Source organism: Bos javanicus, chromosome 16 (assembly GCF_032452875.1).
Source record: "Bos javanicus breed banteng chromosome 16, ARS-OSU_banteng_1.0, whole genome shotgun sequence".
Classification (NCBI taxonomy): domain Eukaryota; kingdom Metazoa; phylum Chordata; class Mammalia; order Artiodactyla; family Bovidae; genus Bos; species Bos javanicus.
Window position 1 is genome coordinate 29,999,048 of NC_083883.1, and position 60,948 is coordinate 30,059,995.

The 60,948-nt window shown below is 41.7% G+C and overlaps 2 protein-coding genes and 1 pseudogene across 2 annotated transcripts in view; 1 reads left to right on the forward strand and 2 right to left on the reverse strand.

Annotated features, from left to right (window-relative positions):
- The window catches only part of LIN9 (lin-9 DREAM MuvB core complex component), an 85,273-nt gene extending 60,984 nt beyond the window's left edge, over window positions 1-24,289 (reverse strand). The window contains exons 1-5 of the mRNA XM_061382401.1: window positions 24,105-24,289; window positions 13,857-13,889; window positions 12,202-12,296; window positions 10,636-10,740; window positions 363-496 (exon numbers count right to left, since the gene is read on the reverse strand). Coding sequence (XP_061238385.1) covers window positions 363-496; window positions 10,636-10,740; window positions 12,202-12,296; window positions 13,857-13,889; window positions 24,105-24,183 — 446 coding nt within the window. The 5' untranslated portion in view covers window positions 24,184-24,289. The remainder of the gene's footprint in view (window positions 1-362; window positions 497-10,635; window positions 10,741-12,201; window positions 12,297-13,856; window positions 13,890-24,104) is intronic.
- Window positions 24,220-25,214, forward strand: LOC133227346 (uncharacterized). Its single transcript, XM_061381792.1, has 3 exons — window positions 24,220-24,226; window positions 24,278-24,905; window positions 24,993-25,214. Exons 1-3 carry the CDS (start codon window positions 24,220-24,222, stop codon window positions 25,042-25,044), a joined length of 687 nt encoding a protein of 228 aa, XP_061237776.1. The 3' UTR covers window positions 25,045-25,214.
- A 12,212-nt stretch (window positions 25,215-37,426) lies between these two features.
- LOC133227347 (isopentenyl-diphosphate Delta-isomerase 1-like) lies at window positions 37,427-60,121 on the reverse strand (annotated as a pseudogene).
- Between the last annotated feature and the right edge of the window lie 827 nt (window positions 60,122-60,948).

The following is a 60,948-nucleotide window of genomic DNA, read 5'->3' on the forward strand; positions in this document are numbered from 1 at the left end:
TTCTCTACTACTATACTAGCATTTAAAATCTTAAAATTTATAAAACAAGTCCCATTCACTGCAAATAATGGTGCTTTGTTTTCAGGGTATCTCCACTGCATAGTCTTTGTAAATTATAATATAGAAATTATACTGTCATTTGATTTTTCACAAAAACTTATAACAACTTCTTCCCCAAAAGAGAGGAAGCAAGAAAAGCATGAAAAACAGAAACAGATCAAACTAGAATGAGGAATAGGAAAAGAAATTCAGGAAAAAAACAGAATCAAAATAGACCTCTAGAAAAAGTTGAGGCTTTTAACATGTGAAAACCTTAAACTTCTGATTCAAATGATATTCATGATATGAGCTGTGATACATACTTATCTATATTTGAGTAGAACCACTCATATATGCACCATTTATGTGCTTTGGGAAGCTTGAGTAAGTTACGTAATCGAAAACCAATCTTCTGTGAGGCCTTCTTATCTGGTGTTGACATTGTTGCTGTAAATTTCTATACAATAAAAAAGAGAGATTAATTACAGTCCCATTAAGTAAAAGTGAACATCCATAATACTGACTACATTTGTAAAAAGGTAAAGATTATGGTTAAGTACTCAAAAAGATTCAACAATATACAAAATAAATTTGTTATTATTTAACAAATACACATTCTAATTATTTCTTACAAAGTTAAAGCCTTCAGTTTCATAACAAATTTTGACAAGGAGGGTGAAAATATTTGCCGCCACCATGTTTGCTCTACAGTACAATTTCAATTTAGGTATGTAGGAAGAAGATATTTAGGACACTATTTCTGCAGTTCTTGGCCTAGAAAAGACCAGTAAGGACTCTGATACAATTGTGAGCGAGATCAAGAGAAAGAACATGTAGAAAATATCACTAATTTATATGAATTTTAAAAATGCTGGGAAAGATGTTTTATATTCATGGATTGGAAGAATATTGTTAAAATGTTTATAATACCCAAAGCAATCTACAGATTCAATGCAATCTTTATTAAAATTTCAACGGCATTTTTCACAGAAATAGAATAAGCAATCCAAAAACTGTTATGAAACCACAAAAAAACCCTGAATAGCCAAAGTAATCTTGAGAAAAAAGGACAAAGCCAGAGGCATCACACTCCCTAATCTAATAATATAGATTATAAACTATATTACAAAGCTATAGTAATCAAAATGTGATAGGACTAGCATAAAAACAGATAGGTTAGGCCAATGGAACAGAACTGAGCCCAGAAATAAATGCATGCAAATATGGTCAATTGATATTTCACAAGGTAACCAAGAATACTCAATTGGGGAAAAGATAGTCTCTTTGATAAATGGCGTTGGAAATGGTTTTCACAAGCAAAAGAATAAAACTGGCTACCTGTCTTACATCACAAAAATAAACAGATTAAAGCCTTATATGTAAATATAAGACCTGAAACTATAAAATTCCTAGAAGAAAATATAGGGGAAAATCTTGACATTGGTCTTGGTGATAATTTTTTTTGGAGATGACACCAAAAGCACAGACAACAGAAGCAACAGTCAATAAGTGGGACTATATCAAACTGAAAAGCTCCTGCACCTCAAAGAAACAATCAACAAAATGAAAAGGCAGGCTACAGAATGGGAGAAAATATTTCCAAATCATATATCTGACAAGAGGTTAATACCCAAAATATATAAGGAACTCATACAACGCCATGACAAAAAGACACTCTGATTTAAAAATGGGCAGAGGAGTTGAATGGACCTTTTTCCAAAGATGATACACAAATGGCAAAAAGGTACATGAAAAGGTGCTCAACATTACTATTAAGGGAATGCCACAGTAAGGTATTACCTCACATCTGTAAGAATGACTGTTATCAAAAACGCGAGAAATAACAATGTTGGAGAGTGTGTGAAAAAAGAGAACCCTTGTAAAATGCTGGTGGAAATGTAAATTGGTGTGGCCAGAAGGCAAAACAGTATGGAGGTTGCTCAGGAAACTAAAAATAGATGTACCACATAATCCAGCAATTCTAATTCTGGGTGTTTATCCAAAGGAAATGAACTCACTATCTCCAAAAGATACATGCACCCCCACGTTCACTGGAGAATTATTTACAATAGCCAAGACATGGAAACAACTGCTGCATACACTGATAAATGAACAAAGAAAATGTGGTATATATGCAGATGGAATATTATTCAGTCATTAAAAAGAAGGAAATTTTTCCATTTGTGACAATGTGGATAGGCCTTGAGGACATCATGCTAAGTGAAATAAGTCAGAGAAAGATAAACAGCATTTACTTTTACTTATATGTGTAACTTAAAAAAAACACTCCTCTCCCCTCAAAAAACCCAAACTCAACAGAGAACAGATACAAAGAACAGACTAGTGGTTGCCAGAGACAGGGTAGGGGGACAGATGAAATGGACAAAAAATGGTCAAAGGATACAAACTTCCAGTTATAAAATAAGTAAGTTATGGGTATGTAATGTACAGCATGGTGACTATATCATACTATTTATCTGAAAGTTGCTAAAAGAATAAATTTTTAAAGTTCTCATCACAAGAAAAAAAAATTGTAACTATGGGGATGGATGTTAACTAGACTAGACTTACTATGATGATCATTTCACAATATACACAAATAGTAAAATGATCATATTGTATACCTAAAGGTAATATATCAATTATATTTCATTTTTAAAAAAGCTTAAAAAACATCATCAGAACATCAAAAAAATACAACACAACCAAGTGAAATTCATGTCAAGAATACAAGAAAGGGCCAGTATTAGAAAACTATTACTGTAATGTGCCATTATTAATAAATGAAATAATGAAAATCATATGATCACTTCCACTGATGCGAAAACACTTGATAAAATCCAATATCTACTAAAAAAAACTCTTAATGGAATAAAAATAGACAAAATGACTAAAAAAACACAATATGCCAAGTGATACAGCTAAAGCAGTACCTGAAAGAAAAATTTAATTCATTGGATAAATGCTTGTACTAGAATAAAAGAAAAATTTCAAATATAACTTATCCTTCCACCATAAGAAATTAGAAAAAAAAAAGAAAAGAACAAAGAAAACTCAAAGCAAGTAGAGGAAGAAAATAATAAAAAATCACAGCAAAAATAATAGAAATAAAAAACAGAAAACCAAAAGAAGAAAAATCAATACAATCAAAAATTATTTGAAGAAAATAATCAACAAAATTAATAAGCCTTTAGTTATACTGACCAAGAAAATAAAAATAGATGAATACTTTCTTAACCTTCAAAACACATTTCTTGGGCTTCCCTGGTGGCTCAGTGGTAAAGAATCCACCTTCCAATTCAGGACATGTGAGTTCGATCCCTGATCTGGGAAGACCCCACGTGCCACAACTATTGAGCCTGTGCTCCAGAGCCCAGGAATCACAACTACTGAGCTCACGTGCCACAATTACCGATGCTCATGCGCACTCGAGACCGTGCTCCACAACAAAAGCGACCGCAAAGAGAAGCTTGTGCATGGCAACTAGAGAGTAGCCCCTGCTCTCCACAACTAAAGAAAAGCCCATGCATCAAGGAAGATCTAGCACAGCCAAAAATAAATAAATAACACATTTCTCCCCAATCCAATCCAAAAGTCAGGATCATATTCAACGTTAAAATTGTGAACATTTCTCATTAAAGTGAGGACTATGATAAAGATGTTGATTATACTATTTTTGACATTGGTTTGATGGTGGAATTAGCCAATTGAAGAAAAAGAATAAAACTGTAAATCTGCAGGTGACATGACTTCCCCAGAAAACTCAAAAAATCAACTATAAGAATTTAATAAAGCAGAAGAAAACAAGCTGTTATCCAAAATTCTCTATTTTTAAAAGATATTATCTTCTCTCTATATAAATGAAAACAGATTAGACAATAAAACAAGAAATACATTATTTATTACAGCAAAAATGGTGAGAACAAAGTATTAAACACCTAGGAATACACTTCAGAAATGTGCAAGATTGACATGCAAAAGAAATTTAAAGTCTGGAATCAAGATTGCCAGGAGAAATATCAACAACCTCATACTGGCAGACGACACCAACCTAATGGCAGAAGGCGAAGAGGAACTAAAGAGCCTCTTGATGAAGATGAAAGAGGAGAGTGGAAAAAGTTGGTTTAAAAACCAAATATTCAAAAAACCAAGATCATGGCATCCAGTTCCATTATTTCATGGCAAACAGATGGGGAAAAAATGGAAACAGTAGCAGATTTTATTTTCTAAAGCTCCAAAATCACTGTGGATGGTGACTGTAGCCATCAAGTTAAAAGACGCTTGCTCCTTGGAAGAAAAGCTATGACCAACCTAAACAGTGTATTAAAAAGCAGAGATGTTACTTTGCCAACAAAGGTCTGTCTAGTCAAAGCTATGGTTTTTCCAGTAGTCATGTATGGATGTAAGAGTTGGACTATAAAGAGCTGAGTGCTGAAGAACTGTTGTTTTTGAACTGTGATGTTGGAGAAGACTCTTGAGAATCCCTTGGACTGTAAGATCAAACCAGTCAATCTGAAAGGAAATCAGTACTGAATATTCATTGGAAGGACTGATGCTAAAGCTGAAACTCCAATACTTCGGCTGCCTGATGTGAAAAACTGACTCCTTGGAAAAGACCCTGATGCTGGGAAAGACTGAAGGCAGGAGAGGCGAAAGGGGCAACAGAGAATGAGATGGTTGGATGGCATCACTGACTCAATGGACATGAGTTTGAGCAGACTCTGGGAGACAGTGAAGGACACGAAGCCAGTATGCTGCAGTGCACGGAGTCGAACATGACCTAGCAACTAAACGACAACAAAAAAGGGGCAAAAAAGCTTGAATAAGTGGAACTACAACCAGTTCTTGGATGGGTAGTCCCAATGTTACATGTCATATTCCCCAAATAATTTATAATATTACTGCAGTATCAATGAAAATCCCAACAGACTCTTTTTCCTAGTCAAGTTGATTCTAAAGTTCATAAGGAAAAATAAATGTGAAAGAATATTCAGGAAAATCTTAATGCTATATCAGAGGCTAAAACACAATATAAAGTCACATTAAAATAATTTGATACTAGCACATAGAGAGATATACTAGATATAAAGAGATAGGAAGTCTAGAAATAAACCCAAATATATACTGAATTTAGCTTGTCATGCAGTAGCATTATAAACCAATGTAAAAAAGATGGATTATTCAGTAAATGTTACCAGGACAACTAAACAGTCCTCTGGAAAAAAAATCTGGTTGCAGTCTTACCTCATTCCTTACTCCAAAATAAATTTCAGACAGTTAAAGATTTAAACTTTTTTTTTTTTTAATGAAATAAGAAATGGAGAATTCTAAAGCTATAAATTTTAGACTAGGGAAGGTTTTTCTGATTATACAATCAAAAACTCATTAAAAGGAAACAGGTATATTTGACCTATAGAATCTTTTTCAGTCCTCTATGGTGAAAAATACAGAAACAAAGCAAAAGACAAACTATTATACAAACTCTGAAAAAAATTATAATATAAATAGCCAAAGGACTAATATTCTTAATATATACAAAGTTGTTTCAAATTAATCAGAAATGACCAATAATTCAATTTTTAAAAATGGGAGAAGGACTTCCCTGCTGTTACAGTGGATAAGAATCCACCTGCTAATGTAGGGGACACAGGTTTGATCCCTGGTCCAGGAAGATTCCAGATGTCGTGGAGCAACTAAGCCCATGAGCTACAGCTACTGAGTCCACACTCTAGAGCCTGTGTTCTGCAACAACAGAAGCCACTGCAATGAGAAGCCCACACACTACAACAAAGAGTAGGCCCTGCTTGCTGCAACTAGAGAAAGCCAATGTGCAGCAACAAAGACCTAACACAGACAAACATAAGTAAATATATAAATAAAACTTAAAAATTAAAAAAAAATAGGAGAAAGTTTAGAACATAGGAAAGAAAGTTTATAAATGTATATGAAAAATATCTCACCATCACTCATAGATGACATACCAACTAAAACAAATGAGATGCTGTTATGAGATTAGCAAAAATCTAGCTGTTTGGTTATACTGGGTTGACAAGCATTAGATAAAACAGGCACTGTGATATATTACTGGCTGAAAGTATAAGCCAGTATAATTTCTTTGGAGAATAATCTGGCACTACTTTAAAAACTTTAAATGTGCATATCCTGTGATCCAGCAATTCCACATTTTAGGCATCTGTCCTAGAAAACACTTGCAAATTTATAAAAACATGCTTGGGATGTTCACCACAGCATTGTGTGTAATAGTGAAAACTCAGAAACCACTTGAACGCCCATAAATAGAGAATTTATAAATAAATTATGGTATAAGGTTGAATACTACAAAACAGCAAAAAGAAATGAAACACCGAAGCCTGTCTAAATCAGTCAGCATAGCCAGATCTCAAAAACAAAAACAAATAATAATTTGGTTATTATTTATGCTAAATGACTCATGACATATAATTTTTTTTTACATTAACAAGTCAACTTTCTAAGTACCATGTGGTATCCTGAATTGGATTCTGGGCCAGAAAAAGGACATTAATGGAAAAACAGAAAAAATCCAAATAAAGTCTGTTGTTTAATAGTATTATACCAGTGTTAATTTCTTAGTTTTGACAAACCGTGGTTGTATAAGATGTTAACATTAGGGAAAGCTGGATGAAGGGCATATGGGATGCCTTTGATTCCACTGCAGGGGGCATAGTTCAATCCCTGGTCAGGGAACTAAGATCTCTACAAGCCACAAGACAAAATAAAAACAAAAAAACAGACTTTTGAGTGAAAAAATAAATTACAGAATGATGACTGATACAATATCATGAAAATACTACTATAAATGTAATTTTTAAACTACATACACAAAACAATACTATATATTTTCTGTGAAAACATATAGAAAGGTTTAGAAGTATTAAAGAGGTCTAAAATTGGTTGGTTATCAATGGAAGAGGGAAGCAGATCTGAAGGGTAGATGAAGGTTAAAATTAACTTATTTTTAAATATAAAACTTTATTTTGGAATGACTGTAGATTTATAGAAAAGTTGCAAAGACAGTACAGAGTTCCCATATGCCCTTCATCCAGCATTCCCTAATGTTAACATCTTATACAACCACGGTTTGTCAAAACTAAGAAATTAACACTGGTATAATACTATTAAACAACAGACTTTATTTGGATTTTTTCTGTTTTTCCATTAATGTCCTTTTTCTGGCCCAGAATCCAATTCAGGATACCACATGGTACTTAGAAAGTTGACTTGTTAATGTAAAAAAAAATTATATGTCATGAGTCATTTAGCATAAATAATAACCAAATTATTATAAAATATTACTATCAGGAAGAGTGCTATTCTTATTTCTATTGAGTTATTGATGCAGATTTTAAAATAGGGTATTGGTGGCTCATTGGACATAAAACTGTATTGAAGATCCCTCTGTTGAGTATGAAGAAATACAGTCAATTTGTTAGTGGAAATATGTTATTCCAACTTTTAAAAATAGATTATTAGGTAGTATCTTCCAAAGTTTAAGTGTAAATACCCTTGCAGCAATTATACTTCTAAGGGTTTATTCAATAAATGGAAAATGGAGAGTGACTACTACTGCTTTTTCTTTTTTTGAGATGATGAAAATGTCTTAAAATTGGCTGTGGTAACTGTTGCACACATCTATGCATATATTTAAAGCATACTGAATTGTCTGCTTTCTTAATTACATCTCAGTAAAGCTACAACAAAAAAAGAAAGGCTCTTAAGACAGGCTGTCTGCCATTCAGTATCAGCTTTCACTTCCCGGCTTTATGATCTTGAACAAGATAACTTCTCTGTGTCTGCTTTCTCATCTGAAAAATGTGAAATAAGTAACCTAACTCATGGGGAATTTGAAGATTAAATCAAAATATTACATACGAAGTGCTTAGAACAGGATCTGGAACATACTAAGGACTCAGTAAATTTGGATTTTTGTAATTTTTCAGCTCTGAGTGGTGCTCTTTAAACAAAAAGAATACAACAGATTAGAGGCTATGACTAGGAGGGTAAGAAAATAAGACATATCATATAAATGAAGACTGAATGAACTAGGCATGTAAGACTAGAAAAAAGAAAACTCAGAGGATATAACATTTTTTCACATATTTGAATAAGTCTCATATCATATCTGTCTTATGTTATATTTGAAAGGTCTTTGTAAAACAGTCCCAGAAGGAATGAAATGTGCCTGGGGAGGAGGGCTTTGGGCAGACTTGTGGGAGGCTGGTTTCACAGTCACAAAGACCAGAGTTCTCTGTATGTTTGAAAGTTTTCCTAATAAATAGCTGAAGAGACATTAAAAAAAATTTTTTTTAACTCCCTATGTTTGGAAATTTTTTAAAAATCTAAATAGAATTAAAGCATCCAAATTATCGTAATAATACAGCTCTTCCAAGGTCAACACAAGGGACTTCCCTGGCAGTCCAGTTGAGGCAGGAGGTAGATGGGGCTCCTGCCCAGGGTAAAGCAATAGGAGATTCATTCCCTGTGGACTGAAACTCCAAGACAAGAATAGCAGAACAATTAAGAGAGGACACTGGACCCTGCCCAGACCACATATTTCTCATTCTTGAAGTCAGGAGATCTCCCTGACCACATATGTGCAGAAAGGCTCCTTGGAGGTCAAAGCAGAGTGGTGCTAACTGATACTCGACCCATATGTCTCTTTGGTAGAATCCGTCTTGGCTAAGAGATATGTGCGCACACTCAGGAGAATCCTGAAATATACTAAATATGGACTCTGAACCAGGCAAATCAAAATGATTGGCCAAAGGAAGACAGGAAGAAAAGCCAATAAGTGATTCAAACTGCTGTGAGGGGATGACGCTCTCTCTCTGAGTCTGGCCATGTGTCTTCCACTGTACTTTTTTATCCTTCTATTTAACACTTGTTTCACTATTTTCCATCTTTGTTGGAATACTTTTTCTGCAAAGCTGAATGGCCAGGGCCCTTGTCACTGACCACTGGTCTAGTGCTCAGTATTCAGTGCTCTCACCAGTGCTACCCAGCCTCAATTTCTGGCTAAGAAACCAAAGCCTCACTTCAAGCTGCTGCAGGCTGAGGCCACCCAAGATCACAGTGGTTAAGACTCTGAGCTTCCAATGCAGGGGCGTGGATTTAATCCTGGTCAGAGAACTAAGATCCCACATGCCACACAGTGGCCAAAAAATTTTTTAAATGAATAAAAACCAAAGTCACTACAAAAATAGTTGTTGACTATTCTTTTTTGTTGTTGTTATAAGCCTTTTATTTCAAAACTATACATAGTGCATAGTTTTGATAAAAAATAAAAATAACTCTTAACAAGGTAAAAAGCAGGAAGAATTCTGATGTATTATAAAGGTTAAAAACCACAGCAATGTCCATAATAATACTAATAAGAACTAGATGGCAGGGTGGAAAAGAAGTTAAACTATATTATTTTATTCTCAAGGCCACTGATTATTGTCCCTGCTATTTATATGGAATTCTCTAGATGATAAAGAAACAGTATCTTTTCCCCCCAAAATAATAGTTCCTGAAAAGTTGTTGACTATTCTTACATTCATTCAACCTGTACCAACATCTACTGAGCCAAGCTATGCATGTTGTGTATTAGTTTCAACTGGTTCAAATTTTTAAGTTGAAATTTAGATGTTTATGCACACTTATCCTTGATGTTAAAAAAATTAATAATTTTTGTTCATTTTATAGATAACAATATATTTTACTATTTGAAATGACCATAAAGGTATGTAAAAGCTCTTTGGATTTTTTTTGGTAGGGCGTATTGCTGGTAATACTTCTAATTTATTTGATGCCAAATCTTTGGTTAAGAAAATTACCTCTACTATAATATATCCTACTAGAAAATTTTAAAACGCTTTTGAAAAAAAATGAAAGTAGGGAATAACTTTATCAAAAATTTTAAGTTTCATAGAAGAAAATTACTTTATTTTTAAAGTTAATACTTCCTTTTCTAATTTTCACTCATTCCTTTGATTCTTATATGTCTACTATCACTTCTAAAAAAAAAAAGACATCAAAACTGAAAAAGGAAATACGATTTTTCACTATACATTTTCCTCTTCTGGGTAAAGTAAGTCTTCAACATACTTCCCTTAGTGATAAACTAAAATGATTTTTCCCCTCTGAATTCCATGCAAATGCCAAGCTGATTCCAATTTGCCAAATTCATTTGTTTAATGTCCACTCTCTCCATGCTTAAAAAGAGTGTTACATGGTGGTCCAGTGGTTAGGATTCTGCACTTCCACTACAGGAGGCACAGGTTAGATCCTTGGCCAGGGAACTAAGATCCTGCATATTGTGGGGCAGTGCCCCCTGCCCCCCAAAACAGAAGAGTGTGCATTTGTAAGACTGAGGATTGGCTTTCTACTCTGGTTTAAAGTTCATGAATAAAATAATGCCCCTTTTCAGGTAACTAAAACAGAGCTGAGCCGAAGTAATGATTTAAAGAAAAGAACTTGTCACTCAAAATGTGGTAGAATGATAAATACAAATTTTATTATGCTCAATGATTGCTCATTTCCTTTCAATGAAACAAAATTTTAGCACACACATACCTGTGGAACCATTGCTACCCTCTGGTTTCTTTTAGGTGACCTTGTATTTATTTGTCTGTCATCTTCATCAGAAAAGAGCCGACTTCGTTTTGAGTTTCTGAAAGGCTATGATACAAATTTTTTATTTAAAGAAAAGGCCAAACATATCTCATTTTTGTTCCAAAGCACAATTCTACACTTAGAAAATACAGCTAACTGAATTATCATCAGTACTGAAGAAGAAAGAAAATACAAAGCATACAAATAATCTTAGATTTTATAAAGTAGAAATATACATATTTATGTAACTTGTTTAAAAATGAAACACCCAGCTGATAATTAAAACTAGAACCCAAGTCTTCATATAGTATGCTAGTAGTCTTGAAATTAAGTTCCGGAAATTCCAGTTCTCATTATGTTGGTGCTTGGATTAATACCAACCAATTGGGTGTTTCACATGATGTGTCTCCTGTGTAGGACTGGGTGGGGACAAATTTACTAGACTTTGAGAGTACATTTACTCACTTTAGAGAGTAAATCTAAAGGTATATAATATTATACTAGATCTGTTATGAAAAATTGTTGACAAATTTCCATTTAATAAAAAGACGAGATAATAACAGACGCTTGATAAGTGCATATGAACTAAAAACTTTTAAGTATCCAAAATATATTACAAACTTAAGGATCTGTAATATGAAAAAACTTACAGTCCATCCTAGGTTCAGAGCCTTTATTAATAGAAAAGAACACCAGAAATAATTTCCCAATAATACCCACACCCTTTTCAAATCCTTCTCTCATCATTCAAGACAGTTCCATGCCTACTTTGAACTGAAGCAGGGGCAGTGGAATAGCAACATATGGGAAGCATACAACTGAAATGACACCAGAGGTATGGACCCTTGAAATTAAACCCACGGAGAGCCTTAAGAACGCATAGGCCTAACAGGAAGTCCCCCCTACCCTGCTTCCCTCCCCTGACCATGGGCCGAGAGGAAGAAGAAAATGATGACAACAGGGTTGATAAGAGTACGGCCAACTGTCCAGGCTACTGAGACAGCTACTGTCTAACCCAGCTCTGTGTTTCATGATTGACCCCTAAAATTTCCTGGGGCTAGGGGAGGAAGAAAGGCCCCCAAAATTGTTAGTTATGCCAATTATGTGCTTATCTCTACTTCCTAACTTAAATGCATTTACCCTTGACCTCCACAAGATTTTAATATCTTACCACTTATCTAGAAATCTTTTTGTAGGGTCCGGAGTCACATACATTTCTTTTTTTTTTTTTTTAATCTACTAAATCATTAAAAATCTATTAAAAGTAAGATTTTGGGTTGTTGAGTTTTTTTGGTTTGCCTATTTAAAGCAAGAATTACTTACAAAAGCTTAATGATGAACAGATTATCACAGATTATTTATTTAGATATGACCAAATACTGTTCAATGACATTTAAAGAAACAAATGGTTGGAACTGGGGAAAAACCTTAGAAAAAGTTTTATAGTGCTATAAGAATGTGTACATGACAATAATACAGACAATTTAGCTATCATATTCTAAAGAGTAAGAAAAACTAATTCCTCACCATTTCCACAGCAGAGCCTGTATTCCTGCCTTTCCAAACAGGTGTTTTTTGTAAAGAACTGTACTTTTCATTCCATGTGTTAGATAAGCTTCCCTCTGTAATAAATAATTATTATTTATGATATTTAACTTTAGTTCAAAGGACTTTATACTATAAATATGGCCTTTTAATAACAGCAATATATCTGAAATATTTACCAATATGGAAAAAATATACTGCCCATAATAATTTTAGTTTATTACAAATGAAAAAAATCTCTTCTGTATTTTCTCATCAAACTTTGTAAATAATTTGACAAGCTGATTCTACTTGAAACTATTACATTTTCATATTAAAACATGTGTGGCTTATTTCATTTTGGTTTTCAATAATTCCTCTATTCTAATTTTCCAAAAACTGTCTCAGTACAGTCTGACTGAAAGCAGGCAAGGAAAAATGAGAAAAGTTTTAACTTTGAACTTAGAGCATATTTCTAAACGTTTTCTGCTTCAATGTGTAAAACCCTTGATATCCAAAAATGATATATGTGGTATTTTTTTCCCTTAATTCTGTGAAACATCTTCAGAGTTGAATTCAACCAGAAAAAAATCTGATCAACTGATTAAATACATTAAACATGAAAACTGTGAAATTAAAGAAGGTGAGTTTAATTTTTATAAAAATTTGTTTATTTACAGAGAGACAGAGAAAATTGAGATGAATATACATAGGATAGATGTTTCTATTTCCTTTTAATTACCTGATAGCATTTTCTAATTTTCCTATAAACATTTTATGCTCCTTGTATATATTTAAAAAGAGACACGGCTTTAATATTTGGAGAAAAAAATAGTGGAGTTGGTTTTCTTTCTTTTTTTTTTAAAATTTATTTATTTTAACTAGAGGCTAATTGCTTTACAATATTGTATTGGTTTTGCCATACATCAACGTGAATCCGCCACGGGTGTACCTGTGTTCTCGTTTTTCAGACATATATTTTAATAAGTACAAAAGAGATCAGATGGGGTTGATCCTTCTAGGCAAATAAATGAGGGTAATCCTGGAAGATACATGTTCTTAAGCCAGAAGGACTTGATCTGGTACATCACCCATCCAAGGTACAACATGGTAGCTTTAAAAACTAAAAGTACTAATGAGCCTATGAGAAGATTTAGATTGGTTCCAAATGTAGAATCTTTACTCAAGAGATAAAATTTCAAAATTATACTAAAAGGACTGGTCTAATCTACTCATACAAAGAAATAGCAAGACCAAGGAACAAGTCTAACTTTTTCTCAAAATAACACTATCACTGTTTTATTTCAAGAGACCTGCATTATTACTTAGCTCACAAAATTCTTTAAAAATAAACAACCACTGAGCCACCTGGGAAGCCCTCAAAATACAGCTTAGCCCAGTTGTTAATACATTATTTAAATCCAGTAAGAACTGTTCAGAATGTTTAGTTACAAAGTACTTTAATCAATAATTCTAGAAGGAGAAAACCAAGGGCCAAATTCCCATATGAATTTAAAGTTATCATCAGTGAAAACCAATATTTAAAAGCTATAATGAATCGTAACTTAGAAAGAAAAGATAATACTATAACCAAATTAACTTAATGAATTAAATTCCTAGTTTATGCCATATCTAAAGAATCAAGCTCTGATTCTTACCTTTTAAACTGACAAGTGCTTTTGCTGAAGAGCCTGCAATGAAAACAAATCAGTATTACTTCATAATCAGAGTAAGAGAAAAAACTTGGTGATCCACTTAGTTTTAGTCATAGTTGAACATGCAATTAAAAATAACTAATAGACAGTTCAAGCTATTGACCAGAACTCAGACAACATATGGAAGAACTGGAGACATCTGGGAGTTCTGTTTGAAACTATGAGAACTGGTGAACTTTGAAAGCCAGAAAAACAGAAAGAGAGGAAAGAGGAGGAGTAGGGACAGAAGCAATTTTGGATCCTCAACCAAAAGTGTGCTGGTTTTGGAGAAGGAAAAGAGAAAGGGAACTGACATTTATTGAGGCAAAGATCAAAAGTGGTAATAGAGTTTTAGAAAAGAGAAAATGGAAATGATCCAGGGACTGTCACAGCAGTCTAGAATGGAAGTCTAGACTGCAAGTATGTATACTTAAAAGATACAAGTCTGACTAGGGCATTCTGAGAAGCCAAGAAGGACTAGCGTAAAGCTGGAGGGATTCACTAACTAAAACAGTGTATAGCAGAACAACTCGGAAGCTCCTCCTCCATGTAGAAACTGAAGGATTAATAAAGGCCTTCAGGGGATTCTGTTGTAAGTACTCTCAAGCCCATATTGAGAAACACTGGACTAAAGGTTCTGGTGTAAATAAAGAATATAGGATATGTGGGTGAGGAACTGTAGGAGAACTGATAGGCAAAGAAGCTTTTATGAGAGAGCTAAGTCACTTCAGTCATGTCCAACTCTGTGTGATCCCATAGACGGCAGCCCACCAGGCTCCCCCATCCCTGGGATTCTCCAGGCAAGAACACTGGAGTGGGTTGCCATTTCCTTCTCCAATGCGTGAAAGTGAAAAGTCAAAGGGAAGTCGCTCAGTTGTATCCGACTCTTAGCAACCCCATGGACTGCAGCCCACCAGGCTCCTCCATCCATGGGATTTTCCAGGCAAGAGTACTGGAGTAGGGTGCTATTGCCTTCTCCTTTATGAGAGAGGGAGAGCACTAAATTGAAAATCTTGGAGTTGGATATGTATATTGCAAAGACCAAGTCATCTGCAAAATAATAAAGTATGACCTCTCTCACTTACATGGGACATCTAGAAAAAATAAAAAAGGGGCTTCTCTGGTGGTCCAATGGTTAGAACTCTGCACTTTGACTGCTTGAGGGCCAGGGTTCAATCCCTGGTCAGGGAACTAAGATCCCACAATCCACCCAGCATGGCCAAAAATAGTAATAAAATGTTTTTAATAAAAAATTTAAAAAAACCCTACCAAACTGACAGATACAGAGAACAAATTGGCGGTTGTCAGAGGCAGGGGTGGAGGATAGGCAAAAATAGGTGAAGGGGGTCAGAAGGTACAAACTTCCAGTTACAAGATAAATAAGTTCTGGGGATATAATATATAGTATGGTAACTAAAGTTAACAATACTGTATTATATTTCTGAAAATTGCTAAAAGAGTAGATCTTAAAAGTCTTTATTACAAGAAAAAAATTATATCTGTGTGGTGATGGGTGTTAACTAAACTTACTGTGGAAATTCTTTTGCAATATATACAAATATCAAATCATTATACTCATATCTAAAACTAATACAAGGTTATATGTTAATTATATCTCAATAAAAGAAAGTAACAGGGAGGAAAAACCCTTCCTGTGGTCCAAAATAGACATTATTCATAGAATTATTAGTGAGCAAAATCTCCCTTTTTAAATTTAAAAAACTGTTTAGAACACCTTTTCTTTTACTATAGTCAAATTATTATTTCTTATCATTCCTCATTTTAAAATTTATTTTATTTTAGAATCAGCTATTTTTCATCTCAGTTACTGTGACATCCATTTATGCTTAAAAATATATATAATGTAAGACCAGGCAGTAGTGATGTCATTTGAAAGGTTAGACATTTACTTATATTGAGAAAAGGCAGGTTTCTACGTGGTTTGTTATAAATGTCTGTTGGTGACTGCAGCCATGAAATTAAAAGACGCTTACTCCTTGGAAGAGGGTGTTTGTTGTGACCAGTGCATTTTCTTGGCAAAACTCTATTAGCCTTTGCCCGGCTTCATTCCGTATTCCAAGGCCAAATTTGCCTGTTACCCCAGGTGTTTCTTGACTTCCTACTTTTGCATTCCAGTCCCCCATAATGAAAAGGATATCTTTTTTTGGGTGTTAGTTCTAAAAGGTCTTGTAGGTCTTCATGGAACTGTTCAACTTCAGCTTCTTCAGCATTACTGGTTGGGGCACAGACTTGGATTACTGTGATATTGAATGGTTTCCCTTGGAAACGAACAGAGATCATTCTGTCGTTTTTGAGATTGCATCCAAGTACTCTTTTAGACTCTTTTGTTGACCATGATGGCTACTCCATTTCTTCTGAGGGATTCCTGCCCACAGTAGTAGATATAATGGTCATCTGAGTTAAATTCACCCATTCCAGTCCATTTTAGTTCACTGATTCCTAGAATGTCGACATTCACTCTTGCCATCTCCTATTTCACCACTTTCAATTTGCCTTGATTCATGGACCTGACATTCCAGGTTCCTATGCAATATTGCTCTTTGCAGCACCGGACCTTGCTTCTATCACCAGTCACATCCACAACTGGGTATTGTTTTTGCTTTGGCTCCATCCCTTCATTCTTTCTGGAGTTATTTCTCCACTGATCTCCAGTAGCATATTGGGCACCTACTGACCTGGGGAGTTCATCTTTCAGTATACTGTTCAGTTCAGTAACAAAAACCCTCTTCCAACAACACAAGAGAAGACTCTACACATGGACATCACCAGATGGTCAACACCGAAATCAGATTGATTATATTCTTTGCAGCCAAAGATGGAGAAGCTCTATACAGTCAGCAAAAACAAGACCAGGAGCTGACTGTGGCTCAGATCATGAACTCCTTATTGCCAAATTCAGACTTACATTGAAGAAAGTAGGGAAAACCACTAGACCATTCAGGTATGACCTAAATCAAATCCCCTATGATTATACAGTGGAAGTGAGAAATAGATTTAAGGGCCTAGATCTGATAGATAAGAGTGCCTGATGAACTATGGAATGAAGTCCGTGACATTGTACAGGAGACAGGGATCAAGACCATCCCCATGGAAAAGAAATGCAAAAAAGCAAAATGGCTGACTGGGGAGGCCTTACAAATAGCTGTGAAAAGAAGAGAAGCGAAAAGCAAAGGAGCAAAGGAAAGATATAAGCATCTGAATGCAGAGTTTCAAAGAATAGCAAGAAGAGATAAGAAAGCCTTCCTTAGCGATCAATGCAAAGAAATAGAGGAAAACAATAGAATGGGAAAGACTAGAGATCTCTTTAAAAAAAAAATGAGATACCAAGGGTACATTTCATGCAAAGATGGGCTCGATAAAGGACAGAAATGGTATGGACCTAACAGAAGCAGAAGATAATGAGAAGAGGTGGCAAGAATACACAGAAGAACTGTACAAAAAAGATCTTCACAACCCAGATAATCATGATGGTGTGATCACTGACCTAGAGCCAGACATCCTGGAATGTGAAGTCAAGTGGGCCTTAGAAAGCATCACTACAAACAAAGCTAGTGGAGGTGATAGAATTCCAGTTGAGCTATTTCAAATCCTGAAAGATGATGCTGTGAAAGTGTTGCACTCAGTATGCCAGCAAATTTGCAAAACTCAGCAGTGGCCACAGGACTGGAAAAGGTCAGTTTTCATTCCAATCCCAAAGAAAGGCAATGCCAAAGAGTGCTCAAACTACCACACAATTGCACTCATCTCCCACGCTAGTAAAGTAATGCTCAAAATTCTCCAAGCCAGGCTTCAGCAATACGTGAACCGTGAACTTCCAGATGTTCAAGCTGGTTTTAGAAAAGGCAGAGGAAACAGAGATTAAATTGCCAACATCCGCTGGATCATGGAAAAAGCAAGAGAGTTCCAGAAAAACATCTATTTCTGCTTTGTTGACCATGCCAAGGCCTTTGACTGTGTGGATCACAATAAACTGTGGAAAATTCTGAAAGAGATGGGAATACCAGACCACCTGACCTGCCTCTTGAGAAATCTGTATGCAGGTCAGGAAGCAACAGATAGAACTGGACATGGAACAACAGACTGGTTCCAAATAGGAAAAGGAGTACGTCAAGGTTGTATATTGTCATACTGCTTATTTAACTTCTATGCAGAGTACATCATGAGAAATGCTGAACTGGAAGAAACACAAGCTGGAATCAAGGTTGCTGGGAGAAATATCAATAACCTCAGATATGCAGATGACACCACCCTTATGGCAGAAAGTGAAGAGGAACTCAAAAGTCTCTTGATGGAAGTGAAAGTGGAGAGTGAAAAAGTTGGCTTAAAGCTCAACATTTAGAAAACTAAGATCATGGCATCCAGTCCCATCACTTCATGGGAAATAGATGGGAAAATAGTGGAAACAGAGGCAGACTTTATTTTTGGGGCTCCAAAATCACTGCAGATGGTGATTGCAGCCATGAAATTAAAAGACGCTTACTCAAAAAAATAAATAAATAAATAAAAATAAAAGACGCTTACTCCTTGGAAGGAAAGTTATGACCAACCTAGATAGCATATTCAAAAGCAGACATGTTATTTTGCCAACAAAGATTCGTCTAGTCAAGGCTATGGTTTTTCCTGTGGTCATGTATGGATGTGAGAGTTGGACTGTGAAGAAGGCTGAGTGCCGAAAAATTGATGCTTTTGAACTGTGGTGTTGGAGAAGACTCTTGAGAGACCCTTGGACTGCAAGGAGATCTAAACAGTCCATTCTGAAGGAGATCAGCCCTGGGATTTCTTTGGAAGGAATGATGCTAAAGCTGAAACTCCAGTACTTTGGCCACCTCATGCGAAGAGTTGACTCATTGGAAAAGACTCTGATGCTGGGAGGGATTGGGGGCAGGAGGAGAAGGGGACGACAGAGGATGAGATGGCTGGATGGCATCACTGACTCGATGGACGTGAGTCTGGGTGAACTCCAGGAGTTGGTGATGGACAGGGAGGCCTGGCGTGCTGTGATTCATGGGGTTGCAAAGAGTCAGACACGACTGAGCGACTGAACTGAACTGAACTCCTTGGAAGGAAAGTTATGACCAACCTAGATAGCATATTAAAGAGCAGAGACATTACTTTGCCAATAAAGGTCCGTCTAGTCAAGGCTATGGTTTTTCCAGTGGTCATGTATGGATGTGAGAGTTGGACTGTGAAGAAAGCTGAGGGCCGAAGAATTGATGCTTTTGAACTGAGGTGTTGGAGAAGACTTGAGAGTCCTTTGGACTGCAAGGAGATCCAACCAGTCCATTCTGAAGGAGATCAGTCCTGGGTGTTCATTGGAAGGACTGATGCTGAAGCTGAGACTCCAATACTTTGGCCACCTCATGAGAAGAGTTGACTCATTGGAAAAGTTCTTGATGCTGGGAGGGATTGGGGGCAGGAGGAGAAGGGGACGACAGAGGATGAGATGGCTGAATGGCATCACTGACTCGATGGACATGAGTTGGGGTGAACTCTGGGAGTTGGTGATGGACAGAGAGGCCTATGATTCATGGGATCGCAAACAGTTGGACACGACTGAGAGACTGAACTGAACTGAACATCTAAAAGAAGCCAGTCCATTATGACATTACACAAAACACAAAAATAAATAAATACATAATAATCTCAGGGGATAAAGTAGAAGATAGAAGAATATGAACTAAGTACAAAAATCAGACAAAAGCAGCAATGATTTATTTACAACTCATACAAATTGACAACAGACTTTAAATGCGAAGTAGCAGATGAAGTATCATGGTTCTGCCTATGAAACATTATTATGCATCTCAGGTCTCCAAACCTCAACTGACTTCTCTTCGAGGCAGTACTCGAGGGGCTTGTAGAACAGACAATCCACCAATATCAAAGCCACTCTTGCTTTCCCCCTATTCTCTTGCCTAGATGTGGAGAATGGCTAACAGGGCACCTTAACAGCTTCTGCATGGCAAACTGAAGTTTAATGACCAAAGGCAGTAAATCTGTAAGGGGAAAGGGGGTGGAGAGAGGCCATAAAGTCTTGCTAAGAAGGATCAAACAATACAACACAACTGGGACGCAACACATATCCACGTAGCTACCAAGAAAAACAGGGTTCATCTGAGAAAAAGCAGTAACCACTCATTCAGAGAGTATGACTGCATCCTGGCCCCTGCTGTAGGCATTGGGGACAAGGACAGCATGCAAAACAAAGTCCATGCTCCTGATGCTGCCCTGGGAATTTACATCCTACTGAGAGGAAATAAACGCATACACACATATCAAGGGAAGATAAGCACTACTGGAAAAAAAAAAAATAAAGCAAGATGGGTAGGAGCTGGTGGAGGGAAGACTGTTTCTATAAAAGGTGCTCATGAAAGGTAATATTTGAGCAGATCTAAAGGAAGAGATGTGAGCTGTAAGGATATCATTTCTGCTCCATGAAGGCAGGGACTGCACCTTGCAGATTCTGACCTACTACCTTTCACCTTCTTCCTTTCTTGAGAGATAGTACAGCACAGTGGTTAAGAACACAGATGAAGATTACCTGTGTTTGAATCTTGGCTCTGCCACTTTGTGTTATCTAAAGCAAGTTACTTAACGGCTCTGTGCTACTTACTCTTCTTTCATAAAACGGGAGATTAAATGAGTTGGTATATGTAAAACTGCTTAGAGAAAAACGTACATAGCACAAGACTAATTTGCAGACCATGTTTATTGATAGTATTATTTTGATCAATCAAAAAAAAAAAAAGAATTAGGTTAAGAATAATATTTTACAGGCAGGTGAATTCACTTAAGTTAGAATCCTGCTTTTCCTGGCTGTGTTCATTCATTCAACATATATTCACTACATACCTGCCCTAGGGACCAGGGTTAACTGAAGGAAAAGACAAAGCCTCTGTTCTCAGGGAAGCTTACAGTGTAGCAGAAGGAGGCATACCTTAAACAAGAACATAAAATGACAACGACAATGGTGGTAGCTGCTGTAAAGGAAATAAGGAGGGGATCGCAGTGTGGAAAGTAACTAATTTTACATATGGTAGTTACGGAAGGCTTCTCTGAGAAGGTAACTCATGAAAAAGACTAGTCATGAAAGAACAGGAGATCAAAGCAACAAGTCAGGGTTGTAGAAACAGCAAGTAAAAAAGCCCTGAGGTAGATCACTTAGAATACAAAGGAAGGGTAGGGGGCAATATTATGCTTGGGGACTCACTGACAGGAGAAGGGTGGTACGAAAAAAGAGCGGAGAAAGAAACCAGCTGTCAAGCATGAAACTGCAGGCATGAAGAAAAACAGAAAAGGCACCTTCTCTGGTAGGGCTTCTAACCAAAGGTAGCAAATGTAAAGCTGCAATTGTGACAGCTGCCACTAAGAAATTACACAGTGGCATGAAAATATTTAATAAGAAGATGTATTATTTGTCAGGGAGGACAGAAGCCTAAAATGGGATCTAAAGGATAAAGTAGAAGTTAACTGGAAGTGAGGGGAAGGAAGAGCTTTCCAGGTAGACAGAAGAGCACGTGCAAAGGCCCTACAAAAAAAGAAAGCTGAGTGATTATATGGATTGAAAAAGGTCCAGTTTAGCTCAAAGGGACAGAATGAGAGGGTGAGTGGTACAAAATAGTGCTGGAGAGATGGGGAATGGCCAGACCACAAAGGGTCTTGTAGTCAGTAGACTTTTCAGCAGTAGGATGACATACATATATTTTGAAAGGATCTCTCTGGCTGTGAGTAGGCTGAGGGGGAGGGTTACGGTGGTGGATTAATGGGAGGCTGAAGTGAATCATGCAGAAGAGATGGTGACAACTTGGATGAGGATGAAGGTTAAAAAGTAGGTAAAACTGAGAGATATTTAAAAGGTAACAGTTAAAAGATTTAGTAAAAGCTTAAATATTGGGAGTGAGCAAGGTAACTCAGTCTAGGTTTTAGCTGATTGCAGTGCAGCCATTAATTCAACCAGAAACTGAAAGTATCTCTGTACTGGGGTAGGATGATGAGGTAGATCTTGAACCTATAAAGCCTGAGGGGCCTCTAAGACGATGTGTGAAATGAGCAGGAGCTGTTAAGCACAGAGGTTCACTGTAAAGTTCTGGGCTGAAGACAGCCTCAACTACCTCATTAAGAGTACTTACCTGAACTGGAATGAGGATTAAATGAGCAAATGTATCCAATACGCTTTGCACAGCATCTGGTGCATAGTTAGGACTAAATAAAAGGTAGCTTTTTCATTGATAATGCTATACAGACTACTGGATAACTTGTAACTAGCCCCCTTGACCAAATCTGGCAAAGAAACATATTGCTACTTCTAGTATCAAACTGAAATCACTTCTGCTCCAGTCATTCACCATGCCTCTTACCCTACATTCAATTCCATTTAAATTAAGCATATAAAGATATATACCTGACTTGTGGCACTGTGTGACAAACCAGGTAAAGCAATCCCTGCTTTCAACAAGCTCTGGTCAAGCTAAACAAGACATATACCGGACAAGCTAAGGTGCACGCCACACACACCCTAGTGTACCAGAGATGTTACAAAGTAATATAAATGACTACATTATACAGTCTGAGAGTGTAGCTGGAATTTGAACCCTAGTGTGTCATTCTAAATGACAGTTATCAAGTGGCTGGGACTTCGAAGAGGTGATAAAAGATTATGAAAAAGACAGCAAAGATTTCCAGATGATGAGTGCATTGTGTAGGCCCACCTTTATTTAGGAGCATCCTAAATCACAAAGATATTCTCCAGACAAGAAATAATAATATTCATTGGTGGTCTATGGTTGTGCCTTGTCCAATACAGTGGTCAATAGCCATATGTAATTATTCAGACTTAAACTAACAAAAATCAAATGAAATTTAAAAGTCACTGTAGCCATTTCTGAAGAGTTCCAAGAGCCAATACGGCTAGTGGCTACCCTACTGGACGTTGCAAAACAGAACAATCTCCATCGCTGACAAAGTTCCATTGGAATTCAGCACTGGTCTAGAGCAAATATGAAACACAAACTCTCTTAATACAACTTTTTCCCAGTTTGGCAACTTGAACTTTCAACTTTATAACACGTTAAGATTATATGACCACACAAGGAAAACAGAATTGGCTGTTTTCAGCCCTCATTTTAAGGGTCTTGCACAGGCAGATTTAACAGTGATTGTTAAATCACTTTTGTTTTCTTTATACTAAAACTCTCATAAATAACAAGGATACATAAACTGAATAGGAGTGTGAATCAGGTCTCTTTTGTGATTAACTAAAATATCTGCCTTTATCCTGTATACTTTATACAATATTGTAAACTACAAAATTAAGTTCTATTGTGCTTAAACTACGAAATAATGCTTTTACTTACTGAACACAAGTGAATATCAGATGAGTAAACACGGTTAAGGGAGGCAATGCAGAGGGTGGGAGTCAGGGGAGAGTACTGTATGTGCCTGTTGTGATGGTCACATCCCTGCATAAAGGTACCCCCAGGATTCTTAAGACATAGAAGGATTCCTAAGACACAGAAGAAAGTCAGTCGGATGGGGGCTCCCTGAACACTTGTGGACCCTGTCTGTATTAACCTCTGGAAAGGTCCACAGCCACCTGTGGTCCCAGGGGAAGGGGCCAGCCCTTTGACACGGAAACGCTTCTAGGGGTGGACACACCGGAGGAGGATAGGAAGGGCAGTGATGATCACAAGTGCCCGCAGCGGCAAAAACTGTGACAGGACAGGATCAGAGACCCGGGCAAGAAGAAGGGCTGTGACCACCCCCTCCCCAGCCTGAGACCTTCTCAGCCCCCGGACAACGAATTACATAACCCCGTCAGGCGTCTCTCCGCGCCAGGCGAACGGTGCAGGCGGCGAGGACAGCCCCCGCGGCCGGGGGCCGCTCTTCCCCCACCGCGGCCCGGGGCCCAAGCAGGGCCAGGGGAGCTGCCACTGCCTCCGCCTCTCACGGGCTGGACCCCTGGGCTTTCGGTTTCCGGCCCTGGCGCTCACACACCCCAGAAACCAACACACAGACACCATAACAAAGGCGGCGACGCGGCGGCAACACCGAGGTGGAAGGACTAGGGGACCGCGGCAGGGCTGGCGGTCAGCCCACTTGCTCGGCAGAGGGCACGGCCGCCCGTCCCGGCCGATGCAACCCGGGGGCAAGCGGCAGGCGGGAAGAGTGGGGGTGCTTTGAGGTGCTACTCACTCTCATCAGGCAACTGGTCGAGCTCCGCCATCTTGAACGAGCCGCGCCGCTTTTTCAAAGGCTGCCCGCCGCGGTGCATTGTGGGGCGGAGACTGTCTTTGCGAGGGAGGTTCGAATGCGGAGCTCGCTGCCCGCGGCGCAGCGCGGCGTTGCTCCCGCCGCGGCCGGCTGAGGCGGGCCCGGCTCCGCCCGCTCCTGCCTGGGGAGGGTATACAGCCTAGTGGGGCCGCGTCTCGCCCCTCCACCCCCGCCCCCAGCCGGGCCGGAGGGAGGGGGAGGGAGGCCGCGCGGACAGGCCCGTCTCGCGCCGCCCCTGCCCGGGCCCGGCGCCGGAGCGCGGGGGGAGCGGCGCGAGCTGCTGTGTCCCGCCCGGGCCCGCTCCCGGCCCGCGCGGCCCTCCTCCTCCGGGGCTCGCTCCCGGCGCGCGTTTCGCGTCTCTCGCTGCAGCTGCGGGAACTGCAGGCTGTTTATTCCGAGTGGGGAAAAGGAGGGAAGGTGGGGAGGAGGCCCGGGCCGGTTGAGGAGCGGGGAAGGGAGGCATCACCTGTGGGCCTGGCGCGGGGAGAGGCCCCAGGTTCTTGGCCGTCTTCCCCTAGGGGGTTTTACTCGAAGTAAAATTTTCACGGCTCCCCATGCCCACGTTTCTCCCGCGTTTCCATCCCCTCCTCCGGAGAGCTGGAGGGAGGCCCGAGAAGGAGGGCTCGGACCGCCTCAGCCCCACAGCTTGTTTGCCCCGGACTCGCGGTGCCCGGAGCCCCTCGCTAGCTGGGGCCACTCCATCCAATTGCGTGGAGCTTGGAGGTGAGACCTTGGGAGGTCATGAAGTTAGTCACTTGGGTCGGCAGCCGAAGAACTGTTTTGCTCAGCTCTTTGATCCATTCACACTAGACCACGTAGTGAGCTGGAAGAGAATTCCAGAACCAGGAAGTGGAGGCTTTGAGAGGATACAGACAAAACCCGACAGTGACACTTCAAGATGAAGCATCCTGATCGAAATGTTATGAGAACACTGAATGAGAAGTCATCCAGTTTTGAAAGAAGCCCAGGGAAAGATTTCACAATTTCAGACTTTTAACTGTGCAATAATAAACCACTCTTGCTTTTCAACAATTCATCTAAGAATGTTATTGAGCGCCAGTCCTTTCTTTCCAGGGATATTATGGGGGAGGGGTTGGGGTGAGGGAGATAGTTAAGCAATGAGAATACAACATGGGTGAATTCCAGGAACTAAAAAGTTAAAAGGTAGTAGACGGAGGTGGAGAAGGCAATGGCAACCCACTCCAGTGTTCTTGCCTGGAGAATCCCATGGACGGTGAAGCCTGGTGGGCTGCCGTCCATGGGGTCGCACAGAGTCGGACACGACTGAAGCGACTTAGCAGCAGCAGCAGCAGCAGCAGACGGAGGTAGGTGGTAGAGATGAAGACAGCAGAACACAGGCCAGCCTGGGCTAAGGAGCTGAACTTGCTAAGAGCACTGGAGCAATGGATAGGTGGGGTTTTAAAGTGTAGGGCTGGCATGTTTCCATTTGTGTTGTAGAATAAAAATGTGGAAAACTGAGTGTGACAACTTGAGAGTTCTGGAAACCAGTCAGGAGGAAGCCTGCTAGGGCAGGCAGGCAAAGGAGAACAGATAATCAGTACCAACCACCCTAGAGCTTCAGAGGGTGGACTCAGGAGCCCCAGGGCCTGAGATTCTGGCTGCTAGTTGTATAATCTCAGGCAAGTTTGTTTCTTAATTCTCTGTGCCTCAGTTTCTCATAATAACAGGGTGGTTTTGACGATAAATGACTTGATGAACATAAAGACCTCATAATACTTCCTGGAACACGTTTTGGCTCAAACGTTAGCTATTGCCACCACCACTTTAGAGAGTATCACTGGATGCCAACTTTGTGCCTTGGGTAAATGGGTGCTGCCACTTGCTGAGGTAGGAGGAGGTGAAGCAGGGTGAAAAAGGAAAGGGGGTGACTAAATTTTACAAGTAATCCTTTCATCGGTAACTTAACCCCTTCTGCGCCTTTTAATCACATTCTGACCTACCTTCTACAAAGATGAAAAACAACTTATGGCAGGCAAACAAGGTTTTAAGGCAGTTTTCACACATACACATATACACAACAGTTCAGTTCAGTTCAGTCACTCAGTCGTGTCCAACTCTTTGCAACTCCGTGAACCGCAGCACACCAGGCCTCCCTGTCCATCACCAACTCCCAGAGTTTACCCAAACTCATGTCCATTAAGTCAGTGATGCCATGCAACCATCTCACCCTCTGCTGTCCCCTTTTCCTCCTGCCTTCACTCTTTCCCAGCATCAGGGTCTTTTCAAATGCTCTTTGCATCAGGTGGCCAAAGTACTGGAAGTTTCAGCTTCAACATCAGTCCTTCCAATGAACACCCAGGACTGATCTCCTTTAGGATGGACTGGTTGGATCTCCTTGCAGTCGAAGGGACTCTCAAGAGTCTTCTCCAATGCCACAGTTAAAAGCATCAATTCTTCGGTGCTCAGCTTTCTTTACAGTCCAACTCTCACATCCATACATGACCACTGGAAAAACCATAGCCTTGACTAGACGGACCTTTGCTGGCAAAGTAATGTCTCTGCTTTTTAATATGTTGTCTAGGTTGGTCTTCACTTTTCTTCCAAGAAGTATCTTTTAATTTCATGGCTGCAGTCACCATCTGCAGTGATTTTGGAGCCCAGAAAAATAAAGTCACTGTTTCCACTGTTTCCCCATCTATTTGCCATGAAATGATGGGACCGGACACCATGATCTTAGTTTTCTGAATGTTGAGCTTTAAGCCAACTTTTTCACTCTCCTCTTTCACTTTCATCAAGAGGCTATCTAGTTCCTCTTCACTTTCTGCCATAAGGGTGGTGTCATCTGCATAGCTGAGGTTATTGATATTTCTCCCAGCAATCTTGATTCCAGCTTGTGCTTCATCCAGCCCAGCGTTTCTCATGATGTACTCTGCATGTAAGTTAAATAAGCAGGGTGACAATATACAGCCTTGATGTACTCTTTTTCCACTGGTAATCTGCATTTTAAACAAGAACCCTAAATGAGTGTGAGTTTTCTCACACTCTGAAGTCTAAAGCTGTATCACAGCCTCAGATCTACCACTTACTAGCTTTGTGACTACAAACAAGAAACTGAACTATTTATTATTTTCATTGAGATTCTTTACTGGATATTTATATGAGGATGTTTATAATCATTGCTTACTTGATCCTTCCAACAATCTGGTGACTTGTTCAAGGACAGCATTGACTGGATGATAGAATTAGGAATCTAACCCACTCTCAGAGCCTCAGTTTCTCCCTCTATGATGTGAGGATAATACACACATCATGATGTTGTTAAATTTCCTCGAATTGTGTATTCCAATTTAAAATGACATGATTATATAAGTCATTGTTTGTTTCTTGTTTATTTACAACATTTAAAAATTTACTTTTAATTGGAGGATAATTGCTTTAAGATGTTATGTTGGTTTCTGCCATACAACAATATGAATCAGCCGTAGGTATACATATGTCCCCTCCCTCTTGGACCTCCCTTCCACCCCCTACTCCATCCCACCCCTCTAGGTTGTCACAGAATACTGGGTTGAGCTGCTTGTGTTACACAGCAACTTCCCACTAGCTATCTGTTTTACAATATGGTAATGTATATGTTTCAAAGCCAATCGCTGAATTCATCCCACACTTTCCTTCCCCCACTGTGGTAAAGAACCAATCTGCCAACACAGGAGATGTAAGAGATGTGAGTTTGATCCCTGGGTTGGGAAGATCCCCTGGAGGAGGACATAGCAACCCACTCCACTATTCTTACCTGGAGAATCCCATGGAAAGAGGAGCCTGGTGGGTTATAATCCATAGGGTCACAAAGAGTCGGATATGACTGAAGTGACTTAGCATAGCAAGTAATCTTCCCCTACTGTGTCCACAAGTCTGTTCTTTGTGTCTGCGTCTCTATTTCTGCCTTGCAAATAGGTTTATCAGTACCATTTTCTAGATTCCATATATATGTGTTAATATAATATTTGTTTTTCTCTTTCTGACTTACTTCACTCTGTCTCAAGATTCATCTATCACACTAGAACTGACTCAAATCCTTTTTTTTTTTTAATGGCTGAGCAATATTCCGCTGGGAGTCATTGTTTGCTTGAAGAAAAAAACCCTAAAATTTCACAAGGACAATAGTCATGAAAATAAGTCATAAGGAAAATAAATATAGCCACATTTTAGGGATATTGTTTGATCATTTCCAGTCCCATGGCTCATTTATCAAATATTGAGTTATTTTTTTATTAACTTGTGTACTTCAAGGGCTTCCCAGATGGAGCTAGTGGTAAAGAACCCACCTGCCAATTCAGGAGACATGGGTTTGATCCCTGGGTTGAGAAGATCCCCTGGAAGAGGGCATGGCAACCCACTTTAGTATTCTTGCCTGGAGAATCCCTGGACAGAGGAGCCTGGCGGGCAACAGTCCATAGAGTAGCAAAGAGTAAGACACGACTGAAGTGACTTAGCACTCATGCACAGGTACTTCAAAGGACACTATCAAGAAAGAAAAAAACAAAAAACAAAAAACCTCAGAATAGGAGAAATATTTGTAAATTACATGCCTAATAAGGAACTTGTGTTCAAAATATATAAAGAAATCTTACAACTTGATAATAGATAACCCAACTCAAAGATGGGCAAAGGATCCAAAGAAGATATAAGCCAATAAGCACATGAGAAGATGCTCAATATTATTAGTCAGGGAATTTTAAATCAAAACTACAATGAGGGACTTCCCTGTTGGTCCAGTGGCTAAGACTCTAGGTTCCCAATGCAGGGAGCCCAGGTTCAGTCCCTGGTCAGGGAACTCTATCCCACACGCCACAACTAAGACCCTGGTGCTGCCAAATAAATAAATAACAAATATTTTTAAAAAACCCACAATGAGATACCACTTCACACTCACTGGGGTGGCTATGCTCAACAAGACAGATAATAGCAAGTGTTGACAAAGTCATGGAAGAATTGAAATCTTTGTGTACAGATGCTGGGAATGTAAACTGGTATAGCCAGTATGGAAAATAGTATGGTGGTTCCTCAAAAAAAATTGAACAGCAAAATCATATGCTGTAGTAATTCTACTTCTGAGTGTTGAAAGCAAGGTCTTGATATACTTGTAGACCTATATTCATAGAAGCATTATTCACAATAGTAAAGAGGTGGAAGTAACCAAGGGGTCCATCAATATTGAATGGATAAACAAAATATGGTAAATACATACAATGGGCTATTACATTATTCCTCAGCCTCAAAAAGGAAGCAAATTCTAACATATGCACAGTATGTATGAACTTTGAAGACATCATGCTAAATAAAATAAGCCAGTCACACACACACACACAAACAAGTATTGTATGATTCCTTTTACATGAGCTAATCAGATTCATAAGGCTTCCCTGGTGGCTCAGACAGTAGAGCATCTGCCTGCAACGTGGGAGACATGGGTTCGATCCCTGGGTCAGGAAGATCCTCTGGAGAAGGAAATGGCAACCCACTCCAGTACCCTTGCCTGGAAAATCCCATGGACAGAGGAGCCTGGTAGGCTACAGTCCATGGGGTCGCAAAGAGTCGGACACGACTGAGCGACTTCACTCACTCACTCACTCACTCAGATTCATAGAAACAGAGAGCAGAATGGTGGTTGCCAGGGACTGGGAGAGGCGCAAATGGGGAGTTACTGTTTAATGGTTATGGAGCTTCAATTTGGAAAGATAAAGTTCTGAGATGGATGGTGGTAATGTTTGTGCAGTGTATGAATATACTTAATGCTACTGAACTGTACACTTAAAAATAGTTAATATGGTAAGTTTTATATTATGTATATTTTACCACTATTAAAAATACACATTGTACAAATAGTACACACAATGTGATCTCATTTATAAATACACATGCAGAGACTAAAATCTAAAACAAAAGATATACAATGGTAGCTGTCTCTCAGTGGTAGGATTATGGGTGATTTTTATTTTCTTTATATATGTATCATTTTTCTACAGTAAGATTTTGTTACTTTCATGATAAAAACAGTTGTTGAAAACAGTGGTATGTAATAGTAATAGTAATAATGGGATATTACCTAGCCATAAAAAGAAATGTACTAATGCATGCTACAACATAAGTGAACCATGAAAACATGCTAAGTGAAAAAAGCCAGTCACAAAAGACCACATATTGTATGATTCCATTCATATGAAATGTCCAGAATAGGCAAATCCATAGTGAGAGAAAGTAGATTAATGGTTACATAAGGCTGGAGTTGCCAAATGTGGGAGACCTGGGTTCAGTACCTGGGTTGGGAAGATCCCCGGAGGAGGGCATGGCAACCCACTCCAGTATTCTTGCCTGGAGAATCCCCATGAACAGCGGAGCCTGACGGGCTGCAGTCCATGGGGTCGAAGAGTCGGACACAACTGAGCGACTAATCACAGCACAGCACAAGGATGGAGTTGAGGAGACAGAGAAGGGATTGGAGGTATCGGAGAGTTGGGAATAACTACTCAAGGATGCAGCGCTTCCTTTTGGAGTGAAGTAAATGTTCTAAAATTGACTTATTGCAGTGATGGTTGCACACCTCTGTGCATGTACTACAACCCACTGAATTATAAGTTTTAAACAGATAAATTTCATGGTTGTGAATTATCTCTAAATAAAGTTGTTACATAAATCTTATTTTCAGACTCTTTGGATTTTACCTCAATCTAAAATCTTTGGTAGTCACTTAAAAAAAAAAAAAAAAGGTTTATTTATATTACTTTTTGGCTGTGCTGGGTCTTCGTTGCTGCACGCAGGCTTTCTCTAGTGGTGACAAGCCGGGGCTACTCTTCACTGTGGTGCCAGGCTTCTCGTTGTGGTGGCTCCTCTTGTTGCAGAGCACAGGCTTCAGTAGTTTCCGTTCACAAGAGCCCTGGCTCAGTAATTGTGATGTTTGGGCTTAGTTGCTCCGAGGTATGTGGGATCTTTCCCGTCCAGGGATCAAACCTGTATCCCCTGCATTGGCAGGCAGATTCTTTACCACTGAAAAGAAAGAAAGTGAAGTCCCTCAGTTGTGTCCGACTCTTTGTGACCCCATGGACTGTAGCCCACAAGGCTCCTCCATCCATGGACTTTTCTAGGCAAGAGTACTGGAGTGGGTTGCCATTTCCTTCTCTAGGTGATTTTCCCCCAGGGATTGAACCCGGGTCCCCCGCATTTCGGGCAGACGCTTTACCGTCTGAGACACCAGGCAAATCCCCCCGTGGGCACTTTTTGTAGAATCCTTTTCTAAGTCACTCAGTGAAGATGCAAAGTCAACTGCCCTCTGCTGAGCAATTTTAAATGATAGATGCAAACAAAAGACCAATATCAAACTGCTTTCCTGTCCACTCTGTCTTTTCTGCCAAACATTCTACTTCCTATTCTGCAAACTCTGCTGGAAAGAGAAGCTGCTTTTCCTGTTCAACCCAAGTGACTACAGGAAGATGCAAATTGAATTCTTGATAGATCCTATTTCTTTAGAATGACCCTTAGGAGGGTCATCCAATACCAATTTTTCCTGAGACCCAGGTAAAAGTATCATTTAGTTTAAAAACAACAACAGAGGAGGGGATCATTAAACCTATTTCCTAAGGCTGTACTATGAATTAAATGAGAGCACTTACATAAAACACCTGGCCCATATCCCAGCACAGAAACACCATCTCCTGCCTCGCTTTCCTATGTCCTGTTTCCCTAACTGTACCGAGAAGAAACTAAATGTTGTGAGTTGTATTTCTGAGAAACTACTTCTAAAGACATTATGCTCAGCAAACTTTAGTAGCATATCCCAGTTTTTTTGTTGTTGTTTTTTTTTTAGTGAAGATCTCTTTGTTTTTTATTCTACAAAATGGAGTCAAGCCTAAGGAAAAACATCACTTCCTTGAAGGAATAAGAGCAACCTCTTTCACCAAGTATCTTTCATAACAAACTACGGAAAAAGTTGTACTAGATTATCCCATGGGAGGTAAAGTAGAAAAACATACTCCCCACAGAAATGAACATACTCAATCATTGTCTAGAATTTTCTGAATGAATTGGGGAACGTCAACTAGGGGGCACAGGAGACTAGACCACCCAATAAGGAGTGCCACGTCATCAATGCTGCCCAAACCAGAAAGATGGCTTCATGAAGTGGATTTATGGATTCTAGCCCAAAAAGATTGTCCCTTCAGGACATGTATATGTCTGTGGGATGTAAGAAAACATTAAGAGTTGTATAATCATTGATTTTGCTTTCATTTCTAAACTCTCAGATTCTAAGCAATTCAAAAGGGTGAAATTATCCAGTAGTCAATCAGCAAATATTTATTAAGCACCTAGTGTGACATGCGTTAGGTAACATTCAATGTGACATAGTGCCCACCCTTACAGATTGTGTGGGCTAGTGGAAGACACAGATTCTTTCAGCTATTAACAGTCAGTGATGAGTGCTATGAGGTTGAGGACAGGATGCTATAGAAGCATACAGGGGCAGGGAGCAGGAACGTTTTCATAGGGAAATGGTGTCTGAACTGAGACCTGAAGAATGAGTAGAAGTTAGGGGAAGGAAGTGGAAGAAGAAAGTAACAGTATTAATGGCAGAGGGTCATGAGCAGAGGCCCAGAGGTGAGAAAGTAAATGACTTTTATTGCAGGGTATTTAAGTAGTTCAGGATGGCTGGAGAGTTTAAGATACGGCAAGAGAGCACTTCCCTGGTAGTCCAGTGGCTAAGACTCCACATTCCCAATGCAGAGGGCCTGGGTTTGACACTTGTTACTTAGGGGAACTAGATCCCACATGCCGCAACTAAGACCTGGCACAGTCAAATTCATTAATTAAATTTTTTTTTAAAGATATGTCAAGAGGAAAGACTAGAGTAATAAACATGGGTCACAAGAGTCAGAGGGAGCTTGAAAAACTTTTCCTGAGGTGAATTTTGCTAGCTATGGTGATAGATGCCTCGTAGAGCTCTAGCTGTGAGGAATGTAGTTGGTTGACGGGCCCCCCTGCTGCACCGTAAGGTCTGCTCAGCATTTCTGCTGATGCCAGGCTCTCCTCGGGCGGCTGCTCCTAGCCAGTAACTGAGCATGGCAGAGCTGCCAGAGCCAAACCATTTGTACTCAACCTGGGCCTCCTGTATTGGGCAGTCTTGGCTCTGCGGCTCCTGCATGGCATGGTCTGGATTGGCTGCATACTCATCTAGCTGCCTGCAACATGGGTGACCCTTGGCAACACTGTGGAACATAATAAATGATGTTCTGTGACTGCTGGTCTGTATTTGGGGTGCAAGATATACCAGCTTGTCAGCATTGATTAGTAGTTGTTTCTTTGGTGGAGTCTTGGGGATTTCAATGATTAGAACTGGTCGTGGAGCTAGAATATGCCTACACTATCAGCTCCCTCTAAGTAATCTCCACCATGAGTCAATTTTGGATTCCTTGGTACACAAGCTAATGGTGGTTTGAGACCTGGAGACAAAGTGCATCCTGTGGGATCCAGTAGTGGGTGAACAAAGAAGCCTGTACCTGAGATCTCCAGCCCCTTCATTGCATAACTTTGCTGTTGCCACACTGTATCCTTTGCTTGTTAAAAAGCAAACAGGGACCGGGAATTCCTTAACCACTGGTGGCCCAGTGGTTAAGACTCTGTACTTCTAATGCAAGGGGCATGGGTTCAATCCCTAGTCAGGGAACAAGGACCCCACATGCTACAGGGCACGGCCAAATAGTAAAAAAATAAAAAATAAAAACAAACAAATAGAAAAATTGTCCTGTACCAAGAGTGAACACTAATGTAAACTGTGGACTTTGAGAGATAATGGTGTGTCCACGTAGCTTCATGAGTTGTAACAAATGTACCACTCTGGTGGGAGATGTGTAAATGGGGAGGCTGTGCATGTGGGGGGGACAGGGGGTGTATAAGAAACCTCTGTACTGTCTGCTCAATTTTGCTACTAAAATTGCTCTTTAAAAATAAAGTCTAAAAACACATAAACAAAAAAAATATGAGTGTAAGCTGTTGGAGTCCTGTGAGTCCTTCCAGCAATCAAACATTGAAAGTGATTAAAGCATAGTTAACACAGTCTCCCAACTGGCCTGCCCAAGATGATCCTGGAGCTGCATTACAATTGGAGCCTCTTCCTATGAGAAGCTCTTTCCTTCCTTCCATCTCCTTTTACAGGTGTCAGACCTGGAGTCTGCTCTGAGGTTCTCCCCACATCCTCTTGCTCCCTCTCTGCTTTATCTTTCAAAAGTGTTTCCCCAAATAAATCTTCTGCATTTCTGATTCCCTCCTGATACCTGCTTCTCAGAGCACCTGAACTAGAACCGTGTGTATTAGGAAATAGTCTGGAAAAGTAGGTGTTACAATGAACTTTGAACTGGATAACTCATCACCTGGCTGGCAGGGAATATCCCAACCCAGGTGGAATGTGGGACATAATTCTTGGCACATTGGTAACTGAAGATTTCACTTGTGGTGTCCTAGAAAAATATCCCAGGGGAGGGGAACACACCTTTGCTTATGCAATGATTCAGGCACTGAAAGAAAAGGGGAAAATGGTGCTTACAAGGACAGTGGATTGGCTAGTTATTACTAAGTTGTACTGATGTCTTGCATAGGAATAATGAAAAAAAAGTTATCCAACACCTAAAAGCTAAGTGGAGAGCCAGAGGGTTCTTGGCTAGCTTATTAAGAGGTCTTTATTGCCTCCATGAAGAGAGAACATAGCAAAAGAGTAAGAGTAGGATTTAATAGAGTCATTGAGCTCCAGAGACATGTAAATGCTCAGCCAGGGCAGGTTATGTCATGCCTAGGTCAGAGTCCTAGGTGAGAAAACCTGGAGTCCTTTGACAGGGCTTCCTCTGGCAGCTCAGATGGTAAAGAATGTGCCTGCAATGTGGGAGACCAGGGTTCGATCCATGGGTCTGGAAGATCCCCTGGAGAAGGAAATGGCTAACTACTCCTCTATTCTTGCCTGGATAATTCCATGGACAGAGGAGCCTGGCGGGCTATAGTGCATGGGATTGCAAAAGAGTTGGACACAACTGAGTGACTAACACACTTTCTTGGGAAGGAGACTTGTAGGGGAATGTTCCTGAGGATTTGGCTCTGCAGACTCTCCTGAACCCTGTAGGGTGTTCAGGAGGTGTAGAGGAATCCAGGCCTCCTTTTAGAGCTAGCTCTTTTCCCACTCAGGAAGACACTGAAGCGTCTTCTCTCTGACAAAACAATAGGGTTCCCCCACCCCAATCACACTCTCTTGATTGCTAGGCTGATAACCAAGGTTAAATCCCAGCTTAAGGCTGAAAAAGAAGGAGAGAGATTACATCGGATGGAGCTTCCAGAATTACCCAGCACATACTGGTAGAAACCAGGAGATTTTGAATTAGACTTTTAAAAAATTATTGACTTATTTGGCTGCACTGGGTCTTAATTGTGGCATGCAAGATCTTCCAGTGGTGGCATGTGTGATCATTAGCTGTGGCACGTGGGATCTAGTTCCCTGACCAGGGATTGAACCTGGGTCCTCTGCATTGGGAGCATGGAGTCTTAGTCCAGGGGGACCACCAGGGAAGTCCCTAGATTGGATTTTGAAGGTTATTGATCAGGAAGACTATATATATATAAAATAAAATTTTCAATAAAATAAAATATTTATTTTATTTAAATAAATATAAAATGGATGAGGAAGGATTCATTGACTTGGGGACCTTCTCTTGGGACGTAGGATTTAATATCCTGACAAAAATCTCAAGGGTTACTACAATATCACAAAGATGCCTGGAGAAAGCAACAGTCTAAAATGAATGAAGTTGAAATTCCTGAGTTTCCCTAGCAGACTGTAGAGGAAGGAATAAATGGGCTCAGAGAGGTGGGTGTGCTGCAATGGATACTTCATACAAGCCAGAACAGAGAAGTGTGCTGCTATTTGGGAAAGCCCAGGGGACATGTCATTCAGAATGTGCTAGTGTGGAGAAATTCAGCAGTGGTTCTCCCGTGAAGGCCAGGGGTGACCATAGGAGAGGCAGTTGCAGGCTGTTCTCCTTAAGAGTGATGGGAATGATGTGGGGCCTGTTGAAAATAACAGCAGCTAGGGATTTCCCTCAGAGAAGGGAATGGCACCCCACTCCAGTACTCTTGCCTGGAAAATCCCATGGATGGAGGAGCCTGGTAGGCTGCAGTCCATGGGGTCGCTAAGAGTCGGACACGACTGAGCAACTTCACTTTGACTTTTCACTTTCATGCACTGGAGAAGGAAATGGCAACCCACTCCAGTGTTCTTGCCTGGAGAATCCCAGGGATGGGGGGAGCCTGGTGGGCTGCCATCTATGGGGTCGAACAGAGTCAGAGACGACTGAAACGACTTAGCAGCAGCAGCAGCAGCAACAGGGGCTTCCCTGGTGGTCCAGGGGTTTAGAATCTGCTTTGTAGTGCAAGGACATAGGTTCGATCCGTGGTTGAAGAACTAAGATCCCACATCTCGCAGAGCAACTACTGAGCCTACAGCTAAGACCTGAGGTAGCCAAAACTAAATATAAAAGAATTTTTTTTTTTAATAACAGAGGCCAGATGGCAGTGCTTAATCATGAGAAAGCAGTGTGGGTGGGGGATGCTTCTACCACAAAAACTGGCATGGTTGAAGGGACAGCCAAGGGAGTTGACCCACAGAAACATGTGGAAATGGAAATAGTTAATAACATATGGTGTCTCCAGGGGCAAAATAGATGGGTAGCCAACAAAGCAACTACTTAATAGCTACAGTCAAGACAAGGTTGGAAGAGGCGGAACAGGAGGGGTGCTGCTGCTGCAAAGTCGCTTCAGTCGTGCCTGACTCTGTGCACTGGAGTGGGTTGCCATTGCCTTCTCCGGAACAGGAAGGCAGTCACCCTAATAAAAAGTCTTGATGCCTTGCTCATTTCCCAACCCTGAGCCAAATTACATACAGATCTGGGACCCACTGATGGAAGAGCTGGCCAAGTTCTTAGGCGGAAGCACCCTTGATCCGCTAGTGAACACCAATGATTCCTAGTCGTTCCTCAAAGGAACCTGTTTATTCAAGTGACAGTACACTGAGGAAAAGCGGATACCTAAGTGCTTCAAGGACTGTTGAACACACATCTGAGTTTGATAGTCATAGGCCTGAGGTCATCATCAGTCCCTTTTATTGTGGACCAGTTTTTCAGTACTTGTAGAATCATTCATGAACTTTCATATTCATGTTTTCTAATGTTCAATGAACTGATTCAAATAAAGTTACCTCAACATGTGAAAAGAAAAATCTGTGAGATCATTTTAAACCCGGAAGTTATCTTGATTACACCATTGGTTGCAGAAATCTTCTAGTTCTCCCTTGGACACATAACAATAGCTCTTAATTTCACAGGCATTGGAATCCAAAGCTATTAATACATTCTTCCTCACAAGCAAAATGCACCTAATTTCACCCCAAATGCCATCGGATTACAGTGAATTCTCATTAAAAAATTATTGTCTTTCAGCCCTCAGAATGGGAGAAAATATTTGCAAATGAAGCAACCGACAACAACAAGGGGTTAATCTCCAAAACATACCAATGGATAATGCAGCTCAATATTGAAAAAATGAACAATCCAATTAAAAAAATGGATGGAAGATCTAAATAGATATTTCTCCAAAGAAAACACATGGATGGTTAAAAAGCACATGAAAAGATGCTCAACATCACTAATTATTACAGAAATGCAAATCAAAACTACAATGAGGTATTATCTCACAACCAATCAGAATGGCTGTTGTCAAAAAAAAAATCTACACAGTAAACGCTGAAGAGGGTATGGAGAAAAGGGAACCCTCCTACACTGTTGTTAGAAATGTAAACTGGTATAGTTGCTACAGAGGTTCCTTAAAAAACTAAAAATAGAGTTACCATATGACTCAGCAACCACTCCTGGGAGTATATCCAGAGAAAAACACTACCCAAAAGAATAATGCACACCAATATTCATGACAGCACTATTTACAATAGACAAGATGTAGAACCAACCTGAATGTCAAGCAACAGAGGAATGGATAAAGATGTGGTACATATACACAATGGAATATTATTCAACCATCAAAATATGACATCATGTCATTTGCATCAACATGGATGGACCTAAAGATTGTTCTACTGAGTGAAGCAAGTCAGACAGAGAAAGACAATACCATACGATATTGCTTATATGTAGAATCTAAAAAGAAAACTACAAATGAACTTATTTATAAAACAGAAATACAGTTACAGATGTAGAAAATAAACTTCTGGTTACCAGAGGGTGTGGGGGAGGGATAAATTGGATGATTGGGCTTGACATATACACACTAATATATGTAAAATAGATAACCTGAACAAATAATAAATAAATAATAAGAACCTACTGTATAGTACATGGAACTCTTCTCAACACTTTGTAGTGGCCTATATGGTAAAAGAATCTAAAAAAGGGTGGATATATGTATATGTATAACTGATCCACTTGCTGCACGGTAGAAATTAACCCAACATTGTAAATCAACTATATCCCAATAAAGTTTTTAAAAAAGGACTTCTCTAGTGGTCCAGTCATTAAGAATCTGCCTTCTGATGCAGGGGACTCAGGTTTGACCCCTGGTCTGGGAACTAAGATCCCCCATACCTCAGGGCAACTAAGCCCACATGCTTTAACTACTAAGCCCACGCGTCACAAACTAGAGAGAAGCCCGTGTGCTGCAATGAAAAAGATCCCACTGCTGCAACTAAGACCAGATGCAGTCAAAAATAAATAAAATTTAAAAAGTTAGTATCGTCTGGGGAAACCTGTGCCATGGAAATCACTAATTCAGCTTTTAAAGGCCTCTGTGCTGCCCTTCGTATTTCAGTTGCATTATTTTCTTCAAGTTCCCCTTTATGACTTAATGGATAACTGCAAGTGCTGGTAAAACAAAATGGAAAGGAAATTTTAGCATTTGATCTCTGCTGTATCAGGAGTTGATTTTCTGTGTTGAATAAGATGACGCTTAAGGCTTGATGCAATAGTCTTTTCGCAATGTTTTCAACCAAGACACAATTCATTTTGATTCTAGGTCTAATTTTGTTGTCGTTTTCATGGATAAGAATATACACCACTGCCAGAAATGGAAATCATTGCTCATCAGAATTGTCAATATTTGTTTCAGGCACTGTTAGCACATGTCTATCCTGTCCTAAATATTCTTGCTCTGGCTGCAGCAGAAGGTCCCAGGGCTGAGTCAGACAGCAAGAACCAAGAAAGCACAGCTGGGCTTGAAATGTGTCTCCCTAGGACTTGCAGGTCACAGCTGATTGGCTCAAAAGTAACTCCTACCCGAGATTTGCTTTCTCTCACTTTGCTACAGGTAATTGGTTCAAGAATAGGAAACTGAATCAGTGATTCTCTCCTATAAGGATTGTGGAATGGGGTGGGAAAGAGTGGACTTAGTCACTTGCCAAATGGTTACACGGTACGGCACAGATGTGTCCTTTTCTTTGCCTGTGTTTTCTGCCCTGTGGCTAGAAAAAGCCAGGCCACAGAAAAGAAAGTGGTGGACTAAAGGTGTCGTCGAGAGAGGAGAGAGGTTGAGCCCTAGCAGTGCTCCCAAGGCTCTTTCCATTTCTTTCCTTTCTTTTTTTTTTTTTTCAACAGAAATGTCATTGATTTACAATATTGTGTTAGTTTTCCTTTGTTTTTTAATTCGGCTGCATGGGTCTGGCTTGCAGCACGCAGGATGTTTTTTTTAGTTGCAGCATGTGGGATCGAGTTCCCCGACCAGGGATTGAACCCAAGGCCCCTGCATTGGGAGCTTGGAGCCTTAGCCACTGGACCACCAGGGAAGTACCTTTTGTGTTAGTTTTAGGTGTACAGCATCCTGCCTCAGCATTTTTGCAAATTATATTCCATTGTAGTTTATCGTATTTTTAAAATTTGATTTTAGAGTCAGTCCTTTATCAAAAATGAAAGGATTAGATGAGACTGACTACAAAATAAGAATTACATATGTGTGTCTGTACATAAAATATCAGCATAATCTCTGTATTTATTGCATAGCATATATTCATACTTATATACAGACATTCATACCGAATACAGTGCAGGCAAAAGAAATAGAATGGTTAGTTCTACCTGGTGGTCTCAACTATGAAAATACTTCAAACCAGTGAGTTTGCTTGAACTGAACTGAGATAGAAAAGGCCACATGAACATCTAATTGGATGAGACTTACCCTGGAAGGTGAAGATATTGTCATTGTTTTTTTTTATTTGTTGTTGTTGCCATTCTGATTCTTTAATGGTCAAAGAACATACTCTACACTGTTTCAGTCCTTTTAAATGTGAGACTTGTTTTATGCCCAGGATATAGACTATCTTGGTGAATGTTACATTTGCACTTGAGAAGAATGTGTATTTTGCAATCATTAGGTGTCATGTTCTATAAATAACAGTTAGGTCGAGTTGATTGATAATGTTCAAAGCTGCACCTATTGATTTTCTCTCTCCTTAACCTATCGATTGCCCAGAGAGAATTGTTGAAATTTGAAACTGTCATTGTGGATTTATTTCTCATTTCATTTTTGGTTTCCTCTATTTTGAATTTCATTTACTAAGTATACACACACTTAGGATTCTTATCTTCTTGATGGATTGTCCTTTTTGTCATCATGAAAAAATGTTTAAAATCTCTGGTAGTACTCCTTCTTCTGGAATTTACTTTGTCTGATATTAGTTTAGATTGCTTATGATTGGTGTTTGCATTTTTTCCATTCATTTATTCTAGAATTGATGCTTTTGAACTGTGGTGTTGGAAAAGACTCTTGAGAGTCCCTTGGACTGCAAGGAGATCCAACCAGTCCATCCTAAAGGAGATCAGTCCTGGGTGTTAATTGGAAGGACTGTGTTGAGGCTGAAACTCCAATACTTTGGCCACCTGATTAGAAGAGCTGACTCATTGGAAAATACCCTGATGCTGGGAAAGATTGAGGGCAGGAGGAGAAGGGAACAACAGAGGATGAGATGGCTGGATGGCATCACCGACACAATGGACATGAGTTTAGGTGAACTCCGGGAGTTGGTGATGGACAGGGAGGTGTGATTCATGGGGTCGCAAAGAGTCGGACACGACTGAGCAACTGAACTGAACTGCTGCTGCTAAGTCACTTCAGTCGTGTCCGACTCTGTGTGACCCCATAGATGGCAGCCCACCAGGCTCTGCCATTCCTGGGATTCTCTAGGCAAGAACACTGGAGTGGGTTGCCATTTCCTTCTCCAATGCATGAAAGTGAAAAGTGAAAGTGAAGTCGCTCAGTAGTGTCCAACCCTCCGCGACCCCATGGACTGCAGCCCACCAGGCTCCTCTGTCCATGGGATTTTCCAGGCAAGAGTACTGAGGAACTCTTTTAAAAGCATTTCTTAATAATGCAATTCTGAGGGAAATTACCCTCTCACCCTTTGCTTATCTGAAAGTATCTTTATTTCATTAGACTGGTAACTTTTTATCTTTCAGCATTTTAAAGAGGGCATTTTGGGGGTGGGTGCTTGCATTGTTTCTAATGAAAACTGTTTGGTCCTCTAGATGTAACGTATCTTTGTTCTTCTCTACTTTTAAGATCTCTATTGCTTGTTTTTAGCAATTTGATTATAATGTCCTTTGGCATGTTGCTATTTGAGTTTTTTCCTGCTTCAGGTTCATTGAGCTTTTTGGATCTTTAGTGTACTTCTGCATTGCACCCCAAATGTCCATTTTTGGGAAAAAACCTAAGGTTGTGTAAAAAATAAGAGTCATAATCTCTGTGGCAGAAAGTGAAGAAGAACTAAAGAGCCTCTTGATGAAAGTGAAAGAGGAGAGTGAAAAAGTTGGCTTAAAGCTCAACATTCAGAAAACTAAGATCATGGCATCCGGTCCTATCACTTCATGGCAGATAGATGGGGAAACAGTGGAAACAGTGTCAGACTTTATTTTTCTGGGCTCCAAAATTACTGTAGATGGTGATTGCAGCAATGAAATTAAAAGACGCTTGCTCCTTGGAAGGAAAGTTATGACCAACCTAGACAGCATATTAAAAAGCAGAGATATTACTTTGCCAACAAAGGTCCGTCTAGTCAAGGCTATGGTTTTTCCAGTGGTCATGTATGGATATGAGAGTTGGACTATAAAGAAAGCTGAGTGCCAAAGAATTGATGGTGTTGGAGAAGACTCTTGAGAGTCCCTTGGACTGCAAGGAGATCCAACCAATTCATCCTAGAGGAAGAGATCAGTCCTGGGTGTTCATTGGAAGGACTGATGCTGAAGCTGAAACTCCAATACTTTGGCCACCTGATGAGAAGAGCTGACTCATTGGAAAAGACCCTGATGCTGGGAAAGATTGAGGGCAGGAGGAGAAGGGAGCAACAGAGGATGAGATGGTTGGATAGCATCATCAACTTGATGGACATGGGTTTGGGTGGACTTCGGGAGTTGGTGGTGGACAGGGAGGCCTGGCATGCTTCGGTTCATGGGGTTGCAAAGAGTCGGACACGACTGAGTGACTGAACTGAACTGAACTGAATCTAGACATGATACTGTTTTGCCACATGTGCATGAGAGAGTATTCAAATCAAATAAAGCTGGTTGACCTTAAAATGATCTCCTCAGTCTTTAAATAAACTTCAAGCAACCTGCATCCCTGTTAACTCATTTACTCATTCATTCATTCAGCCAAAGTATCCTCAGTCCTGCCCTGATGTCAGGCACTTACCTGCTTAGAGCTAAGAGAACAAAGTTGAATCAGACGGTGCCCACTGCCCTCAAGAATCACAGAACAGGGTGAAGAGCATCACTGCCCAAGGCAGACTGACACTTCAGAGACCCCAATAACGAAGGTTTTTCTGCAAATTCAAAAACAGCTTTTCTGCAAATTCAAAAACATTATAAATAACAAAGAGCTCAGAAGACTGTACACGGAAAGATTTAGAAATATATCATTGATTTGAAGGTGGTAAATTTTAAAGAAAAGTAGGATGCAAAATTGTACATGTAGTATGGTTACAACCAAAACATTTTATATAGAGAAAAGACTGGAAGGGAATATACCAAAATGTCAATAGTAGGTAACTTTGGTTATTTGGTGATTATTTCATAATTATTGGTCATTACTTTTTTCTTTTTTCTGGCCCACTTGGTTTTAGGCCTTAGACTGTTTTGCATGCCTGTGATAATTGTTATTATGTATTTATATAATAATTTTTTACTTTATAAAAATTTTATATAATAAGGGTAGCCATTCCTTTCTCCAGGGGATCTTCCTGACCCAGGGATTAAACCCAGGTCTCCTGCACCAAAGGCAGATTCCTTATAGTCTGAGCCACCAGGGAAGTCCTATATAATGACTTCAGATCAGATCAGTTGCTCAGTCGTGTCTGACTCTTTGCAACCCCATGAATCGTAGCACGCCAGGCCTCCCTGTCTATCACCAACTCCTGGAATTCACTCAGACTCACGTCCATCGAGTCAGTGATGCCATCCAGCCATCTCATCCTCTGTTGTCCCCTTCTCCTCTTGCCCCCAATCCCTCCCAGCATCAGAGTCTTTTCCAATGAGTCAACTCTTCGCATGAGGTGGCCAAAGTACTGGAGTTTCAGCTTTAGCATCATTCCTTCCAAAGAAATCCGGGGGCTGATCTCCTTCAGAATGGACTGGTTGGATCTCCTTGCAGTCCAAGGGACTCTCAAGAGTCTTCTCCAACACCACAGTTCAAAAGCATCAATTCTTCAGCGCTCAGCCTTCTTCACAAGCCAACTCTCACATCCATACATGACCACAGGAAAAACCATAGCCTTGACTAGATGGACCTTTGTTGGCAAAGTAATGTCTCTGCTTTTGAATATGGTATCTAGGTTGGTCATAACTTTCCTTCCAAGGAGTAAGCGTCTAATTTCATGGCTGCAGTCACCATGTACAGTGATTTTGGAGCCCAGCAAAATAAAGTCTGACACTGTTTCCACTGTGTGCCCATCTATTTCCCATGAAGTGATGGGACCGGATGCCATGATCTTAGTTTTCGTTGAGCTTTTTAGCTCTTAATTAAGAATACTTAGTATGTGAAAAGTGAAAGTGAAGTCGCTCAGTCGTGTCCGACTCTTTGTGACCCCATGGACTGTAGCCTATCAGGCTCCTCTGTCCATGGGATTTTCCAGGCAAGAGTGCTGGAGTGGATTGCCATTTCTTTCTCCAGGGGATCTTCCTGACCCAGGAACTGAACCTAGGTCTCCCACATTGCAGGCAGACGCTTTACCGTCTGAGCCACCTCATTAATTATCACTACCTTCATTTTTCTCAGTTAATTCTCACAATCTATCGAGAGAAGCACTACTATTATCTTTATTTTACTGATGTTCCTAGAGTTTAAAAAACTTTTCATCATCACGTGACTAGCAAGAAGCAGTCAAGAAGCAGTCAGGCAGCTTACGCTCCTCACTTCAGGGTGACTATGACAGCTTCAATTTCTTAGTGACATAAGCACCAAGCTTAACAAAGACTCTCTTTCAGTTAAGCTTCTTTGTGGAGCCTGTTTATTAATTAAAAAATGTAAGAATTGCTAACATTGAAAAGAGTGGCACAAAGATTATATTAGTCAATCAAGTTTTTTCATACATTTTTCTGTTTGAATGAAACCCTTTTTACTTTTTAAATTAAAAACAATTAGTCACACATTCATTTCTACTGCATTGATAGCATGCTTGTCTCTGGATCATAATAATAGGACTTATTTAGACTGCAGCAACTGCCAGGCATCTATGACTAAGAATTTAATGACCCACCACAATATCATTAATTCTCTACACATTTTTCCATGCCCAAATAAATTCTCTGTAAATTTCAAGACCCAGTTCATATATCCCATGGTCCCTTCCAGAATCACTCTAGCCACTCTGCTAATTTTCCTTTCCCTGTGTTCCAAAGACACAATAACCCTAACCCAACAATTGGCTTCTTGATCAAATATTGTTCCTAATTGATTCAAGCAATATTTATTGTATGCATCTTATGTGCAGGATAGAATGTTCTCCATTGCTTTTTTGAGAGAAAATCTTGTACTTTGGCTTCAACTGTTCTTGGATTTATTGTGTCACCTGCATGAGCAAACACAGAATGAGTATCTAATAGGTATTTTTGCATTTGCTTCCTCTCACCTGGTCCTAGAACTGGTGCTTTCTCCTACTACCTTAGTCCTTTAATTCTTGTCCTTTCCCTGGGCCTCTGTGTTTGAAAACTATATTGCCTTTCCATTAATCATCAGCATTTTAAAATTCCCAAAGTTATTCAGCACCTCTTCTTGATTTCTTCCTGTATCATTCTAATTCCTCTTCTAAACATAATCTCCTCTTGAACGATATATTTGGGTTTTTGTCTATATTTAGCTCTTGGCTTCTTATCCCCCTATCTTCTTCTGCCTTCCTGTTCTGTTTCATTTGTTCCTTAGATGTTGCTGTTCCCTTGGAGCAAACACACATGCTAGCGCACACACACACTTCCCACTCCTGAGCGTTCCCTCATGAGGAATATCTTTTTAAAGTCCTTTGTGTTGTTGTTGTTCAGTTGCTAAGTTGTGTCCAACTTTTTGTGACTCCATGAACAGATTCACGCTGGGCTTCCCTGTCCTTCGCTGTCTCCAGGAGTTTGCTCAACCTCGTGTCTGTTGAGTCGGTGATACCATCCAGCCACCCCATCCTCTGTCGCCCCCTTCTCCTGCCTTCGGTCTTTCCCAGCCTCAGGGTCTTTTCCAATGAGTTGGCTCTTCGTGTCAGGTGGCCTTTATGTAGTGAGTCCTTTATATATTGAGAATTCTTAATTGTATCAGTTAGGATCTTTGCAAGTAACAGACTACCCTCACTGCTACTGCTAAGTCACTTCAGTCGTGTCCGACTCTGTGCGACCCCATGGACTGCAGCCTACCAGGCTTCTCCGTCCATGGGATTCTCCAGGCAAGAACACTGGAGTGGGTTGCCATTTCCTTCTCCAATGCATGAAAGTGGAAAGTCAAAGTGAAGTCGCTCAGTTGTGTCTGACTCTTAGCAACTCCACGGACTGCAGCCTACCAGGCTCCTCCATCCATGGGATTTTCCGGGCAACAGTACTGGAGTGGGGTGCCATTGAGTGACTTTAAACAATAAAGTAGTACTCTCTCAGGTAACGAGACTGCTGGAGGAGGGCAGCCTCGGGCTGGTGGGTGTGCAATTTGGGGAGATTAGCAGGGCCTGGGTCCTTCTGTCTTTTTGCTCTGCCTTTCTCAGCACATCACCTTTTCCTTGAGAGAGCTCCTCTCGTGGTGATTGATGGTTACGGCACATCTAGGCATCCAGACTCAGAGTACCCAGGGCAAGGCACCCCGTCTTCTACTTCTTTTTTCATTTATCTATTATTTTTGGTTGTACTGGGTCTTCACTGCTGGAAGCAGGCTTTCTCTAGTTGCAATGAGTTGGGGCTACTCTTTGTCGTGGTGCATGGTTTCTCCTTACAGTGGCTTCTCTTGTTGCAGAGCACGGGCTATAGGGTGAGCGGGCTCAGTAGTTGTGGCATGTGGGCTCGGTAGTTGTGGCATGTGGGCTCGGTAGTTGTGGCTCCTGGGCTCTAGAGCACAGGCTCAATAGTTGTGGAGCATGGACCTATTTGTTCCTCAGCACGTGGGATCCTCCCAAAACAGGGAACAAGCCCGTGTCTCCTGCATTGGCAGGTGGATTCTTTACCACTGAGCCACCAGGGAAGCTCCTTGCCTGGCATTCTTATTCCACAAATGCTACACAGAATATGCACTATCTTTTGGAGCTGATGTTTTCAGTAGCAAGAAACATTTTACTAGGTTAACAGGGGTCTTAAAAAAAAGAAGACAGGGCAGAGGAAAGCTAAGTTTGATAGGGATTGAGGAGCTGGGAAGGACAAATGAAAATACACAGGTCACCAGCCACACAGGCAGGAGCTCATGCAGTAGATTTTGGCTCAGTACAAGTCACTGTTGAGAAAAAAAATGAACTGAATGATGTTATGAAGTAGGAATACTGGAAGTATCCAAGTAGTGTATGTTTGACCTATACCCAAGGATGTTGTAGAAACGATTTTTACTTAGGTTAGGAGGCTGGACAAGATCCAGGGTTCTTAAACCTTTTAGGGTCAGGTGCCCCCAGGAACCCGAAGAAAGGGAAAGACCTTTGTTTCCCTCTGAAAAGTCACATGCCCACTGAACTTATGGCTGCATAATAAATCACCCCTGAGAACTTAGTGGCTTATTAGCTCACAGTTTTTGTGGGTCAGGGATTCAGAAGCAGTTTAGCTGGGAGATTCTGGTTCATGAGGTTAAAGTTGAGAAGTCGACCAGGGCTGCAGTCATCTAACACAGTGGCTGTCAGCTGAGGGTGACTTTGCCTCTCAGGGGAGATTTGACAATGTCTGAAGACATATTTGATTATCACCAAGAGTGTGGTGTGTGCTATCAGCATCTAGGGAGTGAAGGTCAGAGATGTTGTTAAACCTCCTCATCGCACTAGAGAGCTCAACACACAAAAATGATCCAGCCCGAAAAGGCAAGAGTGCTGAAGCTGAGAAACCCTGGCCCACAGGCTGGACTGGGTCGGGCGGACCCCCTTCTGAGGTGGCTCACTCATGTGGCTGGTGAGGGCTGCTGGCGTCCTCACAATGTGGTGGCTGGCTTTCCTCAGGTGAACTGAAAGAGAAAGCAAGGAGGGCCTGTAGGCAGTGCCTTTATGACTGAGTTTCTGGGAGCAAGTCACCGAACAAGCACACGAGGAAGGGGAGAGGAATCAACTTTCCTTGTTGGAGGGGAGAATTATCAAAGAATTTGTGGGCGTATCTTAGAATCAACACACCCTCATACAACAACATTTTAACCTGTCAAATTTGAGGGTTCACAGATTCCTCTCAGGTTCCCTTGACCTCCAACAGATAAAAATCTGACAACCCATGGTCAGGAAATTGGCAAGGACAGGTAAAAACTGGCAAAACAACAAAACAAAACAAGAAAAAAAAAAAAACCCTCAATATTCTACCCCCTGTTATAGTTCAGGCCCCTGTTTTTACACTATCCCTTTTCTTATCTCCTTCTGGGTTTTTAATCCAAAGTCCTTGTAATTTACTGTCTTACATTCTATTTCATTCTAAATGTAATATCATTCAATTTCATTCTAAAGCAGAACAGAAGTACTGAGCCACTGTCATTTGCAGATTGGAGAGTTGAGACTACATTTTAAGAGAAAGATTGGCTGGGATTTCAAGACCTCCCTCACCATGAGATAAAACAAGTAGGACTAGAACTTCCTGAGGGTCTAGCGGTTAGGATTCTGCCTCCACTGCAGGGGGTGCCAGTTCCATCCCTGGTCCGGGAACTAAGATCCCACATGCTGTTAGGCTGGGCCAAAAACTAAAAAACAAACAAAGCCTCCCCAAACCAACTAGGACTATTAATTTTGCAAGTAAAGGTAGCTCTCATCGTCTATCAGAGAAAATGAAGGACAGCAGGTTAAGTGATGCATTCAGATCCATTCACTGATTTCCTGATGACTTACTTAATTTCAGCCCATAAATTTATTTGCTTTCCATTAAATAAAGCAACTTCCAACATAGTCATTCCAAGAGTGTTCCTTGGAATAGAACAGGATATATTTTTTTACTTAGATTTTTAAAAGATTTTCTACAAAATAATTTTTTGGTAATAATTTTCTGCTTTCAGAACAGAGAGGCATATATATAGTTTTCTGGATATAAAATGACTTTCTCAATCCAGTGCTTTGATAGATGAAAGGGGAAAAGCTCTAATACACTTGGCTATCTGCCCTTGAAATATCTCAGCTGAGCACCTTGGGGCAAATTATCAGTGGAGCAGAGGGTTTTAAAAACAAGGTCCAAGTGTTTTTCCTGGCCTGGAAATGCTGCCAGCTTTGCTTCTTGCTGCTTCTTTGATCACCTTTGGAACAAAGAGAGCCTGTGACAAGAACAGTCAGACTCAGGCCCTGTGGTTTCCTCAGAGATCTGATTTTTCATGGGAGGTACTTGCGAAACCGCATCTGTGGGAGGGGGCGTTCCTTCACAGGCTTCTTGGGATAGAAGTGGACATCGTTTGTGGCATGAAGGCACGGTGGAAAATGGACAAGGAGCCCACTCCTCAGGCATCAGATAACACCTGTTAATCTCTTGTCCACAGGAAGTTAAGCCTCTGTGTGTCTCTGTCATGGGGGCTCAACCTCTGCTCCCCAACTGAATGGTGGGGCACCATTCATTACCAAGCACAGTAGGGCCTGGCAGGTTAACTGGACACATAGAGGCCTAACGGGGGAGGTCCTCACTGTTTCATATACTTCCTGAAATCTGTAGGATGACTGATAGATAAGTTGGCTGAGTTTCATGCCTAAAATAGAGAAATGACAACTACAAAGAGACTCCATCAATCTAGTTGAAAGCACCTATGGCCTTGAATTTTGTGTTAAAGCCAGGCAAAAAAAAATTTTATTTTTTTCTCTTAAAAATTACAAAAAAATACGGAGTGAGATTTTTAAATTAATTATTTTCTAGTTTTAAGATAAAATACAGTAGTTTCAATGTGTTGATCTTTTTCTGAAGGACTTAGAACAGAACCAGGCAAATACTATAGCTAAGTGTTGGTTAAATGAATAAAGTTAAGTAAGTAAATTGTCTATTTACATCTTCAAATAAACAATGAAGACGTTGTAGACAAAAGATGACGTACTATGAAGAAGTGTCTTTGACCTCTAAAAATTCAACAAGTTACTATTGATTTTATCTGGGTTTTATTTTTTTTATTCTTTTGGCTGGGCCTTGCTGCGTATGGAATCTTAACTCCCCAACCACAGATGGAACCAGCGTCCACCTGCAGTGGAAGTGCAGAGTCTTGCTGGACCACCAGGGAAGTCTCTGCTGCTGCTGCTGCTGCTGCTGCTGCTGCTAAGTCGCTTCAGTTGTGTCCGACTCTGTGTGACCCCATAGATGGCAGCTCACCAGGCTCCCCCGTCCCTGGGGTTCTCCAGGCAAGAACACTGGAGTGGGTTGCCATTTCCTTCTCCAATGCATGAAAGTGAAAAGTGAAAGTGAAGTCGCTCAGTCGTGTCCGACTCTTAGCGACCCCATGGACTGCAGCCCACCAGGCTCCTCCATCCATGGGATTTTCCAGGCAAGAGTACTGGAGTGGGGTGCCATTGCCTTCTCCGAGGGAAGTCTCTATGTGGGTTTTAAATCAAGCTTCCTGAGCTTCACTTAGGATGTGGGGTTTATAATGTGAAAATGAGTTTTGCTGGGGGCTCCACACTGGACTTTGCGCTGCTCAGCCCAGAGTCCCCTGTATCAGGACCATCCTCTCAGAAATGTTCCCCCCTCTGCAGGAGGCCTTGACCCGCCCTTCACCCTTCTACTCTTTGGAGTGCTGAGGAGGGCTGCCCAGAACTCCCTGCTTCCCTCTTCTTGCTGCTATCAAAGGCAAGCACACTGACCCGTTTCCATTTCAAGAGTTTTCCTGCTAATCACTAGGGAGCAGGCGGCTGCTAACAGTCAGGACCCATGTGGAGAAGTTCCTGAGGTTCCAGAAGCTTACCACTGTCTTCCCTCCGCTCCACAGTTCCTCACTCCCTTATCCTTAACCAGCCGGCAGAGCTCACCCTCCCCTTGGAGTCCACCTTGACCAAGTGGACCTTTTCCTCAGTAAAACCCAACTTCCCAGTCAGAAAATATGGTCAGTCCCTGGAAGTGCAGAAAAATGAGTGCCCCTTTGACTCTACCGGTGGGTGGTTATAACCCACCCAGAGATGAAGGGAGAAGGCAATGGCAACTCACTCCAGTACTCATGCCACAGAGTTGGACACGGCTGAAGCGACTTAGCAGCAGCAGCAGCAGAGGTGAAGCCTGGAAAAAGTTTTCTCAGAAACCAAGGCCAGCAGCAGTCTTGCAGGCCTGTGTTCTAGAACTGAAGGCAGGAGCGTCTTGGAGATACACTGCCCCAGCTAAGGTGCCTGAGGAGGTGGCTTTGGAGGGGGCTCCAGAAAGTCACCCAGCTGTGCCTGTGCCCCTCTGCCACAGCGCCTTCTGCTTCCAGCTAAGGGCACCCAGGGTCTCTCAAGGGGAAATCTTAGAAAAGACTTCAAGGGGACTTCCCTGGTGGTCCAGCGGTTAAGACTCTGTGCTGCCAATGCAGGGTATCCGGGTCTGATCCCTGGTCAGGGAACTAGATCCCACATACCGCAGCTAAAAGATCCTGCAGGGCACCATGAAAGTGCCACCAAGTTAGACCCGGTATAGCCAAATTAACTAATTAATTAAAAAACAAAAAGACCAGTGCTTATCTGTAGTAAAGAGCAGAAATAATGAGAGTGTGACAGGAAAGTTGACTTTCCAACTATATTAAAGAAGATTTATTTTTTTATTGCATGCATGCATGCTTAGTTGCTTCAGTCATGTCCAACTCTCTGCAACCCCATGGACTGTAGCCCACCAGGCTTCTCTGCCCATGGATTCTCCAAGCAAGAATACTGGAGTGGGTTGCCATACCCTTCTCCAGGGGATCTTTCTGACCCAGGAATTGAATCCACGTCTCTTGGATCTCCTGCATTGCAGGCAGATTCTTTACTGCTGAGCCACTGGGGAAGCTGATTATTTTTATTTTCTGATTGTTAAGGCTTATTGTGGGAAAATGTGAAAAACCTGAACATAAGAAGTACCTACAAGGCTACCACATAGAGACTGCTATTTTTACATTTTGGGGGTTTCTTCTCAATCTTTTTTGTTTTTTCTATGCCGGTACTGGAGTTTCAGCTTTAGCATCATTCCTTCCAAAGAAATCCCAGGGCTGATCTCCTTCAGAATGGACTGGTTGGATCTCCTTGCAGTCCAAGGGACTCTCAAGAGTCTTCTCCAACACCACAGTTCAAAAGCATCAATTCTTCGGCGCTCAGCCTTCTTCACAGTCCAACTCTCACATCCATACATGACCACAGGAAAAACCATAGCCTTATGAACTTTTGTTGGCAAAGTAATGTCTCTGCTTTTGAATATGCTATCTAGATTGGTCATAACTTTCCTTCCAAGGAGTAAGCGTCTTTTAATTTCATGGCTGCAGTCACCATCTGCAGTGATTTTGGAGCCCAGCAAAATAAAGTCTGACACTGTTTCCACTGTGTGCCCATCTATTTCCCATGAAGGAAGGAATGATGTTAAAGCTGAAACTCCAGTACTTTGGCCGCCTCACGCAAAGAGTTGACTCATTGGAAAAGTCTCTGATGCTGGGAGGGATTAGGGGCAGGAGGAGAAGGGGACGACAGAGGATGAGATGGCTGGATGGCATCACTGACTCGATGGACGTGAGTCTGGGTGAACTCCGGGAGTTGGTGATGGACAGGGAGGCCTGGCGTGCCACGATTCATGGGGTCGCAAAGAGTCGGACACAACTGAGCGACTGATCTGATCTGATCTGACATTTTCAATTTTTCTTATAGAATTGCTTCATGAATATAACTTTCAAATATTTTAAATATAACTTTTAAAAATTTAACTACATTTTAAACCTAATTTCAACTTTAATGAGATGAATATACGTAGATAGTGGGCTAAGCAAGTGAAGTGTAAAAACAAGTGTGTTTTAAGGTCTTTCAGCAAGACTTTCAAGTCTTTAAGCAAGTTGAAATGTTTGAAATTGACAGGGCTGGCTGAGAGGAGGGGCATGTTTGGGGCTGGGGGTGGGTGAGAAGAGCTTGGTATTGACTGTTGAGGTACTTTCTGAGGCCGTGTGGTTTTTGCTGCTGTGGCCACAAAATCACACTGTATCAGGCACTGATCTAAGTACTTCACATTCTAACTCTTGGAAACTAAAGAAACAAAAATTGTTCCAAGCCTTCACAACAACTGCATGAGTAGGTGCTGTGATCCTCACCTACAGATGAGGAATGAGGCAAAGAGAGGTTTAGTAACCTGTCCAAGGTCTCACAACTGGTAAAGCCAGGACTGAAGCCCAGGCAGTGTATCTGGAGACCACACTCTCCTGCCCTGGGCTTTGGCTGTGGGTTCATCATGCCAGGCCCCCTCCCCTTCAAGCTACAAGGGTTCAGAACAGTCACACCAACCTCCTTCGTTTGGGCAAACCAGTGCTTTCTTCATTTCAGGCATCCGTGGCTCTGTCCTTCTTGTCCCCCTCATGCAGAAAGTGAGCTCAGCTGCTCCCTTTGACTGACATGCTTGGTTAGTTTCCATGGCTTCTCCCTGCCTCATTCCTCCAAGCAGGAGCCAGACCGGCAGACAGCAGACTGGGTCTGGCCTCAGATAGCCATCATATATTTTCCTGTTCATTGGCCCTTTTCCCAGAGAGGCCCTGTAGGCACTCTGTGGGGATGTGAGGGTGAGCTCATCAGATGTCAGGGTACCTGGATGAGTATGCAGTCCCCAGGAGAGGGCCAGCCCAGCAGAAATGTGACAGTTGGGAACTCAGACAGGGACTCCAGGCCCAAGAGCCTGCACTGGGGTCCCTTTGCTGCACACGCTGGGGTGGAGAGCAGCCGTCCACTTGGTCTGGCTCAAGTTTAAAAGGAGAAGCCTTATGATAAAGCTACAGAGGCCTTGAGAGTCCAAAGGAAGGAAACAGAAGGAAGAGGGAAGTAGAAAGTCAAGAGCTAAAGTCTTCTCTTCCCCTTGATGGGGGAGCCGAGTGACTTCCCTGGAACTCTGCTGGACACCTCCCTTCCCTTTGATGACTTCCACTAGCTCTTCATGCAGAGTCCAAGTTGGTCCCCAGCTCCACATCTGCATAATGACATCTCAGCTCTAGTCCCTCATCACTGAGGGGCCAGAGGTTATTATTATTATTTAATTGATTGATATTTCAAAATCAACTTCAGTGAGGTATAACTTAATAATGCATCTGTTTAAAGTGTGTAACTCAATGACTTTGACCTCACAATCAAGATATATAACCTTTCTGTCACCCCCAAAGCATTCCTTGGGGGAGTAATCTTTTTTTTTTCTTTGTACAGATTATTGAACATATTGATCATCAGTTGCTGGCCTTGGGTTAGGCGAAGAGGACTGTCATGTGGTCTACCCATTCACCAGGATTTGTGTAGTGGCCAGGGCTTCCAAGATGGCTCAGTGAGTAAAGAATCTGCTTCAATGCAGGAGACGCAGGTTCGATTCCTGGGCTGGGAGGATCCCCTGGAGAAGGAAATGGGAACCAGCTCCAGTATTCTTGCCTGGAAAACCCCATGGACAGAGGAGCCTGGTGGACTATAGTCCAAAGGGTCACAAAGAGCCGGACACGACTAAGCATGCAGGAGTGGCATGGCAGGCAATAAAAGGCGTGTTGAGAACAGTCATCCGTTAGCTGTAGGACCTTGGACAAGTCACTTAGCCTCACTGTGCCTATTTCCCATCAGGAGAGTAAGGATAATAATGTCTACCTCTGCTGCTGCTGCTGCTGCTGCTGCTGCTAAGTCACTTCAGTCGTGTCCGACTCTGTGCAACCCCATAGATGGCAGCCCACCAGGCTCCCCCGTCCCTGGGATTCTCCAGGCAAGAACACTGGTTGTAAATAGTGTGCAAGAGGGTATTTGGACTGTAGTTTTGATGGAGACTCTGAAATACAATTGATATGAACGGGAAACAGTCTGAGAAGAGTTTTAAGAATCTTAGAACCCTCAGTCAGGTCGGGGATATAAGGGAGTACTACATACTCCCCATGTAGTAGGGAAGCATCTTATAAAAAGCTGTGCTGAGAGCCCATCTTTCTCCCCCAGGAAGGGGAAGTGGGTGACTTTTTTGGAAGGTTTGTCTGGAAGCCCTCATGCTGGACTAGAGTCTGTCTCCCACCAGGGAATACAGAACAGATCGAGTGCTTTGCAGGAGAGGTTGGAGAGCGGAGGTTGGAGAGGGGAGGTTGGAGAGGGTCACTGTGCTGGGACTGGCCAAGCTTCTAGAGAGTCAGGGTGGGAGTTGGGGGTCGCAGGGGTGACCAGGGGGAGTACAGTGAGAGGTCCTCTCGTTGCCTGTCCAGTGGAGCTGCCTGTGTTTTGGGGGGAGCCTGGGAGCAGGAGAAAGCTGGAGGCAAATGTCTGATTTTAAGACCTGCCCCATGAAACCACAATAGACACACTTGCCAGGTTCGAGGGGCCCAGGATGCACTCCCTGAGAGCTGACGAAGCACCCTAAGAAAGTCAGTGTCACATAGCTGCCAGAGACAGATCAGCCAGGTGCCTGTGCAGGGGGGACCTGACCCAGCCTCCAGCCTTTGCTTCCCTTCCTCTCGTCTCTGGGACCCTGAAACTGGCCAGAAACTCAGGAAGAGGAGTGCCTGACAGAGAACCATTGTGTCCCTTTCCCATCTCAGCCTTCAGCCTGAAGCTGGCCCAGTGGAGCCAAAGGAGGGAAAAATGGTAACGTTAAAACCAAGTCTGGAGATTTGATTATCATCTTGGATTGTCCTGAGTTGAAATGGTTGAATTTTAGAGTTACCATGGGGTGTAAAAGACCTTCCGCTTTTATAGAAGGGAAGTCAAGGGCCTGCCTGCCGAGTTTTTTTCCCAGTGGCAGCAGAAAGGTTCCTTCACTGAACAATTTTAAAAGGGTGGTGGGAGAAAAATACAGTAAGTCCCCTGCATACAAACCTTCAAGTTTCGAAATTTCAAAGACATGAACAAGCGTTTCATCAACATCAGGCATGGGTGAAATTGCAGCTTGCCCTCCGTCTTCTACTGCTGATGATCCTTGTGCTCTCCTGGCTCCCATCTCCTCTCCCTCCCCCAGCCAGTAACTCTTCTTGCCTGTTCACTGGATGCCATTCCCTGTATGCCAACTGTTGTACTGTACTACTGCACTTTTCAGGGTACTACTGTTCTTGTTCAGTCGCTCAGTCGTGTCCCACTCTTTGTGACCCCATGGACTGCAGCGCTCTAGGCTTCCCTGTCCATCACTACTTCCCAGAGCTTACTCAAAACTCCTGTCCATTGAGTCGGTGATGCCATCCAACCATCTCACCCTCTGTTGTCCCCTTCTCCTCCTGCCTTCAATCTTTCCCAGTATCAGAGGCTTTTCTAATGAGTCGGCTCTTCACATCAGGTGGCCAACGTATTGGAGCTTCAGCTTCAGCATCTGTCTTTCCAGTGAATATTCAGGGTTGATTTCCTTTAGGATTCACTAATCTCCTTGATCTCAGAGTACTATACTCTAAGGTTAAAACTGTTTTATTTTTTGCTTTTTATGTATTACTTTTCAGAAAAGTAATTATATTTCAGTAAAGTATTATATTACAGTGGCTATCCAGTGGCTCAGACAGTAAACAATTTGCCTGCAATGCAGGAGGCCTGGGTTTAATTCCTGGATCAGGAAGATCCCCTGGAGAAGGGAATGGCAACACATTCCAGTATCCTTGTCTGAAGAATCCCATGGACAGAAGAGCCTGGTGAGTTACAGTTCATGGGGTCACAGAGTTGGACCCGACTGAGTGACTAAAATATACTATAGTACTATATAACTGTGTTAGTTGGGTACCTAGGCTAGCTCTGACTTACAAACAAATTAAACTTATGAACACATTCTTGGAACAGAACTCATTTGTATATAGACTTAATGTAAATGGTTTCGATCACAAGTTGTGCTTGTTCAACATAATATAGATGTGTTTTGTTTGGCAAGGGTGTTAGGTGTGTTTCCACAGTTGTTGCCATAAATCAGGGCTTTCCAGGCGAAGGGATCCCCTGCACCAGGGTTAGTGGGGGGTGGTCACCGAGACGACCAGGCTGCAGCTCACCAGGTTCAAGGGAGCAGCAGCTCTCAGTGCCTGTGACCCACTGGCCCTTGTCCCTAGGGAGTCACTAACCCAAAGCAGCAAGCTCTCAGATTGGCCCAGCCACTTGGAGCTGTTTCCTGGTGTCCTGGGCACCACAGTGGCTGCCCCGACCCGAGCAGGAATGGAATCACCACCAGTCCAATTGGAATCCAGCGCCCACTCAGACGGAGTTCAGCTCCAGACAAGCAGAGCGTGATCATCTTCTGGGCAAGGATCCTGGGGTTCACAGCAAAAAATAAAGCTAAAGAGGAAAAGAAGAGCTTGGTGTTCCCGTGGGTTGCTGACCATGACCTCGACAGTGTCAGCAAAGCCTGACTTTGTCTGAGATGAGCACTGTGCTGTGCTTAGTTGCTCCGTTGTGTGCGACTCTTTGCAACCCCATGGACTGTAGCCCACCAGGCTCCCCTGTCCATTCTCTAAGTAAGAATACTGAAGTGGGTTGCTGTGCCCTCCTCCAGGGTATCTTCCCACCCCAGGGGTTAAACTCAGATCTCCTGCATTGCAAGCTGAGTCTTTACCATCTGAGCTACCAGGGAAGTCCAAGATGAGCATGAAATACTGCCATCCCGGACAACTGTTTCTATTTCTATGATGGTCTGTACCTTTCTTCAGGAACACCACAGAATGTCAGAGCAGCTGAGTGAGGTGTAGTTTCTCCACAGCTATGGTTCTGGGAAGGCCTTGCATTCATGGACTGCTGACTGCCCAGAAAAAAGTGCGCTGGGCCTCACCTTCCTTCCCATCCACTTCCCAGGGATTGACATGCACTCGACCACCATTCTTGACCCCTTTGGTCCTTGCTGGTAGAGCCCACTTCCCTCTGAACAGGCTGAAAACACCAGATGTTCTGGGTCTAACTTCCCTCACAGCTGTGTCCCAGCCCTAGCCAGTGAGACCAGGTCTACTAGGAGTAATGGAGAGAAGTCTGTCTTGGGACTTCTCTGGTGGTACAGTGGATAAGAATTTGCCTGCTAATGCAGGGGACACAGGTTTGATCCTTCGTCCAGGAAGATTCCACATGCTACGGGGCAACTATGCCATGCGCCACAACTACTGAGCTTACACGCCTAGAGCCCATGCTCTATAACAAGAGAAGCTACCACAGGGAGAATGCAGCACACCTAAACCAAGAGAGCAGCCCCCACTCATTGAAACCAGAGAAAGCCCGGGAGCAGCAAAAAAGACCCAGCACAGAAGTAAACCAATATATAAAAAAGTGAAAAATCTTTTTGGTAAAAAGAGAAGGATGAGGGGACAACTCTCTCCTCCTTTGGATGTTGATGCTAGGAGTCCAGCTGCCACTCTGTCACCATCAAGAGAAATAGAGAGCTGAATTAAGCAATCCTGCCACTGTCCACTTCTGGACAGTTTAGTTCAGTTCAGTCGCTCAGTCATGTTCAACTCTTTGAGACCCCATGAACCGCAGCATGCCAGGCCTCCCTGTCCATCATCAACTCCCAGAGTTTACCCAAACTCATGTCCACTGAGTTGGTGATGCCTTCCAACCATTTTATCCTCTGTCGTCCCCTTCTCCTGCTCTCAATCTTTCCCAGCATCAGGGTCTCTTCAAATGAGTCAACTCTTTGCATCAGGTGGCCAAAGTATTGGAGTTTCAGCTTCAGCATCAGTCCTTCCAATGAACACCCAGGACTGATCTCGTCCTCTAGGATGGACTGGTTGGATCTCCTTGCAGTCCAAGGGACTCTCAAGAGTCTCCTCCAACACCACAGTTAAAAAGCATCAGTTCTTCGGCACTCAGCTTTCTTTATAGTCCAACTCTCACATCCATACATGACTACTGGAAAAACCATAGCCTTGACTAGACGGACCTTTCTTGACAATGTAATGTCTATTTTTTAATATGCTGTCTAGGTTGGTCATAACTTTCTTCCAAGGAGTAAGTGTCTTTTAATTTCATGGCTGCAATCACCATTTGTAGTGATTTGGAGCCCCCAAAAATAAAGTCAGCCACTGTTTCCACTGTTTCCCCATCTATTTGCCATGAAGTGATGGGACCGGAGAGATGACATATATTATTGTTGGAACTGCTTTCCTGTTCTTTTTATTTATTTTTTTAATGTGGACCATTTTTAAAGTCTTTATTGAATTTGTTACAATATTGCTTCTGTTCTATGTATTAGTTTTTTTTTTTTTTTGTCTAAAAGGCATCTTAGCTCCCTGACCAGGGATTGAACCCACGGCCCCTGCGTTGGAAGGCAAAGTCTTAACCAATGGACAGCCAGGGAAGTTCCTGCTTTCCTTTTCTTACCGCTGAAAGCAGCTGCTGACTCAATGGATTCCCTGATGACCATCCAGCACCTTCTAAGAGTTCACAGACCCAGCGCTGGAAGCTGTGAACTAGAGCCTGGTCTCCTCATTCTAGCAATTGTCTTCTCGGGTCCTCAACTATCAGCTCACAGAAAGGCAAAGGCAGGCTACGTCAGGGGTCTCCAAGCCACACTGGGCTGTCTTAACTCTCTGAGATAATTTGTATGCAAAGCAGTCTTCATATATGGGGGATGATGTGTAAGAAATATCATGCTGGAAAACACAGGTTCTCAACCTGCTCAATTCCAATCTGTGGTGGCAACTTGGACAGTCTCACCTCTCCAAGACCGAGTTTCCACATCTGCCACTTCACGCTACCTTGTCTTAAGGGACTGTATATGTGTGCATGCTAAGTTGCTTGTCACATCTGACTCTTTGTGATGCCATGGACTGCAGCCCGCCAGACTTCCCTGTCCACTAGATTTTCCTGGCAAGAATACTGGAGTGCGTTGCCATGCCCTCCTCCAGAGGACCTTCCTTACCCAGGGATCAAATCCAAGTCTCTTACGTCTCCTGCATTGGCAAGCGGGTTCTTTACTAGCACCACCGGGAAGCCCATTCTTACTTATCTGTGGTTAATTTCTTCCTGATCACAGTCCTTTCACAGCATCAAAAATACAGCCCATCAACCAGAAGTGGTTCAGGAGATGAACTGGGAAGCTAAGGCTCTCTTCTTGTGTTCTGACAAAGGCAGCATCGAGGGGTAGGTGTGCCCCGGATACTGAGGCCCGGCCACCTGCCCGTCGCTGGGGGAGCAGGGCAGGAGCCCGCAGCACCGTCTGCTTCTCACCCCCTTCCATCCTCAGTCTCCTGGCTGGTTCCCACCACACCGGAGGCTTGACTGCCCGCTGGTTTTTTTACAGTTTGGGCTCTTGTTGGTTTAGAGAAACAAAATACTTCAAAAATTGTATTTCTGGAATGCCTGTAAAGCACGAGCAGACACAGATCACAACAGCTCAAAGCTTTGCTACTGGCTCCAAACCAAAGTCGCACACTGGCTTATTCAAATCTAAACAGCCCAGCCTGGTCTCTGGGTGAGCACCACATGGCTAAAATTAGACTGGCCATCTGCTGAGACAGCAGCTGGGCTATTCTGAGCCCCAGGAGGCCTGGCTGGAAGCAGGGCTGGGCCTGGGGGGAGCACTGTTGGAGCGTCCGTCCCTTTACAGTTAAGGGGGTGACAGGGAGGGGCAGAGAATGAAGGCACTCTGAGGGGAGGCCAGTGTCAAGGAGGTTTCCCAGGAGATTGAAAATGTGGGCATAAGGTCACCTTTATAACTCTGGGCTTTTCTTCCTGATGCCTGGGTGGGGAAGATCCTCTGGAGAAGGGAATGGCAACCCACTCCACTTTCCTGCCTGGAGAATCCCATGGACAGAGAAGCCTGGAGAGTTACAGTCCATGGGATCACAAAGAGTTAGACACGACTTTGTGACTCACACTTTCACGTTTCTTTCACTTCCTCCTGACTGTCCAATGGCTCCCAACAAGCATAGGATTTATTCCTTAGTCTTGTTCCTTGGTTTCTCCTTTTTTTCTTTTTTTGGGTCACACTTCATGGCATGAAAAACTTCCCCACCTGGAATCAAACCCATGCCTCCCTATAGTGGAAGGGTGGAGTCTTAACCA

What these genes read in the sequence shown, in the direction of transcription:
- LOC133227346 (XM_061381792.1), top strand. An exon ending in CAATTGCGTGGAGCTTGGAG is followed by an intron (nt 24,906 to 24,992) that starts GTGAGACCTTGG and finishes CATTCACACTAG; the next exon opens with ACCACGTAGTGAGCTGGAAG.